Raw genomic sequence first — 58,418 nt, forward strand, 5'->3', positions numbered from 1 at the left:
TTCCAGGAAAAAGGCAAAAGGAAGGCTCCTGCTCATGTGAGCTGTGCACCTGGGAGGGGAGTCTGCAGAGCTGTACAAGATAAAGTCATTTTAAAGCTTTTACCCCGTTTGGGCACTCACAGGCAGCTGGGCTGAGCTTTGGGGTGTGCTCCCCCCAGGAGCTGCAGCAAACACACCTCCCCTGACCCCCACCCTCCCATGGGCAGTGAGGAAATCCCAGCAAACTCCTTGGAGTGTTCCTTACCCTGAGCAGAGAGGTGGGGAGGGAACAGGAGCATCCCCAGGCTCCTCTGGTTCCTGCTGCCCCCTCCAAACTCACCCCAAGCAGAACAAAATGACAGCAAACACAGGGAGCACCTTCCCCATGGAAAATCCCACAGGAACCTCAGGGGACAGGCAGGTGCTGTGCCACTGCAAGGGTGTCACAGAGTCACCACTGGCAGCAGCTCCTGTCTGGGGTGGAATCTGAGGAAGGGCAGAGCTGGATCCAGGAGAAGGCAGCTCCATCTTCACCCCCCTCAGAGCCTGGTTCTGCTGCGGGCTCGGCGTTTGCCTTCAATCAAAAAAAAAATAAAAATAAAGGAAAGGAAATAAATAAATAAAGGAAAATTTTTGTTTGGAAAGCAGCGAAGGGGAGAGACTCCACCAAGTTATTTCATGTTGCTTTTGTGTGCTCAGTGCCGCTTTGAGAGCTCCCTAAAAATAATAAAGAGAACATCTCTGCATCATTAGTCCAGCAGTCAGGGCCCATTAGACTCGATTAAAGGAAGAAAAGCCAGGGGAAGGGAATGTGGGAAGGAGGAGAAATGAGGAGTGGTGCTGTTGAAGTGGTGCCTCAGTGCAGGCTCCCCAGGTCAGAGAGGAAGGCAAAGCTCAGCTCTGGGGGTGACAGGGCAGAGCTGCCACGAGACATTCCTGTTCTCCTGCTCTGGGCATGGGCAGCAGGCACAGCTGGGGATGGGCACAGCACAGCCCTGCTCTGCTCCAGATGTGGCTCCTGTTGGCTGAACAAGCCTGAGCTGATCCCTTCAGTGCCTGGCCAAGCTCAGGCTCTGCTGGGACTCGCTGCTCCTCCTCTTGGAGGAAGGGCAGGGGAAGCACAGCATTCAATGCCAAAAGAGGAGTCCCAAAGCAAATCCCTGCTGCCTGACAGCCCTGCTGAAAGATAACCACAGAACCTCTCCCTGTGTTTACAAAGGCTCCAAAATCCACTTTTCACTCCTGTCTTGCTGACTTCCCCTGCTCTTCCCTTGCTGCTTTGTTTGCAAGGCTGCCATCAACTCCTGCCCTCGGAGCTTTGTGCAAAATGCTGAATGGAAAGTTGGAGTGAGTGCAGTGCAGAGGGCAGAGAATGAGTCTGAGGAGGTGGGGACAGGAGGCCAGACAGGCTGTTTGATCAAAGCCCAAAGCACAGACCTCTGCAGTGGGAAAAGAGGCACAAAAATAGGAGTTTCATCCTCAGCAGCAGGCTTGTTCCCTGATAGATTGAGTGAAAGACCTGAGAGAATGAATCTTTGTCATCCCTCTATTTTGAAGGAAGAAGCCTTCAATTTAAAACTCCATAAAGAATTACAGGAGTAGTGAAAGTAATTTATTTTTTAGTTACTTGAGCCTTTATTCGCTTAACTCCAGGGCGGGCTTGAAAGAGCTGGAAATGTTTTGCTTCTTCCACTCGAGGATGGAAATATTTTAATTCCCTCAAACATGGAAGGGGGCACAGGCTTCTCCCGAGGTTGATATTTACAAATGCATTGTATCTGGAATGCAAACCTCAAATCATTTCCTAACGCTGCCACTACCCACAGCTATGTTTTATTTATAAGTACAGCAGGACCACTTGGTGCTCCGTGGATCTGAGGAGGCAGAGACAGCTCAAAGCTCCTCAGCCATGCAGGCACAATTCAATTTTTTTCACTTTGGGGAAGACAGACAACTTATCCTCCTTGGCAGCAGGAAAACTCAATCCCAGCTCTGAGCAAAAGAGCAGTGCCCAAAATGTGATGGGGCAGCCAGTGAAGGGAGCAGGGCTTGGCTGGGTGTGGGTGAGGATCCTTCCTTCCTCTCTGACCCCTCTGTCCTTCCCAAACTGTGCCCTAAATGCAGGCAGAGGGAGGAGGAGCAGGGCTTTCCCACCTCTTCCAGCCTGCTGCAAAACCAGCCCTGGAAATCCTCACAAACAAGGAACAAGCCTGAAAACATTCCAGCAAGGAAAACAAAAGTCAACTCCCCAAAGGCTGCCACAAAGTAAGTAATTAAAGAAATTACTACCTCATTTGGAGCCTAATTACTGTTAGGACATTTTTGGTTTTTTTTTCCTTTTTCCTAAGTGGAATGGAGCAGTCAGACCCACTGAAGCAAAATGCTACCTCCTCATGGTCCCTGAGGGAGCAAAGCAGACATCTGAGAAGAAGAATGGAAGTGAAAATAGAAGTTAAAGCATTAGCTTCAAAGATGCCCAGAGAGTTTCCTGCCACAACAATCAGGCTGGATGGCTCATGTATTAACAGCTTGAATATTTATGAGCAGAAGTGGATGCCTGGCCCAGCCAGGGAGGCACTGAGCCCACAGAGAGACACCACCTCCTTTCTAAATCCAGTCAATTCCTGAAAGACAGGGCATGAATCTCCCCAGATGAGGAGAGCTGGGAGCAGCACTCCCTGTCCATCCCCATCCTCTCTGCTCAGCCTCTCCCAGCTCAAAGGAGGCACCCAGGAGGTGCAGGAGCAGGGTTCAGGCTGCACCTGGGAACATCTGGGGATGCTGGCAGCCAGGTCTCACCCTGGAATTCCTCACCCCCACCCTTCTCTCAGCCCTGCAGAAGAGCCAGCTGCTGCTGCTGCACCACTCTTTAAGCATTAATGATTTAGACAACACACTGGCAGGCAGGCAGGGATGGGGAGGCTGTGATTTGCACTCAATCATTGGAGTTTCTCCCCTGGCTGCCTCTCAGGGCTGGTTCCAGCAGGAATCAGAGCTTTTCCAGCCCCATGCCAGGCTGGCTCCCCACTCCCCAGCTGCTGATGGCACAGCCAGCAGGATTCACCATTCCTGGGACAGATCCTGTAGGAGATGCTGGGAGCCCCATCAGCTCTGGCACCCATCAGTGCAGAACTTGCTGCTGATCTGAGGGGAGATGACTTTGCTCTCATTTACCCCCTGCATTTCTTATCTCCATTAAAAGCTCTCCCTGGGCTAATGAAAACCACTGCAAGATACTGATTATTTCTTTGTTTCATTCTGTTTGATATCCCCCATCCTTAATAAAAACATCATAATCAACACAAGTGAGGATTTTGCTCTTTTTTAAGGCATCTCTCAGCATCAGCTGTACAGCCAGAACAAGGTGAGTCACCTGCCCTAGCTGGGAGCAAGAGGAAAAAAGGAGACTTTGTGCTTCTTCCATATGTGCAAATTTCATTTTCTTTGGGATAAAACATTCTTCAGGACAATGAGTGTGTGACCTTCCTCTTGAAAGCTATCAGGTCAGAGCAGGCACCTCCAGGAGCTGGAGCTGCAGAAGGAACAGCAGCCCCTCGGAAAATGGGGCTTTAAAAAGGCTTTGAGAGCAGGTGGTAAAAAAAAATAAAATTTACAATAATAAAACTGGCAGCCTCTCAACTCACCACTCTTCTGAAACTTTGGCTCATGGGCTGAGGTTGCCAAAATCCCAGTGCAGCTCTGACAATGAGTCATTTTCTGACAAACTCCAGGCTTCATTATCAGCCTCGGCAAAGCCCAGGCGGAGCTGGAGCAGCGCGCTGGAAACCTCCAACCTCTCCTGAAGAGCTCCCTGTCCTCCCCTGGCCAAAACCCTGCTGCTGGCTTGTCCTTCAGGCTGAAAAGAGCCCAGGACAGTGAGAGCAGCTGCTTTTGCAGGACCTCTCCCCAGTTCCCTGCTCTGGAGGTGGCCTGGGATTTCAGGATGCTCTGAGAGCGGAGTCAGAGCAGAGGTGAGAAAAGAAGTGCAAAGGAAGAGCAACACCTGAGGTGATAATATGGAGCAAAAATTGCTCCTGACAGGGTGTTCTAAAGGTGCAGAAAATCATCTTTTAACAGCCCCATCCTGCAGCTGAGGATCAGCAGTTGAAATGAGGAAGGATCTTTGCCCCTTGCTCTGCTTTTGGGGCAGGGCAGAGCTCAGGGAATGCCCAGAAGGCAGGGAGGGGCTGGGAACCCTGAAATCCAGCACCCACCACTCTTTAAACACATCAACAGCAAGAGCAGCCTCTGTCTGTTGGCAAAGAGAGGCACCCAAAGTGCTGAAGCCCTCCCTGCCGATTTCCTGCCTCCCTGCCTGGATTTGGGGGGCCACAGAGCCCCTGCACCTGGCTCTGAACAAAGCAGCCCCTTCTGCAGGAAATAAATGACCCCAGACACAACAAAGATCTTTACAGAAACTCCCAAGGCAGCCAACCTGGCTTAACCTTTTCCTTAGCAAGATCCTCTCTACATCTCAGGGCCAACTTTAACTGGGCTCAGGAGATTGCTGCAGTTTTCCTTTTTTAAATATCAGCCCGTGCTGCCTGTCACTTCAGCTCTCCCCCATTTACAGGGGGAGATCCCTCTGGAAAGATCTGACCCCTGGTGCCAAGCTTTGCATATGTAGCTTTTAGCAGGAAAAATGGTTTTTCTTTTTTCCCTTTTTTTGGCCTCTGAAATAGTGTTTGCATGTTGGCTCAAAGGGCAGGCAGAGAAGCTGCAGAACACTGAGTACAAACACATTGTGCAGCAGTGGATGGATCCATCCATCCATCCATCCATCCATCCATCCAAGGCAGCCCCCAAGGGGTCCCCTGCTGGCCACCAACACCCAAGGACAGTGAGCAGGGTTCCAACCCCTGCAGCTCCTCTCACAAGCAGCAGGAATCCACCCTCTCTAATCCTGCACAACAGGAGCTTAAATTAACCCCCCCAGCCCAGGGCAGGCTCTGATCCAGGGGGAGGAAGGACAGAGCAGAAGAATCACTTGTTTGGTTCATCTGGTGAAAAACTAAAGGAAAACTGCCAGTCCCTGGAAGCTGGGGAGGGAGGGAGGGAAGAGCAGAGGAACGATTTTGTGCTGCCTGGTTCTAGCAGGAAGAAGGGGAGGGAGGGGGACCACGACTCCCTGGAGCACTGAAGGATGAACCTGCTCTCTTCTAATCCAATTTATGCCTCAACATGGCCAGCACCAAGCAGGCTCAGGAAGAACAGGAGAGGCAGTTCAGAGGGCAGGAATGCTCAGGAGGGAGGGGGCTGGGTGATAACTGGAGGGGTTAGTGACTAAATTAGTGGGAACTGCAGAGAGAACACATTTGCATCTCTTTCAGCTGCTTCAGGTGTGATAGCAGCCTCTGCTTTCCCAGTCACTTAATTGTTCTGAGGGTTTTGAGGGGGAAAAAGTGCCTTTCTTCTGCACTGCAGAGTTCTGGGAAGAGCCATGCTTGCCTTTAAGAGCAACCCCACTCCAGGAAAAATGTCACTCGGTCTCATAAAGCTGCTGGACTTTGCTTTGCTCCAGGAGAAGCTCAATCTGTTCTGCTGGCTCTGCAGGACACAGAGGAGCTCCAGAGCCCTGCAGGGCCCCAGCCCCAGGCTCTGAGTGCTCCTGGCCGTGGGTGTAGGCAGTTCCCACCCCAGACCATTACTCATGTTGCAGAAAAGGTTTTGCATTCAGGGAAGAAGGTGTGACACTGCGACAGCATCTGCTAACACCAAAAAAAAAAAAAAAAAAAAGAAGAAAAAAAGAAGCAGGGAAATGTGATCCAGGGGGCCACAGCTTTGTGTGCCTCTGGGAAAGCTGTGCTCCTAGGGGATTCAGCCCCCAAAAGCAGGGATGTGCCCAGAGAGGGGGTGCAGCTTACCAGGGGTGCCGGCGTCGCTGTGGCGCCGGTCCGAGGCGCGGTCGCTCTCCGTGGGGCTGAGCTCGGCCCCCTGCTCACTGCCCAGGCTGCTGTGGCTGCCCCACAGCTGGGGACACTGGGGGGGCTCCAGGGCTCTGCTCCTGGCCTGGCTGGGTCCCCTGGTGGGTGCTGCAGGGACAGGACAGAGATGTGTTGGGGAGCAGGAAGGGGGTGGTGTTGTGTTTATGGGAGGGAATGATGGATCTGGCTCCCTGTGCTCAGAAGGCTGATTTATTATTTTATTGTGTTGTATTAAAGAATGCTAAACTAAACTATCCTAAAGAATACAGAAAGGATACTTACAGCAGGCTAAAAAGATAATAATGAAAACTCTTTCCAGAGTCCCAACACAGCTCGGCCCCAACTGGCCAAAGAGTGAAAACAACTCACATCAAACCCAATGGAACAATCCCCAAACACATCCCAAAGGGGCAAAACACAGGAGAAGCAAATCAGGAAATTATTGTTTTCCTTTTCCTCTGAGGCTTCTCAGCTCCCCAGGAGGAAAATCCTGGGCGAAGGGATTTTTCCAGGAAATGTGAATGGCACAGGGTGCGGACACTGAGCTGGGTCCTGCAGGAGCAGGAACATCCCAGCTCCAGGCAGGAGCCCTCAGGAGCAGGGTCAGCCCCAGGTCTTGTGCTCTGCTCCCAGGAAACACCAGTGATGCCAGGGATGTGGTGCCAGGAGCTGTCACATTCACATTCTCTGAAAAATCCCTTCAGCCAGGATCTTTCTCCTGGGGAGCTGAGAAGCTTCAGAGAAAAAGGAAAACAATTTCCTGATTTGCTTCTCCTGTGCTTTGCTCCTTTGGGATGTGTTTGGAGATTGTTCCATTGGGTTTGATGTGAGTTGTTTTCACTCTTTGGCCAAACAGTGCCAAGCTGTGCTGGGACTCTGGAAAGAGTTTTCATTATTATCTTTTTAGCCTGCTGTAAGTATCCTTTCTGTGTTCTTTAAGATAGCTTAGTGTAGTGTTCTTTAATATAATATAGCATCATAAAGTAATAAATCAGCCTTCTGAGCACATGGAGCCAGGTTCATCATTCCTCCCTTCACCTGGGGGAACACAAAGACAACAAGGAGCAGTTCCCAGCTCCTGGAATGCTGCAGGCCATGGAAGGAGGCAGGGAGAAATCAAGAGCCAAACACTGAACATTTACACCTCCCACCCTCCAGCCACAAGGACAGGCAGCTCCTCACCCATTCCTGCTGGGAGCTTCCTCCCTTGAGAGCCCTTTGATCCCACGGGGACGGGTTTGTCATCCAGGCTGGAGGAACTGAGCTCCGAGTCGCTGTCACTGTCACTGGAAACCCCTGCAGGAGAGGAGAGAGACACTGGTTCAGCCCCTCCACAACACCTCCTATATATTATATTATATTATATTATATTATATTATATTATATTATATTATATTATATTATATTATATTATATTATATTATATTATATTATATTATATTATATTATATTATATTATATTATATTATATTATATTATATTATATTATATTATATTATATTATATTATATTATATTATATTATATTATATTATATTATATTATATTATATTATATTATATTATATTATATTATATTATATTATATTGTCATAGTTCATATTATGCCATAATTTATATTATGTCATAATTTATATTATATCATATTATATCATATAATATCATTATTTATATTATCATTTATACTATCATTTCTATTCTATTCTATTATATATTTTACATTATATTATCGTTTATATTCTATTCTATTCTATTATCATTTATATTCTATTCTATTCTATTCTATTATATTATAATTATGATTATATGATATATTATATTATGCTATCCTAAAACTATACTAAAGAAAGAGAAAGGACAAATCAGAAGGCTTTAACAGGAATGAATAATAAAAACCCATGACTCTTCAGAGTCTGACACTGCTGGCTCTGATTGGTCATTAATTAAGAACAATTCACATGGAACCAACCAAACATTCACCTGTTGGTACACAACGCCCCAGCCACGTTCCAAAGCAGCAAACACAGGAGCAGCAAGCAGGTAATTATTGTTTACATTCCCCTCTGAGGCTTCTCAGCTTCCCAGGAGAAAAATCCTGGGCAAAGGGGATTTTTCAGGAAATATCATGGTGACACGGGGGTGCTCCTGTGCCACTCCCTGCTGCTCCAGGCAGAGAGTTTCAAAGCTGCTTTTTCCCCTCTGTTTTCCTTCCCCCTGCATCCTGGCTCTCCTCCTGCTGCTTTCCACTCCCCATATTTTCCAAAAGAGCTGGAGGAGCCTCATTTTGCCAGACACAGCTTCCCATGCTGGCAGGTCATTTCCACTTTTCCATGCAATTATGCAAACACCTCTCCTGCTTACGCTGGTGTAAGAGATAACTCGACTGCCAGCTGCTCTGGGTAAAATAAAAACGGTGTTTTTCCCAATTCCTGGGTTTTTGTGGTGGTTTGATCTCAGAACAGAAATGGTGGGGCTGAGGAGGGAAGTAATGGGAAAAAAAAAATCTGTTTTTTGTTTGAGGGATTGCACTTCTCCATCTGAGCAGGCAGATCCCAGCTCTCCTGGAGCCACTTCAAACAGCAGGTCACAACTCCTGGGGAAAAGTACAAAAAAGTTGGTAACACTGCAACCTGCATTCAAGGATCTGTGCTACACAAAATATTTCATTTAAAAACAGAGGAATGAATACCTAAAGTGATGCTAACATCTCTGAGGATATTAAAGTTGGCAGGCAGTGTTATTGCAAAGCATTATTGAAGCTGGCCTGGCAGGCAGCTCCTCACACACAGCCTCACAGCCTTTCCCTGCAGGGAAAAAAGGCTCTTTTAAAAAGCTGGGGGGCTGCAGTGCTGGCTAAGAGTCCTCAAAGCAAAGGTTTGTCTGAAAAAACATCTTCATGACTACCTGGGAACTTTAGGTTCAGGAAAAACATCTTCAGAACTGCCTGGGAGAGGTGGGGAGTTCTATATAAACACTGCTAAAAACAATCCATACATTCCAGAATGGTTTTTTTTCCCTATATAATCCAAATCTCAGCTGCCAGACTCATTCTGACAATCTTATTGCTCAACTCTCTCAGAAAATGAAGTCCTGTTCCCCTTGGTCATCTTTTTTTTTTTTTTTTTTGCTCTCCTGGATTCACAAAATCCATTTCCTCAGAACAGCTCCTTCCTCCATGAATCCTGTGGAAATGCTGGGAGCCAGGATTTATTTGGAGAAGGCCCCAGTGAATCAGTGGAGGTGACTTTAGCTGCCTGTCCTCCTGCCATCCAGCAGCTCAGAGAGAGCCAGCACAAGAGGAAGAAAATATTAATGACTGGAAGGCACTCTCACCACAGGACCAGCCCTGTCTGCTCTCATTTCCTCTGCTGCCAACAAGATTGCCTTTCACTCCCTGCACCAGAGCCTCCCTTTCAGGTAATCCTTCATCCAAACCTTCTGCTGGCACTTTCCAGAGCCCAGAAGTATTAAATCTGGTGTTCCAGCAGTTGCTGATATATCAATAGGAGTTGTTGGACAGCTGTTCTTTCAGAGGATGGAACAGATTTATCCCTATCTCCAGCTGACTGGGAAAAAAAAAAAAAAAAAAAAAAGCTCACAAAACAAAATCTGCTGAGATAAAACTTGCTAGAAAAGCAATATTTCCACAGGGAATGGGTCACTCAGTGAGAGCCTGGAGCCCTGCAGCTGCTGGCAGAGCCCAGCTCCCTCCACACCTGGCTCAATCCCCAAGCCAGGGGCACACAGGGGATGCTAAAGGACAATTCTGGCCGTTCCTGTCCCCAAATCAGGACGTGGGGAGGCTGTGCTGAGGCCCAGGGGAAGGAGCACTTGGCTGGGGCTGGGATCTGGTGGTCAGTGTGTGTTTTTAGAGCCATCCCAGCTCCCTGGTGCTGCCAGCTCGGGCACACACAGCCCTTGGCACCTCCTGCAGCTGTCAGGAACAGCAAAAGCAGGTGGGGATGACAGCCCCAGGCTGAGCACAGCACCCAGATTTTTGGCAAGCACAGGGAGCAGGGAGGGTGACAGCTCCTGGTCACTGCAGGTGGGGCAGTGAGAGAAAATGAGGATTTTTACTGCCCCCCTGCCAGATCCCACCCCGTGCTGCTCCAAGAAGGCAGAGGTGCCTGGAGCCAGCCCTGGTCCCTCTCAGGAGCAGCACAAGCTGCAGCTTTGCCACTGCAAAGTTGGCAGGCTGGGTGGCACATCCCTCTCTGCTCCATCCCTCTCTGCTCCATCCCTCTCTGCTCCATCCCTCTCTGCTCCATCCCTCTCTGCTCCATCCCTCTGCCCAGGGCTGCTCCCTGCCTCTGGCACATCCCATTGCTTGGCAACAGGGATGGAACAGGAAAATCCCCCAGGGAGCAGCAGGCAGCCCTCCTGCCAAACAGGATCACCCTTCTGCTTGCTCCCCAAATTTCCCTGCAGGGCTCAGAGCCTGGATCAGGAAAGCCCTGCTGCTCCTGCTCCCTCCCCCTGACCCAGCTCAGAATCCCACCCACATTCCAGCACATGGAGCAGAGCTGCTGCCCAGCAAAAGAAATATTGCTGCCATTCTCCTCCTGACAATACATTTGTGCCTTAATTAATAGCAGGGTTCCCATGGCAACTGCTTGTTTATAGCAGAAAAACCGAAGGCACCAGCAAATCCCAGCGGCAGCGAGCACGGGAGGAACGCTGGGCGTGCAGAAATAAAACTTGTGCCTTCCACCCTCCTGCAGTGGGAGCAAATTCCCAGGTCCTGACACTGATCCCTCCCTTTTGAGGGGGGAAAAGGGACATTTGAGGGGGGAAAAGGGACATTTGAGGGGGGAAAAGGGACATTTGAGGTTTGGCAGCTCCTGGCATGGAGGATGCCCAGGGGCTGTGCAGGACTGGGCTGGTCCCACCTGACTTGAATCCCTGCAGAGCTCAGAGCTCAGGCTCCTTCAGCACCTCAGGGGCTGGGCAGGGCTGGCCAAGGGGATGGAAAGCCCAGGGAGAGCAGCCTGTGAGAGGCAGGAGTGTTCAATTCCCAGGAACATCCCGCCAAAGGAGCTCCAGGGCTGTGCTCCCAGCTGCAAGGACACGTCTGGGGGAGCCTGCAGGAGGTGTGAGCTGACAAATGCCATCAGCCAGGCACAGGGAAGCAGCTCAGCCCAGCTCCAGCTGCAGGTTCACCCTGGCAATATCAGGGATATCCACATTTCCACGGGGGAAGGAGCTGCCCTGCCCACGGCAGAGCTGGGGGATGACAAACTGCAGGAATCCCAGCGCTGGCAGCTTCAAAGGAGGTAAAAGGAGGGGGGAGATGCACAAACTCCCAGCTCCAGAGATGAATTACAGCCTGCAGTGCCCACTGAAAGCTGGCCAGAGGACTCACAGAGAAGGGCAACGGGGAAAGAAAGCAGCGGAAAATAAAGCCATAAATTAATATTACCCAAGCCATAAAGCAGCAGCCAGACAAACATCAGAGAGCGGGGACAGAGGCAGCTCACCACCCACATCAAAGCTCACCAAAGGTCACTTTGCTGTCCTCCCCCTGCTCCTGCCTGTATTTATGGGGAAGCCTTCTCCAAAAAAAGAGAACTCAGCTGAAAAGCTGAACGAAGCAGCGGGCCAGGCCTGGGCTCAGCAGCTTCAGCTCTTCATGTTTTCTCTATCATGTGAGCAAAAAACAAGCTCATCAATCAGTCCCTCTGCTAAGACAACTCCTTCCAAGCATCTCCTGGAGGGCAACACAACCATCTACTGTTGATCTAATTTGTCTTTAATTACAAAAGTTACAGTAGGGCTGGGAGTGCTTTCTTAGCTGGGCCCTGGAGAGCAGGTTTGTAAACCCAAGGCTCCTGAGGTTTCTTTATTAAAAGGTTATTTCCCCCTGCACTCCTGCTAAGTGGAGGAGTGCGTGCAGCTGGCTCACTCGAGAGGTCTTCTCCAGCTGAGGGGATCTAACAGCAAAAAACAGAAGGGGAGAGGCCAGACAGCTCTGCTAATCCACACAGAGAGAAAGGAAATCAAAGCAGAGCTGGCAGCAGCTCTGATTCTGCAGCACTCACACGCTGGCAGAGCAGCTCCTAACCTGGCTCACAGTGACTTGAGGAATGTGCCCAGCAGAGCTGCAGTAGTGGGGAGCAAGGAGGGAGGGAATGAGCCTGGTTTGGGTCAGCCTTGGCTGCACAGTGCTGTCCAGCCCTGGCACAGCCCCTGGGCTCAGCAGCTCCTCAGGAGAAGGGAAAAAAACAGCGGGGTGAGGGCTGCAAGGAACGGAGGGAATGCAGGGACGGAGGGAATGCAGGGACGGAGGGAATGCAGGAAATGCAGGAATGGAGGGAATGCAGGGATGGAGGGAATGCAGGGATGGAGGGAATGCAGGGACGGAGGGAATGCAGGGATGGAGGGAATGGAGGGAATGCAGGGATGGAGGGAATGCAGGGATGGAGGGAATGCAGGGATGGAGGGAATGCAGGGCTGCACAGGCACCCCTGGAGGACCAGGACTAATCTGAGCCGCCAGCGTGCGCTCGAACATCAGCCAATCCTCCAAAACCCACCCCAGGAAACTCCAGCATCCCCCTGGGGAGCACACCACACCTCGTGGGACAGCACCCCTAACACAGAACCTCCCTGACTGCTGGGAATCAAGGGGATGAGCCAGATCCTTCTCCCACCTGCCTCCCAGGTGGGATAACCAACCTTTTCCCCTGGCCCAGGGGAAGGAGCGGCTGCTGCCGACGCTCTCGGGCTCGCCCTGCCAGGGCTGTGCCTGCAGCTCCAGGGCTCTGCTGCTGCTGCTGCTCTTCAGAGGTGCGATGTACTTGGGCAGCCCTTTGTAGAACCACGCCCCAGACCTCTTCCAGACCTGCCAGACACACAGACAGGACAGAGTGAGCTCCCCACCAAGCTCAGCCCAGCCGCTCGCGCTGATCCCGAATTCCTGCCCGGATCCATCTCTGCTCCTCCTTGCACAGCTGGAAAACCCCAGCTGGGAGGAAGCAGCAGGTATGGATGGGAGGAGGAGCAGGAGGTGATGGCAGAAGTGCTGCCCCATGCTGGACCCACAGCACAACCCCACAGAGCAATCCAGGCCGAGCCAGGTCTGCATAACGAGCTTGAGAAGCCCAGAACAAGAAGAACTCTCAAATAACCTGAACCTGCAGCAGGAAATGGACCCCGAGCACTAAACTGTAATATCTGCTGTAAGAACAGCCTCTCCTCTCCAATTTAGCTTTAATGCAGCTCTTGATGAAGGCACTCTATTAAGTATATTTAATATAAAGCCTGCTGTAAGCCAGGGGAAGGGAGAAGGGTGGCGGCTCAGACAAGGAGAAATGGCCTCTTACAAACCTAATTCTTGTGTGCCTTCCAGCAGCCTGATAATGAGCTAATGACACAGCCAGGGCAAAAATAAGTTAACACAGTAAAAATATAATTTTTTACTCCTTGCACTTCTGCTCAGAGTGGAGGAGATCAGCAGTGTTCCCACTCCAAGCTCCCAAAGCACTTTACACACAGTTTCATCACGATGGCAGTGGGTGCAAACGCAGATATCCCTGATTGCAGCAACACATTTGCAATTTGCCTTTGGAGCTCAATGAAAGCAGAGGGCAGTGACAAAAGCTGACACTCAGGAGGACACCTGTAGTGACAAAATCTGACATTCAAAAAGCAAGACAGCAGCAGCACCACCACACTGATGGTTGCCTGGCTCCCAGAGCCACCAAGAGAGCTCAAATCTCTGTGTCTGGGGTCTGGAAAGCCAAGGGCAGGTGATCTGAATGCAGAGGGGGAGCTGGGGATGTGGTTTTTTAAAGGAATCCACCCAGCAGGAGAGGAAAGCAGAGCAGGGCTGTGACCCAGGACACGTGCAAGGCTCGTGCATCACAGCAGGGTCTGCAAAGCAGCAGGTGAGAGCATCCTGCAGCTCCACCAACGTAACCAGCCAGCAGGAGGGCGAGTCTGCCGCCCAGGAAAAGAGCTGGGAAGCCAATTTCCCCGAGACTGCAAGCTGTAATTCTGCAGAGGGGGTTTGGCAGGCAGGACGCCCCAGCAGCTCCTCCTCTGCTCTGCCAACAGCCACAGTGACCCAGCCAGGCGAGGCACAGGCTGACACAGCTCCTTCTGTCCCTTCTGCTGGCACGTGGGGACTCCCAGCAGTTGGTGCAGCGTGTCAAGCAGCACATGGACCCTGCAGGAACAGGCTCTGCCTGCTGGGAGTCAGGAAATGCAACAGATTTTGAAGGGTGGGACAGATATCCCTGCACGGAGCTCAGGCACATGCAGGAGCTGCAGGCTGGGCAAGCCCAGGGGTGCCTGAGGAAGGCTGGAGGTTTTGGGAGCAGCTGCACCCACAGGGCAGGGCAGGAGAACGGGGACAGGGGTGGAATTATCCATCCCTGACACACACTGGGGATCTGGTGCACACACACACCTTCCCTGGATGGACTGCTGGGCAGGAAACAGCCCTCTGGTACAGTCACTCTCTGAACAGACCTTGCAACATCTGTAATTTAATTTGAAGCACTGGAGAGACCTATTATCTTCAGGCCAGCTCCAATTTAGACACACCATAAAACCAATCAGACACGGCAGGGGGGGCTGGAACAAAGGCTGGGCACCCCCAGGTTCCTCACTACCCCAAAGCAAGTCGTTACAGAAAGAGTTAATGACATAACACACCCAGCTCTGATGTGCTAATACTACTATAAAATTGATTCTCTGCATACATATTCCCTTTAAATTGGTGCTTCTAATAGAGTTTGGTCCTATTATGGCAGCAGGAAAATTGTTTTGAAATCAGCTCTGAAATAGCTGCAGCAAGATGCTCTCCTCTCCCCTGGACAGATCCAGTCCCTCTGCCCCTCCAGGTCTGCAGCACAGCCCATCCCAAAGGACCAGGGATCACATCCTGCCCTGCACACGGGGCAGTTTGAGCATCCTTGGATCAAAAGTCCGTGTTTTGATCCATGGTTGATGTTGGTGACTGCTATTGATGGCATTTGATTGATGGCCAGAGTGGCCTGACAGCAAAGTCCTTGCTTGATTTTAAATTAATACACCTGTAACAGAGCCTTGAGAATAAAATTCTTATTTATCAGCAGGAGTTCACTCCTGCCAAGGAAGGGAGGATGTCGCTCCCAGCAGTTCCCATTAAGGTGGAATTTGTTCCCCACAGCAGTCTGAGTTTGGGTGGGGCTGGAATGTCACCAGGGAGAGGGACAGCCGTGGCCAAGACAGATAAATGCCTTTTATAACCCTGATAATATTCCCATTAAAGCTGCATCAAGCCATCACTGCAGCCATGGAGTGACACACGCAGCAGCAGATGGGGATTTTATCGAGCATTTCCAAGAGCAGCCTGGAAATGGGACCTGACACAGAATCACTGGGCCCTGGTGAGACTCATGTTGCTGCTCTGAGTGCTAAAACAAGCTCCTGAACAGGGAAAACATCGGGGCTTGCTGATAAAGAGGTGGATCACAGCTGAGGGAATCACAACAAACACTCACAGCCTCCCCAGAGTCCTCCTCACCAAACCACAGCCCCTAAATGGAGATGCTTAGGAAAGATCTTTGCTGCAAAGACACATTTTGCTCCACCACCTCCTGTCTGTGCCAGTCCCCACCCTGCAGCCCTTTCCTTCACAGCAACCTGGGCTTGGTGACAAAGCCAAATTTTGCTCCATCACCTCCTGTTTGTTCCAGTCCCCATCCTGCAGCCCTTTCCTTCACAGCAACCTGGGCTTGGTGACAAAGCCACATTTTGCTCCACCACCTCCTGCTTGTGCCAGTCCCCACCCTGCAGCCCTTTCCTTCACAGCAGCCTGGGCTTGGTGACAAAGCCAAATTTTGCTCCATCACCTCCTGTTTGTTCCAGTCCCCATCCTGCAGCCCTTTCCTTCACAGCAACCTGGGCTTGGTGACAAAGCCAAATTTTGCTCCATCACCTCCTGCTCATGCCAGTTCCCACCCTGCAGCCCTTTCCTTCACAGCAACCTGGCCTTGCTGAGAGGAAAACCACCCCCTTTTACCCTCCCATGCTGACACCAGCCATACCAAAAGGTGGGGAAGCAGCTCCCCGTGGGCTGCAGTGAAGAAAAAGGCCCCTGCAGATGCAGGCACCCTGGGAGGACCCTGCTGGCAGGTCCTGCCTGCAGCACATCCCCACCCAGCCCCTCTGTCCCAGCCCTCCCAACTGGCAGCAGGGAGGGAGCCAGAGCTCCTCAGCCTCGTTATTTGCATTCATCTGCTTTTCCACAACACAGAGATCTCCAATTACATTATTTACAGCGAGCTGCTGTCGACTCCCACATTGGGCACTTGAGGATGAAGGAAATTAAAAGGCAGTGGAATTACCATTCCCAGCTTTGTTTCTGGAACAGCAGAATCCATCCGCCCTGACCCCGACGTTTCTCGAGCTGCAGCGCCTGCCAGCCTTCAACCATTTATCATCCCCCTTTCAATCAGGCCTCTTTTTTTTCCCCCCCTCTATTCTAGAGGACACTATTTTGAGTCTAACTACCCGCTGCCACCCCCAAAATAATATGGCAGAGGCTATTGATGAGTTCTTTCAATTGCAAGCAGGTGCACATCTGCTCCTATTCAATGCAAAGTCACCCAAAATAAACACCCCGCTCCATTCCTGGGGTGTTTTGCCAGGAAATCGTCATGCCAGGCAGGAATAACCCCGAGCTATGTTGCTTTACAGTTTTCCAAGTGGTAGGAGTGGATATTTGGAAAGGGAAGCCCCGGGGGCAAAAGGGGAGGAGATGACTCTGCTCCTCCTGCACAAAAATCTTCGTGTGATAAACTGAGAAATGCAGCCAGCCTTGAAAATGCTGTCTAGTGAAGGAGAAGGAATGAAAAGGAAAGTGAAGCAGAGAGGGCAAATTAAAACTTTGAACAGGTCCCAGGTAGCTGACACTCTTTTTCATATTCAAGGCAGTTTTTATAAAAAAAAGCTTTCCCCCCCTACCCCATTGAAACTGCTTTCATTATCCCTACAATTCTGGATGTGTCAATTCAAATGTAAATGTGCACAAATGCTTCCAAGAGGATTTTAATTACAATGATAGCACCACTAATTATGGATATAGGTATAAAAATATATGTGTAAGGGGTAATTCAGGAAGGTGCTCTGCAGAATCTGCTGCTACCAGTCAAAATAAGGCTGTGCAGAGAGTCAGAGGGCTGGGCAGGGATTTGACAAAACCCAGCAGGTCCCTGTTCCCCTTCAGGCCAGGAGGTGACAGGCAGATTTCAGGCAGTCCCAGCTAATTCAGGATGGGCAGGGAATCCTTCCAGCTGTGGATTCACCAGCAGCACTGCTGCCAGGCCAGCTCTGCCAGCTGCTGCCCCAGCCCTCAGCACTGCAGGAGCTGCTCCCTTTCTGCCCAGGGATCCCATTCCCAGGGAGTTCCACTGCAAACCCAGGGCTGCAGGCAGGGATCAGCATCCCTGAGCTCCCACAGATCCAGGGGATCACACCTGACTGCTGAAAGGAGAGGCAAGATCAAAGAAAGGCAGGAGAGCAGGGAAGGAGGAAGGGAGATTCCTGCCCTCGGAAGTGAACCCGAGCTTGGCTGAATTTGCTTCCACCTTTGCCTGCAGGAGCACTGAGCCACAATCCACAGCATCCAGAAGCACTGCAAAGGAAAACACCCACAGAATCCTGGAAAAACAAAGGAGGGTTTCCCACAGCTCCCTCTGCAAACAGCTGGGACAAATGGGGAGGGAAGCAGGTGAGGTCTGGCTTCTCCAGGATGGTGGGTGCTGGGGGATGCTCCCTTTGCAGACCTGCCCCTGCCCATCCCCTCTACTCTGTCTGGGATGCCTGGATGCAGCCAGAACCCCAGGAAGCAGCAGGCAGAGCCCATCCCTCACCCCCACTCTCCAGAAAGAAGAAGGTGCCAGAGCAGCTCTGCAGCACAGCCCTCCCAGAGGAGCTTCCCAAGGACACAGAGAGCAGCAGAGAGGCTGAGCTGGGACCCCAGAGGGATCTGTGGGCACCCAGCACTGGGCTCTGACTGGAGAGCTGATGTTCCCACAGCCCTGGAGGTGGTTTTGACCCAGGCTGGGTGATGGTTTAATCACAACCATGCCAGCACTGCAAAAAGGGGACTCTAACCTCAACCCTAAGGTGTCACTAAACTTCTGCTGGCTTCATTCCAGCCTGCAGGGCTAAATAACAGCATGGGAAATGAAGGGATGAAAAGGTGTGGATACTGCCCCAGGCTGCAGCTGTCAGGGATGGCCAACCCCAGCAGCCTCAGATCCTGCTGGGCCACGTTTATTCTGATTTGCCCCAATTTCCTCGGCCAAGATTTCTCTAATTCTCAGTTCCCAAACCCCCAGAATAAAGGCAGGGAATGCAGGAAGGCACAGGGGGTGGATGATTTGATGTCTGTGACCCTCCCAACCTTCTCCTGTTCAGGGCAGCAGCAGCAAGCAGCACAAATAAAAAAGGAGACAGACTTGAACCCACCTCAGAGGGAATTGGAAAATAAAGCAGAAGCTAAGGGTTGAGAGGCAAGTTGAGGCTGTGATTTAGTCTAAGAAGGAAAGGTCCATCCATTTTCCTCAGGGATGCACTTGGGCTGTACCTCAGGGCTCACAGAGTGAGTGCTGAAGGTCATCATACCCCACACATAACACGTGCTGGACACATCAATATTCTCTGTCCACTGACCAGGGTACTTATTATTTTTTAAGAAATAGAAAAAAAACCCACAGTGGTACAGAGAGATTGGAAAAAAACAAGAGAATAAAGGAAATAAAGCAAATTTTAGTCCCTGCGTTTCCCTGCAGAGCACAGAGAATACCTGCACCTGCCTCAGTCTCTATTTTGGGATCTCTATCTGGAATTCAAAACATCTAGATGATTCAGTGTATCAAATTGTTATCAAAATCCAGAGAGCTGGAATGCTCTCTTCCTGCCCTACCCACACTGCTGCTGATAATTTAAATTATCAGCATCCACGTATCCCTCATTTTACCTGAACATGGACTTTGTGGGTGCTCCCACACACAAAAAAAAAAACCTCTAATGTAAAACCTAAACAATGCAAAGTTTCCACAACTAATTAGAAAAAATTCAGCACCTCCAACACCTGCACAAACACTCTGACTGCGCTTCAAGAATTGATCCAGCAGAGCCCCCAGGTTCCACAGCTGGTCTGAAACGGCCAGACTGGATTGATGCTCAAGGACCACAAGCCAAAGCCCAGAATAAATTGATGGGAACAAGTGAAAATCCATCAGTAATCACAGAACAAATTCACAGACTTCACTTCAGCACAGAGCAGCGAGCCCTGATGTTGGGGGATGCTGGCTGGCAGACAAGAATTGAGGCAGACCATTACTTTTCTCTCTTTTTTCTTTTTTTTTTGCAGTGTAAAGTCAAGGATGAAGGATATAAAAATTTAGAGACCTGCATTAGAAGTCTCACACACTGGCAAGTTATGGGATTTTGCAGGCAGGGAGGAAAACAGATTTAAAGGCTGCAATTCTAGTTATTTTTAGTGGGACAAATATTGCAGTTATGCTCTACATCTCTCAAGCTGTATTAAAAAAAACAGTTAGCCAAGTTTATTTGCCACAGAGTGAGGAGGGAAAGGGTGCAAGGGAACAACTTCTTTATGGCCAGAGCTAGAAAAATCCCACAAAGTCAGGCTCCAAGTGTGGTTTTTCCCCTTCACCCCCCACAAAACAAAGTTGTCACCACTGTGTGTGTTTGAGCCTGCCTGGCCTCCAGCCAAGCCTCCCAAATCCCATTATCTGCCTTGCAAGGCGCAGGGAAGAGCCCACACAGGCTGTGCACAGCTTTGGGGTGGCAGGTGGATGCTCTGAGCCCCAGCTCCCCACAGCTGGGTTTTACCTCTCTCTGCTCACTGCAGATCTTGCACAGCCACAGGGGACGTTTCTGGGCTCCAACAGTTTCTATCCCACACTTGGTGCAAACTTTCTGAAACAAGGAGAGAGAAAAAAAAAGGAAGAAAAACAAAAATAATTAAAAAAAAGAGGTGGTGTTAGTAGCTCCCCACAGCCCTGGGGGGAGAGAAGGTTGAGAAGCAACAGCTCTGCTTGAATCTCCTTAAAAACCTCAACCATGGCACAAATTCCTTGTTTTTCCTGGAGAACCACTGCCTGCAGGAAGATGCTGCAGGGCTGCAAGGAACTGGGCTAAACCAAACCCCACCACCCACAGGGGAATTTCCAGAGCTGCTTTTCCATTCCCCTGGATCCCAACCCTCAGTCTCTGCAAGCAGGCACAAGGGTGAGACTGGGGATGTTCTCCTTCCTCCTCTAACACACAAAGGGAGGTTTTCCCCTCCATCTCAGCACTCTCTCCTCCACCTGGGGCTGTTCAGCAGGTGGCCATGGCCATGGTCACACACATTTCCTGGGTGTCTCTGGCCCTGCACAGCCCTTTCTGCTGTCTCTGCTGGCATCCCAGCCCATTTCCAACCTGAATCACCCAACCTTACATAATGAAGCTGATGCCTATCAGCCCTGGCAGCACAGCCTGAATGAGAAATGGGATGAATCCTTTGATCCTCACCGAGGGAAAACCACTCACCAAAGGAGAGCAAAAGCCTGCTGAGATACAGGTGAGGATTGGATCTGTTCCCAGATTCACACATCCCCCACACCAGGCTGCTGCTCTGCCCAGGGAGGAAGGTCTCATCCTCCCCATCCCACTTTTCCTGCCCTCATCCTCATCCTCCCAGAGAAATAATGAACAACTTGTTGAGCCCGGAGCATCACCCCTCAGCAAGGCCAAGCCCAGGGGGATTGGCAGATTCGGCCACAGACAGCGCCTAAAAGAGCCCAAACAACCCAAACCCAAACCCCAACCCCGAGGGAGCAGCTCGGTCCGCAGCACCCTCCAAAATCCCGGTCCCCGCACGGATAGCTCATTCAAACGCTCCCTCTAGTGGAAATTCCCAACCGATTTTACTCCCAGCCACCAATTCTGAAAAATCCCAGCATCAAAACGCTGTTTTCCTCCTCCTCCTCTGCTCTGGGAAATTGAGCATCACTCAGAACCCCTCGGAAGAAGACATAAAAATCAAGGGCACTAAACGCAGCCCCATTTCTCATTAAACAGGAGACAAAGCACTTTCCTCTCCCACTCCTCCCTCACCTTTCACTCATGACATCAATCCCCTCTGCATGGTAAAGCACCCCGGGCTTTGTCTCACTCCTCTATTGTTAACACATCTGGCTTGGCTTTGCATGCACCTTTGTCTTGCCACAATTATTTCCCAGATAATAAAAACCAATATTAAAAGCATTCTTTCCAAAGCAGCAAGTGGCACTTAGAAGATGCATCAGGAGGGATCTGCTGAAGGTAAATTCTTTGCTGTGTTTCAGGTGCATCATTACAATTCCTGCTTTTGAATTAAATGTGCTGCAATGACACGGTACCAGAGCAGCGCCTGCCAGAAAAATATGAACTTTAAAAAATCCATAATTCCCTGACAAATTGCTTATTGCACACAGCACTCCATGAGTGATGGATATCCCTGGACAAGAGGGAACAAGCAGTTCACTCTGTGCTCTGCTGAAGGCTTGGCTGTTCCCTGAGTTCACTGCATTAAAAAGCAGGAGGGGACAAGCCCAGGGCACCCAGGCAGAATTGCCTTGGGCTAGCAGAGAGCTGAAAAGTGCAGCCAGTCTGAAATGCACCCTGGAAAAGCAGGAGCTCACTTAAATCAACCAGGATATGAACGCTGCTGAACTGCCCAACAGACTCCAGACAAAAAGGGAATTAAAAAAAAGAAAAAGAGAAAGAATCCAGCTTTTCTCTGGGGTTTTCTGGTCACAGCCCTCCTCAGGGACAGGTTCATGCTGTCCCAACCAGCTGAGGGTCCCTCCTGGGAAGGGTCTGAAGCAGCCCCTGCCTCCTCAGCAGCTCAGGGGTCACAGGAGATGGGTTCAAGAGCCCCATGGCAACGTGACTTAGCTGGCTGCTGACAAGGTGAGGGCAGAACTGCCAGGGGAAGAAGGCAGGAACAGAGCACATCCTGTTATTCCACATGCCTGAAGTACAGGAAACAGCCCGGAATCTCCTGCCTGTCACCCACCCTTTGCTGCCCACAGCGCTCAGAGACCACGCTGCTCCCATCCAAACCCAACCTCCCCCTCCCCACTGCTGCTTCCTTCCACAGCCCTCCCCTAAAAGCTGCTTTCCCCACGGTTTAGGACCCAGAGGCTCCAAGATTTGTGCTTCTTTCCCCAGGCACTGCCTTAGAAGGAATTCTCTGCACAATCCCAGTGATTTCTGTGGCTCCCAAGCCAGCAGTGCCACAGAAGGTTGTCCCCCGTGGTCCAACCACCAGTCCATGATAGTTTTTACTTAAAAAAAAGGTGAAAGCAGCAGGTTTTACTCATCAGAAACACTCCAGCACCCAGCAGGTGCCCTCACCTCACACTGGCATGAAGGAGCTCCCAGAGGTGAGTGCCCATCGGCTTCAAGAGCAGGAAAAGCATCCTCCCAGCAGGGGCAGGATGAGGTGGATGCTTTGGAGATCATCATCTCCACAGAAATACAGCTGAACCCCTCGGCTGTGGGGCCAAGAGCAGCAGGAACCATCCCTGGGGGGCTGCAGAGCAACAACTCACCCAGCACAGGCACTCCCTGAGGCTCAGGGCTGCAAAACTTGCGCTGGTTTGGAGCTCGAGGATGGATTTGGGTCCCCCTGGAAGGTCTCAGGGCAGACCTTGCAGCGAGGGCCAGCAAAGCTCACAGACTCTGCTGCCAGCTGTCTCTGGTGGCTGCACATTCCTGCTGCACATTCCTGCCCCTTGTCCCACACTGCAAACCCCAAAATCCCAGCTGGGAATTGCAGAGAGGGCTGGCACAGCCCATCCCAGCTCGGGGGGCAGCTCAGGCACTTTGGGGTCCTGAGGAATCTCTTGTTAGCACCAGGATCCTGAGGAATCTCTTATTATCACCAGGATCCTGAGGAATCTCTTTTTATCACCAGGATCCTGAATCTCTTATCATCAGGATCCTGAGGAATCTCTTGTTAGCACCAGGATCCTGAATCTCTTATCATCAGGATCCTGAGGAATCTCTTGTTAGCACCAGGATCCTGAATCTCTTATCATCAGGATCCTGAATCTCTTATCATCAGGATCCTGAATCTCTTTATCACCAGGATCCTGAGGAATCTCTTATTATCACCAGGATTCTGAATCTCTTATTATCACCAGGATCCTGAATCTCTTGTTAGCACCAGGATCCTGAAGAATCTCTTGCTATCACCAGGATTCTGAATCTCTTATTATCACCAGGATCCTGAGGAATCTCTTGCTGTCACCAGGATCCTGAGGAATCTTCTATTATCACCAGGCTGCCACAGCAAACCTGATGGTCTGCCAGCACCAGTGAGAACAAAATCACCCTGCAGAGCCCTCCGAGGGCGTGGTGGCGTTTCCTGCAGAGTCCTGCTGCCAGGGACAGGCTGCTGTGACCAAACCCACCTTTTTGCAGTCCTGGCAGAAGACAGAGGAGCTGCCCAGCAGCCCCAGCATCTCCCCACAGAGCAGGCACTGCGAGAGGCCGTTCCCCATGGCGTTCTTCCTCATGTTCTCCAGCCTCTCCACCAGGCGCCTGCGGGCAGGAGGCACAGCACGGTCACGGCGCTGCGGGAACAGCTCGGAGGGTGACCCCAGGGCAAGGCAAAAAGCACTGGGAAAGGGCAGAGGAGCTAAACCTGCCAAGCCCTCTCCATCTCCCTGAAAGCAGCAGGGCAGGCTCTGATGAGCCATTAGGAGCAGGAAGGCCAGGCTAAAGCCATCAGACCAAAATGAGCGTGGCTGTGGCACGGGAATGGCAGCGACTGCTCCCTGCTCCCTTCCAGCCCCTTTGGAAGGCAGGAGGCACACAAGCATGCACAATGCCTGCAGCAGCAGGGCTGGGAGAGGGCAGGAAGGCAGGACAAGCAATCAGGAGGCAGGGTGTGGGGAGCAGGCAGAGCAAGGCTGCTCTGCCATGAGATCACTGCTTGGCAACCTCCAGGCCATCTGCAGAGGGGGACAGCAGCAGCCAGGCCATCCATCAGCACCAGGAGGGAGGGAGGGATCCTGCCATCCCTGAATCCCACTCTCATTAGTGCTAATGTCCCATCCAGCAGGGCCCCTTGGAGAGCAAGGCAGGGGCTCTTTGGAAGAGGGGCTGCCGGGGTGGGGAGGTCAGGCTGCACGGCCAGAGAGAGCCATCATTAGCGGATTTATGATCCTCGACTTGGACTCCGGCACAAAGGAGCTCCTGGGAGCAAACAAAAGGCATTTCAGAGAATGCCTGACCACAGGAGCTGCAAGGGGAGCACTTGCTGCAGCTCCAGCAGCAAGCACACAGGAGCAGGCAGGCCCTCGGGGTCACTGCCTGCTGCTGGGGTCTCCCATTTATCACAAAAGCATCACTGCCACTGCTGGTTAGCCCTCGCTAACGAGGGAAGCAGGGAAGCAGGGCCTGCTGGAGAGGGGCTGGGAGTGCCTGGGATTTCTGTCTCAAGAACACAAACACTGCTGGGAAATGCTGCAGGGCTGCCCAGCTGCCTGCCTCTGAAGGCAGGATGATCACAGACAGAGCTCAGGCCAGACCTGCAGCAGCAAAAGGATGCCTGTAAATTAAATAATTCAAGCTAGCAAACCCCATCCAGAGGGCTCAGCCAACTAGAACATAAACTCATTCTCTGCTCCAGGCCAAATCCCAGGGGCCTGGTGGGGACAAGGGAACACCTGATTGTGATCCTGAGCCATCCATGCCCTGGGCACAGCCCAGCCTCACTCAGCACCACCTGCATTTCCCAGGGACTGTGTCAGGGTTGCAGCCTCAGCAGCCCCCAAAGAAGACTTCAGCGAGAAGGAAAACACGGCACCCTCCCTGCAGGGATCATCCCCTCCAAACAAGCAGCATGGGAGGGGAAAATCACTGAGCTCAGGGATGCTCTGAGGGATGGAGGCTGAGCTCAGGCAGCTGGGAGAGGCACTCCTGCCTGGGCTGGGCTGACCTTTCTGGGGAGGGAAGGGGACGGGGATGGGGACGGGGACGTGGCCGTACCCGACGCGCTGCTGCTCCGCCACGTCCAGCTGCTCTGCCTTGCGGATGACTCCCAGGATGAGCTCAAGCTCCTTGGGGCTCAGAGCCTGCATCTTCCTCTGCTTCTCAGTCTGGAATGTGTGCACTGACCAGCCTGTCTGGAGCCTGTGGGAGGGGGTGGAGGGCAGGGCTCGGCTGGGGAGGGAAGCGCAAAGCCCCTGCCCTGCCCTGGAGGAGCGGCAGGGGGAGGATGGCTGGGACAGAGCAGAGAGCTCTGGGGCCAGGTCGTGGAATTTGGGGTTTATTGCAAAGGGCCAAGTGCAAGGAGCTGCTTGGAGCAGGCCCCAAAGAGGGAGAGAGAGGTAAAGAGAGTGGGAAAGAGAGAGAAGGCGAGAGCGTGGCAAAGAGGATGGGAGAGCGAGGTTCCCCTTACAATACCATAAATCTTCTTCTGTGCTGAACATTCTAATTCTCACTAACCAATATAATAGAAGATACAAATCCTATAGCATTTACATACAGCCTATAAGAATCACTACATTACCATACTGTGTTATCTTTCAAACCCTAAAAACTCCTCTTTGGACCCCTTCTGCCAAGCCTAGAAACTACTCTTTGGAAACCCTAAAAACTCTCTTTGCAGTAGTTTTAAACCCTAAAAACTCCTCTTTAGACTCCTTCTGCCAAGCTAGTGGGGTCTGCTCTGCCCCTTGGAGCTGCCTGCAAGCAGAGGGTGTTGTTCCATCCAAAGGGGATTACCTTCAGCCAACCACACCATTGTTTTCCATGTGTTCAGTAACTAAGGTATCTCAAAACTTGCTTTCATTTCAATCTCACTTATAGTTCCTATATTCTCAAAATCTTTTGCCAGGCAATCATATTTACAAGGCTTTCCTGTTTCCTCTCCCCCTGCCCCACAGCCCAGGCACGCAGACCACGGCAGCAAGGAAGGCTGTTCCATGCCTAAAGCCCAAAGCAGGAGGCTCCTCTCACTGAGCACATTTCCACACCCCCCCTCTCTCCCTGCAGGCTGGGAGGTGCCCAGCCAGGCAGCCCCCTCAAACCATGGGCTGCTCCCCTATTTTCTAACCCTGCAGCAGCCCAGGGGTTCAGGCAAGAGCAGAGGTGGCACAGTCCCAGCTGCCAGGGAATGAAAACATCCAAGAAAAATGCACTTCCAGAGCTTGACTCACCCCCGTCCTTTCAGTCCTTAGGTTGTGCAGTAATTTTAACTTTGGGGGGAAAATGAGAACTGATGACAAGTTCCTAAAACAAAAGGGTGCTGGCAGCTGGGGGATGCCATCAATTATATTCAGGGTGCTCCAATCCTTCCTTTCACCCAGGGGAGGGCTGTGGGATGGATCCCAGGGGTGCAGGATGAGGCTAAGAGCCCAGAGACACCAGGAAAGCTGCGAGGGCAGAGCTGAGGGAGGAAGGGGAGGAGGAGGAGGAGGGTGGGGAGGACTCACTTGGCTCTCAGGGCCAGCTGCCGGTCGTTGGGGCAAACCCAGGGGCCCGAACCGCTGCCAAAAATCATGTCAGCCATGGCCCCAGCCTGGGGAGGGGTGGGTGGCAGGAGTCACACCTGGAAGAAGCAAACAGAGGTGATCTGCCAGCACCACACACGGTGGGAGCAGCCAGACTGTCACCCACAGACAGTGATAAAAACATCCCATCACCCTCATAAAATATAAGCTAATAAATACTTTCAGATACCTTGAAGGCAAGGCTGGAAGTTTAGATATTATGGTATACTCTGAAAAAAAAAAAATAAAAAAGCCAGACACTCTTTGTCAGTCCTGATTTTTCATTTCAAACTAGAGAAAAGCACTGTCTGTAAAAATAATCCCTGCCTCCCCACCTCCAGAGCCCCAGCGCTGCAGTTCTGACAGAGAAAGCCACTCCAAAGGACACAAAGAAGCTACAGTTGCCTTTTTTTTAACCTCTTAATGGGGTAACAAACAAAAACCCACGCAACAATCAGCATGAATAGTGGCAAGTCATTTCCTTCATTAAAACTGCCTCCATAATAGCCTGATATTTATAACTCCAGCCTACAACAGCAGCTTGTTTGCATTCTCTGATGCTCGAGACAGCACCTCTTGCAGCAGATCTCCTGCTGTGGCTCCTGTCCCTGGCACGGGCACACCAGTGCTCAGTGAAAATTCCACTGAAGTGATCAGGAAAGGCAGCAAGAACCAACTTCCAGACGCTCATGGGAGGAACATCCCCCGAAGAGACTCTGCAGCTGAGCAGTTCTGAGCCCTACCAGCGGCTCAGATGAATGGGAAGCACCGAGGGACAGGCACAGCCAAAAGATTTCAATGGATGCTGAACTAGGCTTGATGTACTGAGCTGGATTTGCTCTCCAGCAGAGCGAGTGTCTCACAAGCCCTAATGCATCAATTCCCAGGTATTAACGCTTGTCCCCAGCACAGACACTTGCCAGCTTTGAAACCACACCTGCTGGGCTGAGATAAGGTGTTTAACTCTGGTTGGCAAGCAGCAATCAGATCCCATGGCAGGCCAGGTGTATCACCTGCCAGCTGTGCTGGAGTTCCCAAGCAAACTCTGTTTTTCCAGCCTCCCTCCCCGGCAGTGCTGCAGCCACCCCTGCTATCTGCTGCTGCCACGCTGAGCTCTGTGTGCTGTGCCAGGCACAGCCTGATGGCCTTGGCCCCCTCACACAGAGCTTGGGCACATCAAACCCTCCCTGCTGCGCTGAGCTCACACATCCCCCGGCACAGGAACACCAGCTCCCTCCTGCCTAACCCCAGCTCAGCCCCCAGAGCCAAAGCGAAGCAGTTCCCTCCTCTCTGCCATCCCAGTTTCTGGGGAGAGCCTGAAAATGCAGTGCTTGAAACAGGCAGGAGGGAAGAGGGGAAATTCCACACAGATTTCCTTCAGTGCAAGGGGAAACGTGTGTGAAGAAAGGTGGAGGCTCAGCACAGTCTGAGTGAGGCATGGGGGAGATGGGAAAGCTGCAGGAAGCAGGGCTGAGGCAGGAAGGACAGACAGAAACGTCCCACAGGATTTTTTTAAACCTTTGCCACATTAGCCAAAGTGATGGCTTTTGAAAGAGAAGAAAACCTTGAACCCTGGCACTGCTCTCCCCTCTCTGCTCAGCGCCACACACTGGGTTTTACATTCCCATCCAGCCCCAGAACACCTCCTGCTCTTTTAATCTGCCAATCTGCAGCCAGGAGGGAACACCAAGAACACCTTCCCCACTCCCACCCCGCAGTGCTCACACCCAGGGGAGCAATCAGCCATGAACAGCACAAGAACACAGAGGCTCCCACCCTCAGGCCTGAGCTGGAAGCAGAGAAAAGCTACAATTGCACACAGAATGGCAGACCTGGGATTTTCCAGAGATTTCCCAAGGCTGTGAGGTGTGGTTACAGGATTATATGCATATGTAGCCCCCCACACGAATGCATATATTAAATTACTCCTCAGCTGCGCCATGAATTCCTCCCTCCCACTCGTGAACACCTGAAGAACAGCACAGCCCACACTCTGTGTCCGTGCAGGGCTCCAGGCAAGCAGCCTGTGGTGCCTGGGGGGGTCTTTGGAATAAAATCTGGAGCGGGAGACGAGCCCCAGAGCAGAGCCAGGGCAGAGGAGTCGGCTCTGCCAGCAGCTCTCCGGGTGGAAAGCTGTGCTGGAAGCATCTGCCCCACCCCAGCAGAGCTTTATCTGCTCCACCAGAGCTGAAGGCGAGTCAGAGCAGAGCACATGAGCTGATTTTTCTCAGGAGAGGCTTAAAGGCATTCTCCAGCCTCAGAGCACAGCGAGCTTTGCTCAGCGTGACTGAACAAAAACAAGCAATGTCATGGTCCTGTGCCTCTTGTTACTCAGCATAAGCTCCCTGTCCTCCCCCTTCCCTGAGCAGCATCTGCAAAGAGAAAAGGCAAACAAAACACAGCCTAAAGAGCCACCAGATCCCAAGAGAGTCTTCAGAGAGATTATTCCCTGAAATATTTACAGGATGTGCCATCTCCTCTGATGGGAGTTGCTGGCTTTCCACTTTTGCCTCTGGAAAAAGGCTGGTGAGGACACAGCTTGGTGAAGGAAACAGGAATGGGACTACAGGGCATGGTCTGCTGGGGGAAAGCAGGGCTGGAGGGAAAGGAGGGTCTCTCATGGGTGTGGGAATGATGCCAGAGGAGTGGAAGGCGTGGAGCATCTTCTCTCTTATCTCAGTACAGGACAAGAAGTGCAGGGAAATCAGAAACACCCAGATAGCAAAACCACACCAGCCTGGGGAGTCGTTTCCACTGGCTGTGGTGAAATATCCCCCTCCTGCAGCCTTGCATTTTCTCTCAAAAATACTCCAGCCAGCACCAAGCCATCCCCTCCCTGCCCTCCTCTTCTCTGCTGGTGAGGGAGCAAGAGAACCCCACAGCTCCTGTTCCTGCACACAGGGTGACAGCAAAGCACCAGCACTTTGTGGCACAGAAAAACCTCCCACTCCAGGCTTCTGCTTCTTACCTAAATTCAGAATTAAAAGGGGAGCTCTTATCAATATTCTATGACCTGCTTTAAAACCACTCCACCTGTTCGTTCCTTTCCTGTGATGGGGGAAGTCATGTGAGACAAAACCTCATTAAATCTGGGTCCACCTGGCTGCCCTTGGCACAGCAGCCCAGGGGAGGGGCAGTGCCCTGCAGGGCTGCCCTTCCTGGGGGGCTGGGGGCAGCCTGGAGGATGCAGAGCTGAGCACATCCCTGCCTGCAGCTCTGCCTCTGCGTTATCCACAATCAGAGCTGTACTGGGAACATGGCTGCAATCTGGGGATCTTCAATCATCCTTCCAGCGAGGGAAGCAGTGGCAGGCAGACACAGCCCCTGGACATGATGCTCTTCAAAGAACTCCTGAGAAAGAATCCAGGTTTTCTCAGCAGAACATCAACGTGAGCATCATGAATTTTACCTCAATAACAGCACAGACACAGCAGGTGATACCTGCCACCTCACCAGCTGCAAGAGCAGGTGCTCAAGGAAGAACAGAACAGCACAGCACAACAATCCTTCCCCAGAACGCCCTCCCAGAGATCCCTGGATCATTCATGTTAATATTTGCAAAAAGCCAATCACATCACACACGTTTTTCACAGTGAAATCACCTCCTGCTCTGCAGCCAGACCCCATTATCCCAGGGAAACCTTGGCAACCCAGGAGTGTTTGCTGGTGTTGCCATGACACAAATGAGGGGCAGGGATTGATAAGGTTAACCCAGCCCACCAGCAGGAAGGTTATTGCTGCAGCCACCACTCTTCCCCTGTGGTTTAAAATGCCCCAGCTGTATTTCAGAGCTGGTTTGAAGTGCCAGGAGAACCCTCGGGGCCGCAGGAAATGCAAAGTTGGTTTGGGAGCCAGAGCAAGGCTGAATCAGGGTTTGGAGAAGTTTTTCTCACACCTGAAGCACTTTGAGCTGCTCACTCACACCCACATCCAGCAGCTCCACAGCCCCTACAGCAGGGCACCAATAAAATGCTGGAAAATGATTTTATAAGGGCTGAGCAGAGCCAGGAGATCCCCAGCAGCTCTCTCAGGCAGAGAGACACCTGGGCATGGCTGAGGAGCAGCGTTTTGGCATTCCTTACCAACCCCAGCAGCAGATGGAGAGCCAGGAGACACAGGGATCCAGGGATCAGAGATAACACAGGGATCCAGTGGGATCAGAGCTGACACAGGGATCCAGGGATCAGAGCTGGCACAGGGAATCCGACAGGATCAGGGCTGACTTGCAGCCTAGGCCAAACCACTGCCCAAATAAACACCACAAAGCTTTGCCAAGCTTGGGGACAACAACCAAAGGACCCAATCAGAGAAATTTTCCCCATGAAAGCTCATTCTGAGCAGCATCAGTGCCAGCAAAATGGGGACAAACTCCATCAGATCCTCATTCTGGCTGGCCCAGACCAAATCAAACACCAGCTGGAAGTGTCCTTATGGTGAAAGGCCAAGCTGGTAAAGAAGTGGGTGAGCATGAGGTTTGGGGGGGAAAAATAAGAAGTTTCCTCTCCACCAGAGCTGCTTCCCAATCCCAGCAGCAGCAGCAAGAAGCCAAACTGCTTTTAAGATGCAGCTTATAAAGAGTTTTTAAAATACAATGCCCTGGAGGTCCATGCCAGTCCTGTGAGTGGGAAGATAAAATCAGCTCGACAGGAAAGCTGACATCCAGCACCAACAATTCTTTATTAACGAGAGGCACTTGTGAGTGTGGCTACCTGAGATATGGTGAGCTGCAAAAAAAACCCCCAAAATTAAAAAAAAAAAACCAAAACCGAAACAAAACAAAAAAACCAAACAGGTTTTGCCAAAGCAAAGCAGCCTCCAGGTGCCCCAGCACCCCTTGATGCCGGGGAGGAAAGCCAGCACTGTTCCACCTGCCAAGGTGTATCTTTATTTATCAGACTTTGAACCCATTTCCTCCTGATCCCCAGCCAGGCAGGTGCCTTATGCAAAGTGAATAATTCATGAAGACAGCAGGCTCTTTCTGCCTCGCGTTCGGGGCAGGTTGATCTGGCATGGGAGAAGCAAATTAGCATCTAAATGGCCAATTAGAGAAACTCATTTCACTATTCTGATATGCTAAAAAGCTCGGGAGGCTGGAGGCTGGCAGCGTGGCACCTCCCAGCCTCCAGAGAAGCATCAGGTTTCTTAGAAAGAATGGGACAGAGGGAAGCGCTGAGCGCAGGCCAGCTTTGTCCAGGAATCCCGTGCAGAAGAGGAGCCTCATGCCAGGCTGTTCCACGGGTAACCTCCAGTGAACCAGGAAAAGAACAGCTGGTGGCCGTGGAGGAACTCTGCTGAGCAGCCAGGCCTTCCAAAAAACTCCCTGTCCTCCGAGCCGCAGCCCTGCCGGCACATCTGGGGGATGGAAAAGCTTTTCTCGGCATCCTCAAGGCATAAAACTGGGTTTAGGCACCCTTTGAACAACACCACGAGGCGGCCACTCCGAGGCTTTTGTCACCCTGGACATCGTTGCTATGAGCAGAAAGAAAGCCGTGGACTTTGACCAGGTGCTGGAGAGCACCTGAGCCAACCTGCAGCACCCCAAAAACCCCGAGGGTGGGCACGGCACGTCGCTGTTACCTGCACATCCATCCCTATCCTATTCCCATTCTGCCAATCTCAGGAATACCCCTAACACCATCACGAGCACGGTCAGAACCTCTTTCCTAATCAGCTCAATCCCCATAACAACCTACGTTTGCCCAGGAACAGAAAGCCTAACTTCCTTCTGACCTCCAGAGAATGAAAATTCATTACAAACTTCACAATTCCCATCAGCTTAAAAACAGACTTTACTCACTCGCCTCCTTCCCCACGGCGCTGTTGGTGTGATATCACCAAAACCCAGGACAATCCCCCCTCCCCACGGGTGGCTTCTCCCACCTCCCAAAAGCAGGACGTGGTGGGAACTTTTCCACACATCGCTTTCGCCTCCCACCTCTGGCTCGTTTCCCCGCACATCTTTACCATTTTACAGTTAATTCCCTTCAGGAGCCCCAATCCCGCCCAAATTCCCAGCAGGGCTGGGGGTGGGAAGGCACCTGCGGAGCTGCCCCAGCCCAGCGGCGGGGCAGGCTCACCGGGCACATCCCGGCCAGCTCCCAGCTGCTCCCGGAGCCTTCCAGGGAACTCTGGGTGCCCCTGACCCCTCCAAGCTGCTCCCCATTCCCAGACCCCACAAACCCCGGGCACGCCGCTTTTCCTCCCGGTGCCGGGCGCTGAATCCCAGCTCAAACTCCGCCCAAACCGAGCCGAGTTAAGCTGAGCCGAGCCGAGCCGGGCCGAGCCGCTCCTCCCGCACCCACCTGCGCTCCGGCCTCAGCCGCGGTCGCTCCCGGAGCCGCTGCCCCGGCGGGACGAGGCGGAAACGGAGCCGCACCTGCGCCCGCCCCCGCCCGCCCTCCGCGCGTCCCCTGCTGGTGCCCGGAGCGGCCACCGAGCGGCCCGGGCACGGCCAGATGTGCTGGGAGAGGCTGGAGGGGATGTGGGCACGGCCAGATGTGCTGGGAGAGGCTGGAGGGATGTGGGTACAGCCAGATGTGGATTGGGAGGGTCAGGAGGGATGTGGGCACAGCCAGATGTGGATAGGAAGGGTCTGGAGGGATGTGGGCACAGCCAGATGTGAGCTGAGAAAGGCTGGAGGGGATGTGGGTACAGCCAGATGTGGATAAGGAGGGTCTGGAGGGAATGTGGGCACAGCCAGATGTGCACTGAGAAAGGCTGGAGGGGATGTGGGTACAGCCAGATGTGGATAGGGAGGGCCTGGAGGGGTGTGGGCACAGCCAGATGTGAGCTGGGAGAGGCTGGAGGGGATGTGGGCACCCCTAGATGTGCCCCAGGACCTGTGTGAGGCTCCAGACACTGCCAGATGTTCACCAGGAGCAGAACAGGGCTGTGGGCACAGCCAGATGTGCCCCAGAACCTTTTCTGGGCTGTGGGCACAGCCAGATGTGCACCCCAAAACAGAGCAAGAGCCCAACTCTGGAAAAATACACCCGACTATAAACAAGGAAAGGTGCTACCAAAACAAGCCCTGAAAAAGACCAAATAAAAAGTTCCCCCAAACAATAACAACAAAAAACCCCATCCAAAACAGAAACAAACCAAACAAAACTACCCAACCAAACAAACCACCATCCCACACAAACAAAACACACCCTCCAACAACCTGAAAAAGAAGAAGAAAAAACCAAACCAACCCAAAATCCAAGCAAGAAACAAACAAACAAAACCCCAACCCTAACAAAAAAGGATCTTTAGAACAAAGGCACCTGCCAGGCCTGGGACAAGGACAGGGGGCTCAGACCTTTTAAAACTGAAGGACCAAACCTCCTGAGCAATCCCAATTACAGACATTTGCTGGTAATAGCAGCAAAATTTGGGTTTGTGAAGGGACAGCCTGGGATCCTGTGGTGAGTCAGCAGCAAATCACAGGAACACAATTATTGCTTTGCACCAGAGCACAGGAATTTGGGCTCCTTACTGTCTAAATGTCCAGTTGATGCTGTGAGTAAATTTGCCATGTGACAGGAAGGGATGGGGGGGAAATGAGAGAGGGAAAAGAGAAAGAAAGGCAAAATAAATTGTGTTGCCAGTGCCCATTCAGAGCTGGCTCTTGAGAGATCTGGAGCCTCTGCAAACCCTTTCCCCTCCACACACCCACCAGGGTCAGCTCAGGGACCCTCAGCCACCTTGCACCTGAATCAAGCTCAAGTCTAAGCAGATATTTTTCTTTTTTGGTTCAGGCAACTGTTGAAAAATACATCAGAGGGAGCATTTTGCATGAGCACAGAGCCTGCAGCTCTGTGGAAGAAAACACTTGACGATGACATTTCGCACCAGGGTAGTTCTTCCACACAGTCAATAATATAAATAAATTAAACACATGGTTCAGCCAACCTCAGGAAGAAGATAAATTACCTTATTTAACCAGCTGTGCTGGCAGGGAAATGACACACATCTCAGAGCCTGCATCCATCCTGCTGTTGAATTTGCTTGTCAGGATCCCCACAGTTGCTGCAGAGTCTGCAAGGCTGGGCCTTGGCAGCTGGGTGCCACAGAGAATAAATACGATGTTACATTAAAAAATTTTAAAGGCTAAATACAGGTTTTATCTTTGATAGCACCGAGTCAATTTTTAATAGACTCGTTTCTCAGAAGCCAGGCACTTCCAGTTCCACCCAAAGAACCCTTCAAAGTCTCTCTTTTATCAATGATGGCTTTTGCTGAATTATTCACCAGATCACAGCTGCCAGAGATTTTAAATATCCCCGTGACAAGGACAATGAGGGATAACAACCTCCTCCTGCAGGCTCACCAGTGCTGCTGACAGTGGCACCATGCCCTCAGCTGATCCCTTCCCCTCTCCTGTGTCACCTCAGGCTGGGACATTCCTCAAGGTATGGCAAAGAAAAAGCAGCTTTTTGGAGAGGTTAAACTTGGTCCTGCAGAGGAACCACAGGTGCTTAAAAACAGCTTTATTGTGCAGCACAATGGTCCCAGCTGGGAGAACGCTGGAGTGCTCCAGGATTCCCAGTTTGGACACTGGGCTGGTGAACAGCAGGAGGTCAGTCTGGTTGGATCCTTATTTCTGAAGAGCCATTTCCCAGGATAATAAGAGCAAGGAGCTGTCTGGCACTGCTTCCCCTTCTGCCTGAGTGCCCCAGCTCAGTTCAGCTGCTTCACAATTCACAGCAAGAAGTCCAGGGCTTTTCTCCAAGCTGTTGCTCTGATTGCAATCCTCTGGTTCAATTTGTGTTCGTCCCTCTAATTACCTCTCCTTAATAAAATGTCAATGATTCTGTCCCTAATCTGAACCAAAAAGGTCTTGTTTACAGAGCACACCTGCTCAAGGGTGTACAAGACAAAGCAAATGCTGGAAGAATACTGATGCTTCACAGCAAAATCTGCTTAGTTTTAAACAAAAATTCCCAATTCTGATCCACATTTTGCTTGCATGGGCAAGGCTCAGGTCTAATTCTCCTTTCCTTGCTCACATTGAGCCTGCAGCTCCCACAAGATCATTTCACAAGCCTTCCTTGGTAGCCCATGTGTAGATCCATACACAATTCCTGTGGCACAGGAAAATGATGCACATTTGGGAATAAACTGAGAAATTTAGAGAAATTTCTCAGTGTAGTTGTATTCAAAGTCAAAAAGTGCAGCAGGGATTGCCTGGGGATGAAGCCCTTTCAGGATAACCTACTCTGCTGCCCGGGGCACCCCAGCCCCTGCAGCAGCAGGAGGGGCAGGTCAGCCAGGAGAAAGCTGCTCCTACCTGTCCTGGCATTCCAGGGAAAAGCTGTCAGAAGATGATTTTCTTTACAGGCAGCTCAGGCCAGCAGCTCCCACTGGGCTCGAATTTTGGCTGGCGAGTCAGGTTTTATCATCATAAAATTAACAACAACCAGCACTTGTCATTAGCACCAAGTAATCTCCTTCCAAAAATACCACACTGCCTCCCCAGTCTGGATGAATTATTTACACTCCATCCCTGCTGCTGCCGTTTTCCTTCTCTTCTGTCCTGTGTCACTGTCCCTTTTATCCACAGGCAGCTTTGGGCATCTTCTGCCTGCTGTCCAGCATCAGCAATCACCAGCACTGGGCATGAGAGCACCGGTGGGAGCCCGAGCCTGATGCCACCACCTGTCCCAGTGCCACATCTCAACAGAGCAGGAGAAAAGAGGAAAGGAGGAGGAGGAGAAAGCACCCAAAAAGGATTCAACCATGTGTTCCTCCCAAGGAGAAGGCCTGTAAGAGGAGCATGGCTTCAGCAGCTGTTCCTGGAGTTGTGAGGAAGGATTTTCACCTCTGGAGTCTGCCAGGGTCTCACAGCTCTTCCCACCAACCCCCAGCAGCAAGGGCAGGGCTGCACCAGCCCCAAAAACCTCAGAGAGATGCTGCTGCTGCCCCAGAAAATGTGCTTTACTACTCTGGTGGGAGTAAAGGTGGAGAGGGAGGGAAAGGAAAAGGCAAACTGGGCAAGAGGAAGGGAAACAGGGAGAGGAAGGAAGGGAAAGCTGAGTTTCCCCCAGCACTTTGATTTACAGGGCTGAGGTGCGTGAAGGGTTTGGGGTTTGGTGCTTCCCTGCCAACCCTGCAGCACCTGGGGCTGGGACAAGGACAAGGACAAGGGACAAGGGACAGGCACAGCCCAGCACCTGCTCACACAGGGGACAAGGGCAGGGAGCTGCTCCAGGTGACAAAGAGGCGAGTCCAGGCTTGTCCCCTGCCCTGGAGAGCTGGCCGGGAGGGAGAGAAGGCGCTGGCATGGAGGGAGGAGAGGGGAAGGGACAAGGTGAGGAGGAGGAGGAGGGGAGGGGCTGAGGGGAGATGGGGGGAAGGCTCGGAGGGGAGGAAGGGACAGAGTGGTCGCAGACAGCAGGGAGGCCACGCTGGGGCTGCTGCATTTCCTTTCCCTGCTCCCTGCCAGGCCACTCCAGGGCTATCGGGCAGCAGAGGGACCCGGGAGCCCCTCCAGCAGCTGGCACGAAGCCACCAGGGAGAAAGAAGCCACCACGCAGGAGTGGCACCAGTGCCACCACCGCCAGCACGAGGGCAGGTCAGAAAAAACAGCTTTTCCCAGAAAACACCCACGGTGCTTTAAAACCTTGCCCTGCCCCCTGTTTGTACACAGATTTTCCTCTCTAGCTACGTCCCAGAGATGGAGCACATGTAACTACACCGAATAAGCAGTAGGAGGCAGAAGGCACCTGCCAGGCAGTTGAGAATTCCATGAACTGCCCGGGATTTGGGATGCTGTTAATATTTAGGGAATATTTAAATATTCACCCTTGCAGTGGGTTACAGCACTGATCTATCAGTGGGGGTGAGTGGTTGGTAAAACTACAGAAAAGGAAGGGTAATTTCCAAAAAAATTCAGTGCAAAGGAATAATTCCATTTATTTCCACTATCTTAGTACAAAAAGTGCCTGAAAGTTTCCAGAAATTGTACTATTAAAAAAATAAAATCATATGGTTCACTTTATTAATAGGTGGCAGCTTAAAAAAAATCCCCAACAACTCAGAATCAATTTCCTGCTAAAACTGAGTCAGGCAAATGCAGTGAACTCGATGCCAGTGCAGAAGTGCTATTAATGCATTAACAGCTTCAATAAATACATTTTACAGGTGTGACAATCCCTATGCTGGCCAATCGGAAAAATATCTATTTCCTACTTAAAAATAAGATTTTTGGCCCACTACTATTTTTCCTGTAGATCTGGGGTTTTATTAGGGCACAGAAAACCATCGCCTCATTTTATTCTTGTTTCATGAAATAATCAGGAAAGCCTCACTTACCTTTTTGCTAACAGCATTTATCATTTCAACAGCAAAACAGCACCACAAAAGCAGAAAGCAGCGGGCCCACTCCCCTCCAGTGCTTCAAATCCCAGCTCCTGGGAGGAACCCTGACTCAGCCCAGAACACTGCAGAGGGGAATCAGGAAGATGCAAAAATAAACAAGGCTGTAGCATCAGCTGGCAGCATTCTGGGTTCTGCTGGGGCAGGGGAAGGTCTCTGTGCTCAGCTGAGTGAAAGTCTCCGCTGGGATGGGATTCTGGAGGATCCCCAGGCAGAGAGGGAGAGGCTGTGTGTTTATAGGGTGAACAGGAGGAAAAGGTATGAATTGTATATCCAGGAGCACTTCCCAGCTGCCAGGAATTCCCCACCCCTGCATGGCAGCAGCAGGTAAAGGAGATTCCTGCAGTAATTATTTGGAGGAGCAAAAATTGCTGTGCCTGAGTGCTGGTTGAGGAATTGCTGTGAACTGAATGCTGAAGGAGCCTCTGAGCTGCACCAGGGGTGTCACCCAAAATCCCAACAATTTCTGTACCTTAGCTATGGTTCCTCACTGTCTGTGTCTCTGTGGAGGAAAAAACATTTATATTTTAAAAAACAAACCAACCTGTTAAAATATGGCTGGAACTCAGACTGTATCAACAACTAGAAGTGCTCCTTTCCACACTGTGTTTGTGCTAATTATTGCTGTTGGTTTATTTAGAAATAACACTCCTAAACTTTCCAGGTATTCACATTGTACACTGCAGATTTGTGAGCAGATGAAGGACCAGACACCTTGTTTAGAGGCTGAAATTATTTCTAGGAACATGAACTTACCTTCCTTGAAACTGAGCGAGCTGCAAAGTCAGGATGGGAATCCAGCCCTCACCTCCTGGCTTTTGATCCAACTGTTGAGTGTTTTATTTTGTAACAAAAATTCATTATCTCAGACCCTCAGATGTGACATTCTGGAGAAGCAGGAGTGAAAGGGAAACAGCACATCCAGAACAACAGGGCTTCCTTGGAATGGTAGTGCTAATTAGAAGCTCATTGGGCCAATATGAATTAAAAATCACATGGAACAGCCTTGTACCCCCCTACTTCAAACTTTGATAATAAAATAATGAAATAATGCTTTTCATACAGAGTGTCATGGCATATTTAAGGAGAACAGCCCAGCCTCACTGCAGGAAGATTTGAAAGTTAGGTGACATCTGAAAGTCTCCCCCAACTCCCCTGAAAGACACTGTGCTGACTTCTCAAGTTTTTTCTTAATGGCTTTTTAAATCGACCCTTTTATACAGAATTGATGTTTATAAGTGGCTTTTGTCCTGTTTAATACTTCAAAACTCCAGGATACCCAAAAGCTCTCAGAGCCTTTTGCTGGAAGCAGCAGCTTTGCAGCAGCTCCACGGCTCCCCAGACCCCAATAATGTCATTACATGCAACTCTAGAGCTTCCACAAGCACATAACCAGATGAACAATAAAAAAGTAAGCAAAAAATCCCATTAGGAATTAATTAACTGATGTTCAATTACATCCATTCCTGCTCTGCCAGAGTCACTAACAAAATCAGCACGCCTGCAAAATGTGGAAAGGTTAAAAGAACAGATTAAGCATCCAGAAAACCACCAGAGCATTTCTCTCGACACAATAGCTTATAATCGTCTCTTTTGGTTTTACAAAGTTTAATGCATAACACACTCTAATCTTATATTTATGCTATGTTTACTAATGCAGCATTAGAGCATCTACATTTTAAAAATAAATTGCTGCCTGGTTAAATACGTGTTATATTTGAAAGGGATTAGTTCTTCTTGTAGGATATGCTGAAATTCATACCAGAAACTCTCTTGAAAAATAAAACTGTACCAGATGAACAACTCAAACACATTAAGGAGAGGATTTTCAGCTGTCTTTAAAGAACTTTTTCAATGTCTTACTAAACGGACAAATCCACAACATTTGGTGTTGGTTTGGTTTTTAATATAGACAGTTTTATATAGGAAACACCCTCCTGGAATATGTAAACAAAAATAGAAGAGAAAGGAGGAGAGCTGGGATTGGCAGGAAATATTATGTATTTATTTCTAAGTAACTACCACAATAAACACTGAAAAGCTTTGAATGAGAAATAAAGAGACTTCCCTGCAGGATGGTTTTCAGATCATTTATTACCAATAAAGTAAAAGACAAATTGAAAATCAGAAGGAGGGGGTGGGAAACATCACAGACACCAGAACACTTGCACAGAGCTAATCAGAGCTTTGCAAATGTTGGGACATAAATAATTTAAAAGGTATCTCTACCAATTAAAATATTCTTAAGAGGTACACATTACGTTTGCTTGCTTTATAAAAATCAGGCGATTTATCCTAAAACCGGAGCGTGAGGGGTATTTTGTGGGTTATTTTGCTTCTAACTAGGAACAGCTAATGGCTACAACTTAAAACAACCTCCTCTTCCATGTGTTCCAAGTGGATTCCTTGGGAGAGCATTTGTGGGAGCAATCCAGGGTCCGTGTTCTCCCAGAATCCCGTGACCAGGGGCGAGCTGCGGGGAGCGAGGGATGGAGCAACCCACCGAGCAGAGTGCGAAACCCCAGGGGCCGTGGGGTGAGCTGGGCCTTCTGTTACACCACCAGGACATCCTGGGGCACACTTGGGGCAGAATTGCATCATTTGTTTCAGACACATCTCCCCACTCTTGCAGCCTGAGACCAAAGGCATTAAGGGCGACACCGCGCTGCTCTTAACTCCGGAGCGCTGCCTGCCCGGCCGTGTCCTCTCTCATCCTGGGATTGTTTTGGGAGCTGCCTCTCTGAGGCAAGTACCAAAGGGGAAGGATGTTCTCTGCTGAGCTAATAAATAAGTAAAAAAACCCCAACAACAACAATAAAAAAACCCCCAAACCATACAAACTCAAGGTTTCCTTCCTGCTGCACTCTTCATCTCCCGACTCCTTTCAGCTCCCTGGGATTCACTTCCACACCATCCATCACACTTGCACAAACACACGTTAATTACAGCTCAAGAACAGCCTCCCGAGGCTGCCACTGACAAAACTCACCCCTGGGGCTGTGCACTGCCAAGTCCTCCTCAAAAGCTGCTCCAGGACTGGTGTTGCACACCGGCACCTCGGGGGAGTTTTGGAATATGTGGAAAAGCCACGTCCAGATCAGACAGGTCTATCAGGTGTTTCTGAGAGACTGCACCACACAAAAACCAGCACAACCCACGCTCCCCAAAGCAGATGCTCTCCACACTACGCTCTGTCAACACAGGAAAAAAAAAAAATCTGGGAAAACAAGGAAACCTCTCTGTCTTATTTTCGTCAAGGCACACGATAAACGAACGCACGTAACATCCAGACAGACTTTCATAGTATCTGAAGCTATTCCCTTTGGTCCACAAATTCATCACACACTCAGGAGAGGCTTTTCAGCAGCCTGGAGACAGGCAGAGGCTGCCCCATCCCAGTGACATCCCCAATCCCCAGGACACGGATTTGTGCCATGACAAGCTCAGCGGGGAAGCAGAGCTACAGCTGTGGATTTTGTTATGCACTACAGACCTGCCTGTCCCTTGCCACTTTCACCTCCTCCCAACCCCACCACAAGTGTCTCACACCCAATCCAGCAGCTCCTCTGCTATTCTGAGTCTCTCTGTCCAGCACTTTATCTGAATCTTGCTTTGGTTTACAGCCTGTGTGGGCAAAAATAAGGCACTTGTGGTTTTCTACTTCCACATGACCAAGATCCAACAACACAGGGATAATTTCTGGCCTGGTATTCTGTGTTACAAGCCTTGCTGCAGGCACAGAAACACTTGTGTGTCACAGAGAACAAGGGGTCATCATCACCCTAAGAATCACACGGTCCCGGAGCTGCACAAGCAGTTCATCCCCCACTCTGCTCAGAACTCCTTCCCAATTTACACCTTCACACAAAATGTGAATGCCACGTAGTAACATTTTTATATGTGTTAGATGCAGAATTCTGGGGTTTCCTCTGTTAGCCTTTTCCAGCAGTTTCCAGGGGATGGTTCTTCTGGAGGAAACACGATCTAAACTGAAATGGCTGACAGCAATACGTGTAACCAAACAACCTGCTGGATCCTCTGCGAGAGAACAAACTGCCCTTACTCTCTGCACACCACCAAAGCACCAAATGGATCTCCACCTACCAACCACTACCCCACACTCCTCCTTACCTGTCACCTTTTCCTCTGGGGCAATCACTTCCCGTTGTTATTTTCACCTGATTACAGCGGGGAAGGGGAGGGAACTCGCGCCTTTCGGGAGGCGAAAAGCCAAGCCCCTCGCTAAATTATTTTCCCACAGAAAACCACGCTGGGGCCGCCGTGAGGCTTTAAAAGCAGGAGTGAAGAGCTGAGAGAGAGAGAGGGTTTGGGCCTGCTTTTAGCAAGTGCAGTCAGCACAGTACGTGAGGGGTGGATCAGAGTGAGGGGGGCGGCCGTGCAGGCCGGGGTCAGCCGCTGTCCGGGGCGGGGTGGTCAGCAACTGTCCAGGCCGTGGTGGTCAGCAACTGTCCAGGCCATGGTGGTCAGCAACTGTCCAGGCCATGATGGTTAGCAACTGTCCAGGCCATGGTGGTCAGCAACTGTCCGGGCTGGGGTCAGCAACTGTCCAGGCCATGGTGGTCAGCAGCTGTCCAGGCCACAGTGGTCAGCAGCAGCCATGCAGGCCGCGGTCAGCAGCCGTGAGGGCTGTGGTGGTCAGCAGCTGTGCAGGCTGTGGTGGTCAGCAGCCGTCCACGCCACAGTCAGCAGCTGTCCAGGCCAGGGTCAGCAGCTGTCCAAGCTGTGGTGGTCAGCAGCTGTCCAGGCCACGGTCAGCAGCTGTCCAGGCCGTGGTGGTCAGCAGCCATGCAGGCCGCGGTCAGCAGCCGTCCAGGCCGCAGTCGGTGCTGAGGCACTCCGAGGTCTCCAGCTCCACGCTGGAGAGGAACCTGCGCGCGGCCTTGCGGCAGTTGTAGTCCAGCGTGGTGGTGTAGACAGTCTTGGCGTGCTTGGGGTAGATGATGGTGGTGCTGGTGAAGCGGCGGGGCCTGTGGCGCGGCTCGAAGCGCACCTCGGCCTTGTAGCTGCGCCAGGAGCAGTCGGGCACGCAGACGATGGTCTGGCTGCACGAGGCCACGCTCAGCCCCACGGGCAGGTAGACGTCGGCGATGAAGTGCTTCTCCGAGTCGTACCTCACCGAGGAGGTGTACCTGCGACAGAAAGGCTCGGGATTATTCTGGAATAATCAGGTAGAATCACTGGGTTGGAAGAGATCTTGACGATCATGGAGTTCAACCCAGCTCCGACACCTCAGCTAAACCCAGTGCCACATCCAGTCTTGTTTTAAACACATCCAGGGATGGTGACTCCACCACCTCCCTGGGCACCTCATTCCAGTATTTTATCGCCCTTTCTGTAAAAAACTTCTTCCTAATATCCAGCTTATATTTCCCTTGGTGCAGTTTGAGACTGTTTCCTCTGGTTCTGTCAGTGCTGCCTGGAGAAAGAGACCAACCCCACCTGACTTCAACCACCTTTCAGGGAGTTGTAGAGAGTGATAAGGTCCTTTTGATCTGATCTCCTTTTCTCCAGGCTGAACACTCCCAGCTCCCTCAGTTGCTTCTCACAGAATTTGTGTTCCAAGCCCCTCACCAGCCTCCTTGCCCTCCTCTGGACATTCAAGCATCTCAACGTCCTTCCCAAACTGAGGGGCCCAAAAAGTGATTACAGGGAGGAAGAAATAACTCTAATATAATTAGAATTACTAATTAGATAATTAATATAATTAGAATTACTAATAACTACAGCAGTGCAATGGTAGCTGGTAGCTAGCTCCATTTCTGTCGGAGACAAGCTCCACTCACGGAAACACGACCTTTAAACACTGCTGACCTCATTCATAGAAATAACTCTGTGTAGCCACAGGCCAGTGATTCTTTATTTTTACAATAAAAGGACAAGGTTTCATATTTGCACAAATGGCAAATAGCATGACTGATGGTGGATGAAGCAGGGCTGAGGATGGGTTGCTGCAGGGGATTTGTGAGCTCTGCTCATGGGTTTGTGGGGAAGAGGAGCTGTTGGTAGCGGGGTGGCTCCTCATCCCACCTCACACAGAACCATCTGCTGGTGTCTTACACATTTACAGGATGAGAAAAGAGCCTTATGTCAGCAGCATCCCCAGGATTATCACTGCCTAGCCCAGCTGCCAGCACTACCAAACCTTCCTCTCAGTCCTGAGCTCTGTGAATGTACAAACTCCCTGCAAACTCCCAAACCCAGAGGCCTTGATCCACGTTTGGGCTTAGCACACAAACATCCCAACTCCTCTGAGCTGGGAAGCACACGTTATCTCCTCAGCTTTTCTCTGCCAGGAATCACCCAGGAGTGCTCTGCTATCACCCCTGGCACAGGGCACTGGCTGAAGACAAACTCCTCAAGATTCAGCTGGCAGGAAAACACTCCAGTTTGCACACCCAAATCCTCTGTGCCTGGGATGCAAAAGAAAGTTTTAATCTCCTTCACACTGTGACAACTCTGTTGGCTTTTCCACTAACTAAGGAGTTAACTGCCTCCAATTCCAGCCAGAGCACAGGCTCCTTCCCCACACCAGGACATAATTCTCCCTACCCTCCCCTGCATTAGGCTTCCATTTGATTTTATCAGCCTCCCTCTAATTGCACAGTCATCAACAGGAGCCTTCTTTTCTCATTACTGCAAATCATGGTGTTCAAAGGAATAATTCACAGGCTGTGAAGTGATGCAAAGCATTAAAAAAAAAAAAAAAAAGAATTATGCACTCCTCTGAGTGTTACCGTTTCTTTTAGTTCACACAACCAGCCACAGCTGTTAAGACAGAAAGTGCTTATTATAAAACCAGGAGGTTGAAAGAGCAAAATCTCTTTCCCTTAATGAAACAGTCCTAGAAAGATCTTTGAAGGTCTTCCCTCATGATTACCTCCTGGTTAGTCAGCTGAAGGGCAACACTTTGGAGCAGTGCAAAGAAGAAAAAGCAGGAGAGTATAATAGAAGAAAGTCTTCCTGGAAAAATAACCAACAAAACAACCATATGGGTGGGATTAAAAGAGGCTGAACACTCCTTTAGCCTGTACAAATGTCCAGGTCCAGGAATGTACCGCTGCAGTGAACAATGGCTCTGCAAATAAATTAACTTGACTCACAGGCACTGATAAGGCCTAACTGCTCCTTTGCAGGCTAACTCCTCTAACTCCTTCCAAAGGAGATGACTGGAACACAATATTTACCTTATTTCCTTGGCTGGTAAAGGGTCAAACTCAACTCCTTCACCAAAGGATAAAGGACACAATCTTGGAGGGCAGCTGGAGAGAATGGGGCTGGGGGAGAACACGGAACTCTGCAGAAGAAATGCAAAATGGTTTATGTTACCCTACTGTTGTACCTTTCATGCTACAATGCAGTGCATTCTCAGGGAAACAGATTTATTTATCCCTTGGTATGGAGCTGCTGAGGTTCACACTGACATGCAAGAGGATCTGCTGGACCAAGATGTGCTACAGGTGCATCCCTTAGGCCTGACTCCACACTGGTCTAAAGCATCCTAGAGGTAGCCAGGAGCATTTTTTGAAGACAAGGTCCTAACTTCAGCAGCTTAATTCAAAGGAGCCACTCTGGGAAATGAGAGAGGAATGCAACCCCTCTGTGCAGTGAAGTCTGTTCCCTGCATGAACCCACTCTCAAGTTATAACCAACATTTTTTGGTGTCTGAGAGCTCTCTCCTTGCTGAATTCACCCCATACCCCCGCGGACAGACCACAGAGGAAATTACCACAGGGCACCTCGCCCTGAGCCACCTCTTTGCTCCACAGCTACACCCCGGCTGCTGTTTGAAGGCATTAAATCCAACCTAATTCCACACCAAGGGTCGGGAAGGATTAACTCATTCCCGCCGAGCCGTGGGTGATTCATTGCCTGTCCCTGTGCTCCTCTCCTGACACCCAGCACCACGAGCTGACACCGAATCCCACAGCCCGAGGAAACCAAAGCAGCCCTGAAGGGATGGAACCCAACCGAACCCGTGTGTGTTTTTGAAGCCACCTCTGCACGTGTGTTTACTATCGAGGGGCTGGGGGGCTGTGAGCACCTTTCCCTCCTATGGCCTTTTCCAATTTCACAGCAGCAACCCTGTAGAAAAAGGATTTTCCCTCTAAATCTGCAGTTTCCAAAGTATTTGTACCAGCAGCTCAACAGCCAAAAACTATTTGGTGAAAAACCAAATTAACTGAAACCGCAGTTTATGCACGATAAAGTTACTGCTCCGGGTCACTCCGGAATAACGGGAGTTCACTTTCCACAGGGATTTCCAAAGACGTGCTGCGATGCCAGGAGGAAGAGGAGCTTCCCTTGCAGCCAGAGCTTTGTGAAAAGCCCCGGCCACCCCGGTTCCCGGCGGGACCCTTCCCTCCGCTGCAGACACGACAGCGGCCGGAGGGCTCGGTCACAACGGAGAGAAACGGCGGGCGGTTCTTCCAACCCATTCCAGGCCAGCCAGACCCGGGGTTCCACCCTCCTTTCCCGCGGGATGCGCGGAGCAGCGCGGCGGGCTCCGAAGGGCAGCGGCTCCGCCGGGGCCCCGCACCTGCCGCGGCGGCACCGGGAGGGGCAGCGGGGGCAGCGGGGCCGCGGGGCTGCCGGTCCCGCGGTCCCGGAGGCTGCGGAGGGTGCCGGCAGCGCGGGGAGGGGCCGATACTCACCGCGGCGGAGGGCGCGGGCGGCTCGGGCTCCGGGAGCCCGTTGGCGGCGGCGCGGTCGGGGCTGCCCGAGGAGAGCAGCCAGGGCGGCGGGGCCGGGCCGGGGCTGGGGGGCAGCCCGGAGTCGGGGCTGTCGAGGCCGGAGTCGCCCCGCTTCCTCATGTCCGGGAGGTCGGGCACCTCCCGCAGGCTGAGCCGCCCCACCATGGCCGAGCCGCCGCCGCCTGCCCCGGCCCGGCCCCTGCCCGCGCTGCGCTCCCTGCGCCGGCTGCGCCCGGGCGGCGGCGGCGGGCGGGGCGGCCGCGGGGCCGGGGAGGGGCCACACATGGGCGGGGCGTGTCCCTATATCCCACCGGTGTCCCCGTGTCCCACCCGCGTCCCTGTCTCACTGCTGTCCCTGTCCCGGTCCTCCCGGTGCTCGCCGTTTCCCCGCAGTCCCTACCCTCCTGGTGACCCCATTCCCGCACCCCCGTCCTGCCCCCTCGCTCGGCATTTGCCACTGGAAGGTGGCGGAGTCACCGTCCCCGGGTAAAGACAGACCGGACAATGCTCTGGTGTGGTTGACAAGGTGGGAATGGGCCCCGGGTTGGACTCGATGATCTCAGAGCTCTTTTCCAACCTAAATGGTTCTGGGATTCTGTGGAACCATGCCCGATGAGCTGCCCTCCACACATCCCGGTCCAGCCCACAGTGAACCATCCCAATGTGCAGCCAGCACGGATTTTGGGGAGCACTGAAAGAGCTGCCAGGTCCTGCTGGGCTGCCCCCACCTCCAGCGGTGCTTTCCCAACAGCAGGGACTTTGGCAGCCGGGTTAAGCCCCCCGAGTTTTCCCTCCGGGCTGCTCTTTCTCCCTCCCCACTCCCGAGCATTCGGGCTCAGGCAGCAGCACTGCTGCCCCTGATTACATTTCTCAGGCAAAGCTGCCGAAGCTGAAACAAGAGAACAGAAGGAAACAGTCTTTCTAGCACTACAGGAGAGCGAGGGAACCTTTTTTGGAAAATCCTAATGAAATAATTGCGCCATGTCATCAGATTTGGTGGGGGAATACTCTTGTGGAGGGAAAGCAACTCTGCAGCCGGCCAAAGTCAACACTCCCCTGCACAGAAAGCAGCAGTCTGGGCTGATGGGCCCAGCACAAGTGAACCCAAACCTCTGAAAAAAATTCCTTCCCTGCCCCAAAATTAAAAGCAGAGCAGAACTTTCAGCCGTAGGCGTCTGTGGTTTGCAGCTATGCGGTGCTGGGAACTCCGGAGACTTCCTCAAGGAATTTACATTCCTTTGAAGAAATACTATGAGGCTGTTTGTCTTTGCTGAAAAATGCAGATGGAAAGAAAAGGAACATTAAGAATTTTGACTGAAATCTTTGGGGTCTGAGCAAATGTACTGGACAGGTGTTTTATTCCTTTTAATTTAAGTGTATCCCCCCCCAAAAAAAGATATGCCGGTCTCTGCAAGCAATAGGAAAACTGATCAGTCCTCACTCCAAAATCTCCCATAAAAGCCCTTTATGAAATCAGATGCCTTGGAAGGCACTGGAGCAGTTTCCAGATAAACACAATCATCATTTCAGAGCTGCTGTGCAGCTCCTGGGTGAAAACCTATGCTGCCAACAACCCTCCAAGTGCAATTTAGAGGGGGGAACTTGTGGCACATCCCAGCAGCCACCTCTGGGAGCTGTGGGTGCTCCCACAGCCACTCCCACGGGGATCAGGGTCCAAAAGAGAGGAATCTCAGTACCTTGGGTAAGCAGAGCTACTGGAAATCTTTCTGCTCCTTATTTACCAGCAAAAAATCCTCCCACTCTGGCATGGCTTGACACAAAAGGTAATTTTTTTGTGCCCTTCCTGGACTTTGCAGCCCAGCCGAGGGTCTCCTGCAGCACCAACATCCAGACCTGCCAATCTGCCTGCTAGGATAAAAAGGAAGTGTTTAAGCAGAATTTTAACTGCTCAATAACTAAATACTGTTGAGTCACTGTGTACAGGGGTTCTGCTTTTTCAGGACGTGTACTCTGCCCCTCGGAAAGTCTGACTGGTTTTAAGTCTCAAACCGTACCAACCCATGCCATTCCTGATGGCATTGGAAATCTTTTCCCCAGCCTGTTTGTCCACATTATTCACTCTTTAACTGCCCACACACAGGCAGGATGGGGCAGATAAAAGTCTCTTATCAAGATCCTCCTTCCATAAAGGACTTTCCACCAGGCCGGGCGTGCTCAGCTTAATCAGCAACCGAACCACAGGCGATGCCACGCAACAGCCCCAAAGCTGGGAGAGGCAAACCAAAAGGATCCTGTGATACCTGAAAATTATAAAACTTTGGAAATAATAACAACAACTTTAGAAAGTTATTTCCAGAGGATGGGAAATGCCAGGCTGGATCACAGAGGAACTGTGCTCACCCAGAACTGGGACTGAGGGCAGGGACGAGCGCTGACAGCACGTGGCTGAAGCTGCTGAGGTTTCATCAGCTTTTACAGCCCTGCTGCCACCGCCCTCGTGGAGCCAAGCAGAGGCTCGTGGAGGCTTGGACATCGTCACTTGGATGCTCAGCCCTGGCTGTAAATCTGGGGGAAGAAAGGAACACCCAGCGCCCGGCTCAGGCTGCTCCTGCCCAAGGGCGGAGGGGGCAGGACCGCCAGGAGAAAAGCAAATGAGTCATTAATTCTCTGAGTGAAAGGAGCTGCTCCAGCATCATGCAGAGCGTGGAAAAAGGCACTACCCTTTAATTAATTCCAAAGGAAAAATTAGGATCTCTCAGAAATGGCTCCCGCAGTGGCAGACAGCAGAACTGATGTGATTATTTAGGGGCACAAGGTCGGGAGCGTTGAGCCACCCACGCAGTGCAGGGAGCTGGGCTGGATGTGGATGCTGCCAGAGAAGGTGGAAAAGGCAGAGAGGAGCTGCAGGAGCAGATGCACAGCAGGGAGTGCTGGGTCCAGCACATTTTGGGTGAGGTCCATCCCAGCCACTGGGATTTGCAGCCATACAGAAACACCCAGCAATGAGCATCAGTTACCATTTAATTCACGTTAGTGTCACACCCCACGTACAGCCAGAATTACACCCCAGCCTGAAACCATAAAAAGTGGCATTTTGTACAGAAAACACATAATCATCCTCTATTCCCCAAAGCTGTAAACTCCAAAGAGCTAATGCACAATAGAGACCTGCCAAATCTAATAAACACCCAAGAGCCAGGGGCACAAAACTCTTACACCAGAAGTAGGAAACTGTGGATTTGCTCTCTGAAAATGGAACTCCAAACACTCAGCCCTGTAGCGTTCTTCAAAGGCTGAAACTAAAAATTCATTTCTCCTTTTATTTCCGCTTATCTACAAAATGAAATGCAGAGAATGAAATGGGGGAAGCCTTTGGGTAAGACACACGATGATAACTTCAACATCGTCTTCAGCTATTCATAATTTACTGAGAGACTTAGCCTTAGACAAAGCAAAGAAAAATTCATCTAAAATAAATTATTCATCCCCTCATGGGAATAATGAATCTCTGCAAACCCATGTTCCCTCCTCTCCAGCTCTGCAGTGTGGTACCTCGTGAGCCATCCTGCACATGCACCTTGAGATAATCTGCCCTTGGGGAATGGCTGCTCAGAATCCCAATGTGCTTTCAACATTCCTTCTTCTGTCACCTAACAGGCAATCAGGAGAGGAAGCAAATGAGGCAACGGCAGATTTGTAAAACTGGAGTGATGAGAAACTGCTGTCCCTCCCCACAGGTGTTGTTATTGCTGCTCTTCACTCCCCATCTCAGCAAAGCTCTGCGTAGATGGAACTCATGTTCCTGGAGCCTGATCTCCCCTCCCTGATGTGCAGCAGTGATTTTTACAATCCCTGTGAGTACAGCCCCTAAATAAATACAGTCCTAAGGCCCAAACTTGCCCTGATGGGGAGCACAACTCTCCCAGGAAGGCATCTGACAGCGTGGTTGCTCCTCACCTGCCACACTGGTACAGGACTTCCCCTTCCTGCACATGCAAGTGAAGCTTGAGTTAAATAACACAGGCACCTCTGGTTGATCTGCCCCACACCCACTCATGGTTGGCATATGCCTTCAAAGTCTCCCAGAAAGGGTACAGAGGAGTTTGGGAAGAAATCCAGCAGTGCTAATGACAAGGTGAGGCCTCTGTGCATGGAGACTTCTTGGAGAAGCATCCACTGATCCCAGCCCTGCTCCATGCTGGCTCTGTGCCTGGGAGCCAGGAACTGGGCCATGGGAAGAGGGGCCTGGCTTATCCCAAATATTTCACTGCTGGTTCTCCTCCCCTCTGCACTGCTGCAAGCTGAGGCTCAGAGGAGCAGGAGGAGGAGGGCCTTGAAGTCTGAGGCTGCTGAAAACCTCCCGTGCCACCAAGTGGCCCTGGCTCCCTGAAAGAGCCAACATTTCCAGCACCTCTCCCTGCAGGGCAGCAGGACATCCCCTGCTCAGGACACTCCAGCTGGAGTGAGAATGAGGGGCTGGAGCAGTCTGACACTTGCTCTTTGTGGAGAGAGGGAGAGATGCTGGCCAGGAAGGATGGGAACTCCCACTGGGGACAGCAGGTGAACCCAGCACACGCTGGGGAAGTACCAAGCAGCTGGAGAGGGCTCCACACAGGTCCTGCTCGGCCTTTAAGCTCCAACAGCAACAGAGGCTGCCAGCTGGTTGGCAGGAGCTTTGCCAGGGTGCAGAAGGCCCTTTCCTCCTGTTCTGAAAAGGATTTGCCCTGCTGTTTCATGGTGCTTTGTGCATGCCTGTCCTGGGAGAAATCTGCCTTGGGGTTCCCTCCTGGGAATCTCATTGATCCAGTGGAGCTGCAGGTGCCTGGATCCCAGCTGTTAAAGGATTGGGGTTTTGGTGGTGGTGATGGGGTTGGTTCCCCCCACCCCACAATAAATAATGAATCAGAACAACAGCTCTGCAGCAGGGAGTGAGCACTAACACAGAACTGAGGTAAAACCCTCAGCGCTGCAGCAGGAGCTCAGCCAGGGTAAAAGCTGTGACACCAAGTGCACCGCAGCCAGACAGTCTCTGAATCCACCTGAATGGTTTCTGTAGCTGCTGGCTTCCAGGTGCCTCTGTTTTCTCCATCACGTGGACCTGGCAATGCCCTGGGTTTCACTCCTGCTAAGCTGAGGGCAAACACCTTGGTCAGATTCTTCCTCGGTCTGACGCTGCGATGGCTGAGAGATCACAGGGACTGGGAGGGACGGCACACGGGTGTTCCAGCAGCACGCTGCAAATCACAACCTGACCAGCCCTGCTCCCCCTCCCTGCCACCAGCCCCGCGGCAGGGAGCTCCCCGTGCTCCCTCAGAGTCTCTTCTTGATGAGTTTCTCCAGTTTGCGGATGCGGGAGGATTCCTGCTCGGGCGTGGGAGCGCTCAGCGAGAGCGAGCCGGAGCCGTCGCCGCCGGGGGGAGGAGCGGGGAGGCGCAGGCGGAAAAGGTCCAGCATGCTGCTCTGCTCACTCCTCTTCAGGCCCTGAGGGAGCAAAGGACAGCACTCACTGACCCGGGAGCAGCGGCAGCAGAGCCCATTTCAAACCTCCACCTCCTGCTCACCCACCACAAAGACCTCTGGATGACCCCGAGCAGAGCAGGTATCAAAATGTGAAATGAACTGGAAACTTTTTCTTCAGCAGCAATTCTACTCTCAAAGTAAAGATACACTTGTCTTACAGCGCTTCTCTCAACCCCCAGTCCCTCAGAATTCACACTGAAATAAAGTCCCCAGCAATCCCAAAGCAGCACTAGAGGAGGAGCAGAAGCCCTGCACAGGTTCTCACCTTCATGTCGAGGATCTTCTGGAATGTGTCAGTGCTGCAGTCAGCGAGGAGCTTGATGTAATTGTCCACAAACACGACTGGGGGCTCGTGTGGAGCCATCACCACCTGCCAAGACAAGGAAAAAGAGATCAGACAAATCACAGGAATTAAAGGCACTGCTCAGTCAATTCTGGCACAGGAGTGACAGCAGAGCTGGCTCCTAAAATAAAATGTTTAAGGAACAAGAAAGAGGCTGGTTATGAGAGGGGTAAAGGTGAGTGAAGAGAAGCAGGGAAAGGAGCAGGGAGGAAGTTGGGTCTCTTTTAGCACAGCAGTGCTGCTCATGGGCTCTGCATCACATTTCAAAGAGCAGCAGGACTTTGTCTGTGGCCTGTGGGCTGGCAGGCACTGGGGTATTGTTAAAGCTCAAGATTTTATCATGTTGCAGAGGGAAGACAAGCTGGGGAGCTGCTCAGGGGACAGTGCTGGCAGTGGTGGTGACACTCACAAAGTCCCAGGAGATCAGGCAGCCTGGACAGAGTCCAGACCCTCAGCTTGGCTGTGTGTCCCTCTTGCTCCCTCCTGCCTGGAGGCAGGACACACAGTGTGTCACAGGGGAATGTCACAACACTCTGGTCACTCCTTGGTCCCCAGGACAGCGAGGGCCAGAGCTCTCTGCTCTGCAGTTCTCCTGACATGGCACCAGTGGGTGAGCAGTGCCACACACAGCCACTCTGTCCTTGGGGTGCAGCTCCTCTTGGACACTCTGGAGGGACTGGGATGAAGGATGGGAACCCCCCACCAACATCTGCCCAGGAGCAATCGTAAAAAACAGGGAAAAAATCAAAATAGCCTCAAATCTAGAAAGGTGATCCCTCACTGGTGTGCTTTTCTTACATAAGCAGCAAGCTCCAGAGAGCACACATCTTCTTTCTGGGGAAGAGTGTGTGTGTGTTGGTCTCAGTGTGTGTAAATGGGCAGAAACAGCACCAGACCAGACCCTTCCCCGTCTCCAAAAACATTTCCATATGTTTGCACTGACCCAGCTCACCCCACACTGTATCCTGTCACCAAGACATTTCTTTCTTTCCCTGCACTTCAGACCACTGAAACATCATAGCCATGTATACACTTATAAATCCTTAATTTACAGCCCTTGTAAAAATCCTCTGCCAAGATGAAAAGCTGGAGCTTCAGAGAGCGTGGCCAGAGGAGAAGGGGAAGAGCTCAGCAGGATGTGCATGGCCCAGTGCCCTCCTCCCCACTCCCATCTGTGCCTTGTGGGGCTCAGCTCAATGGCCTTGTTTGTGCTGTGTTGGGCCCAAAGTTTGTCCTCCTGAATTACCAGCCCCAGAACAAGCCTGGGAACACACACTGGAGCTCCCCGTGCTGTCAGCCTGTGCTGTTTGATTTGCAGTTGTGCACACAGAGCCCTCACAGGGCCAGCACAGGCTGTGTGACACAGCAGTGACACTGCTGCTGCACAGCCTGGGCACCCCCAGCCCTCCATGTGCTGCTTTCCTCTCCAATGTGATGCTAAGGGTAGACAAATTAACTCCATTACTCTTGTGATTCACACACAAGCTCCAAGGAAAGACCTGCTCTGTACAGAACAGGCACTAATCTTCCCTGCTCCCGTTAGCACAAACCAGGAACATTTTTATTCAGGTTATTTCTAGGAAAATTTAGACTATAATTCACTAACATTTCAGTCACCTCACTCCAAAAGCACGGAGCTGGAGAGCTGATGTGCGAATCCAGAGCACAAACTCAGCTGTGACATTCCCCTGGGCATGGGAGCAGAGCCACACTGAGCAGCAGGTGAGGAGGGACAGCTCAGGCTCCTCACCCCCCTGGCCTTGGCTGTGCTTTACAGGAGGCTCTGGCTGGCAGCTGCCTGTCCTGCCTGACCCCAGGTCCCACTAATTCCCTCCCAGGAATGCCTTCCCAGCACTGCTGGCCAGCAGGGGACAATCCCATCACCCAGGAGGGCACAACTGTACAGCTCCCACAGCTCCTCCTGGGATCAAACCTGGCTTCTCCCTCCAGCACCAGCTGGGAAGGACAGATTGTTTTGCTTGCTGCTTTTCATGAAGACAACACTCTGCTTTTGGGTCATTTTCCAGGCACCAGGTCTGGAAAATGAAAAAGGGCTCTGGTGAGTACAGTAACCCAGACATGTTTGCACTGGCTGTTACACTAGACAGTAAACAGGTGACTCAAGCACAGCTTGGCTCCCCTGAGTGAGGAGTCTGCACAAAGGCCTGGAGTAACCTGAACCCTGGGCTTTGCCCCCAAGCAGACCCTCAGGGATGCAAACTCTGATTTCCACAAGCTCCTGAGGGAACCTGGTGCCCCAGCTCTCCAAACTCGAGCCTTTGGTTGCCTTGAGAAGTGAAAACTCCAAAGTGGTACTAGGAGAGAGTGGGGGCAAACCCAAGGGGAGAGAGCCAGGTCTGTAGAGCAGCTGGCAGAGCCCCCAGGCAGGCTTACAAACCTCATGTGCAATTGCAGATTGCTGCATTCAGAGGAAGGGCCCCCTGGAATTCACTGCTGTGATTCCCAGGCCAGCAGTCTGGCTGGCAGGGTATCAACAGGCTTGAGTTACCTTCAGGATCATTTCAGCCCGAGTCATGCCTTTCACCACTATCTTTGTGTAGCTGGCAGGAGCCTTCCTCACCACTTGGGACCCAATGGAGGGCAGATCCAGGAGAACCATCTTCAGAGAGTGAGTGTCCAGCAGCAGCTGCAAGAGTTAACCACACTCTGTTACTCAGGCTCCTTCTATACCAACACCCATCAGCTGCTGTAACCCAACATCCTTAAAAGTTTAACATCCTTGAAAGTTTAACATCCTTGAAAGTTTAACACTTCCCCCACTGGAAGAAGTCCTGGTAATTGGACTGCAGAACAGGAGGGACTGAGCCATGTAATGACACTTCCAGGATACAGGATCACCCACGGCTACAGATCAGCATCGTGGTTGATTCTAACAGAGCACTGCTCTGCTGACTGGAAATGACTGATGGCAGCCCAACATCTGGCACATCAGGCACAGATTTCCAGTCTTTCCCCCCAGCAGTATGAAGTGAAACAATCTTGGTTACCTGGAGCTGCACCATGGTTTAGATACTGAGGTCAAATGAGCTAACACCACGCTTTGTCCTGCACCCAGCCACACACAGAGTCAGGTTTTCTGCATTTATTCAACCCCTTGACTGGGGTTTCTTTCCTTAAAAACTGTCACACAATACAGCTACACTGAGAACTGCTCACAGCCTGGATGTTGTTTGTTACTACCCCAGCAAATAAATAAGCAGCAGCCATGAAATTGAGTCCAGACAGACAGCACTGTCTCGTGACAAAATGCTGTGGGCTAGGGCTCCTTGGAGCAAAATTATCCTGAATACCACACTCCTCTGATTGCACAAAGTATGTCTGAAGAGACAAGACCAGTGAAGAACAGAAATCTGAAATCAAACCAGAGGAAAGAGCAGCCCAATTTATTTAGACAGCAGTGAGTGTGAAAGCCTGAGCTGTCAGCACACCCAGAGCATTTCCTCAAAAAGGGAGCTGGTTCTGGAGGCACACAAAACATTCTGGGCACTGCAGAACCCCCAGCAGTGACCACAACAATGTGAACATTGGCCTCAGCACTTGTGGGAATTCAAAAGAACTCAAAGGAGTGGCTGTGGAGGAGGAGGAGAGGCTGGCTGGAGTCTGCACCCCGTTATCTGCAGTGTCCTTGCTGGGGCTGCATGAGAAGAACTGATGCCATCAATCTCCTCCTGAGAGCCAGGAAACCACAGCAAAGAGGAGCAGCTCAGTGCTGCCCAGCTCAGGCTGTCCCAGCTGGGCTCCTCTGTGCCCACCAGGGATCCCAGAGAGGGACAGATTCCAGGGCTGGGGAATTCACATCTTCCCCACATCAGCTCTCTCATGGCTAACAGGAGTTCTGCACACTCTGCAGCCTTTCCCACAGGCACAGCTCCTGCAGAGTCCCCTCACCCCATTTTCCATTCCAGGTCCCTGGCATTGCTAACTCACTGCCAAAGCTTGCTGGGATGCAGAGTTGTTAAGTCAGAGAGGAAAACACAGAGAGCAAAACCCCACAGGTCTTGTTCCCTGCACTGAGCACTGAATACCTCCACAAATATCACCCCAGCATTCCTATTCCAACTGTAATTATCAGCAAACAGCAGGAGAGGCTGTGGGTAGAACCAGAAAGGCCAGGAAAATGTATTCCCCAGCAACATTTGCACCAGGGAGGAGAAGGTGGCATGGAAACATGCTGGTGGGTGACCAGGGGGGTTCAAAAGATTTTAAGGGAACTGGGGTTCTACTTGGTGCAGAGAGAGAGATCAGCTCCTGAGACCTGTGTACCCCCAGCCCCAGGGAGGTACAGTGTCCCACTTCTAATGAGATGGCTTCACTGGGAACCAGGCTAATAAAACCCCTCCCAGCCTGCTTTAAAGAAGCAAATTGGGCCTGTTATTCCCATACAGGAATATTGAAAGCTTTTAACATTAGACACAAGCCCACTGCTGGTTGATCACTTGAGAAGCTTATTTTAAAAAGACTCCCTTTAATCACTCTCAGGTTATTGCTCATCACACAAGACAAACAGGCACTGAGCTTCACTCATTTGCTTTCCATTAAGGATGAGGAAGGTTTTGATGTAAAGCTCCTGTTTCCTTTTGCAGACACTGCTCAGAACCATCTTTGATGCCTAAAACCCAAGCAGCTTTGAAGGCACCCATTTGAAGTTCATAGCAGTCCCATTAGGAATGATTCTGTCTTTTTTTTTTTTTCCTTGCTTTTTCTTTCTTTTTTTTTTATGAGCCCACAGGAGTAATAAGCTCTATGTGGAGGAGACAGATGAAATCCTGCCTCTTCCAAATCCCATCCTCACAGAGCAGCAGGGTCAGCCCATGGCAGGGTGGAAGATGCCTCAATTTCTTGAATCCAAAACCCATCAAATATGACAGCCAATGCACCTATTTCTCCTTACCTGTTCTGCACCCACCATGCTGATAGGTTTGCACTTGAAGAGATGGTTAATGAACTTGGGAATGAAGGAGCTGCAGGAGAGGTACAAAATGATACAATTACATAAGAATATTTGCAGTCAGACAGTCTTCTGTGGTGACAAAGCATGCAGAACCAAACCAGGATGGCTTCCACAAAGACACTCCCAGTGCCAGCTTCCCAAACTGATTCCAGACATGTTAAATATACTAAATTAAAAAATCCCAACCCCTAGGCACAGTTCTTTTTGCTTTAATCTCTCCTGATCTCAAAGTTTATTGAGAAGCTGCCCACACACACACTCTAAAGGTAAATATAAACTAAATATGAAGTATTGCAGTGAAAGGTCAGCAAACAAACTATTTTATTTCTCATTATTAGTCTCACTGCTCATGAGTGGATGTGTCTTGACTGTATCCAGAACCTACATTTTCCTGCACACAAGTAATTCCATAACATGCATATTACACACTGAACTTGAGGTCCAGCCAAGGCTGGAGGTCTGCTGGGCCCTGGACACTCACACAGAGGCACCTTTCCAGAAAGCTCCTGGCCAACACAATCAAGACAAGAAAAAGTTTTGTGAAAAGGAAAACACCATTACCATATTTTACTGTCATGGGCTTCAGACTCAGAAAAATGACTGCCCAACCAGAGAGAGCTCGGTGAAGATGGAAGCCAAATATTCACCACTTCAGAGCATCAGCTTTGTGTTCAGCTGATTTTTGCCTCTTGATTTGAGGCTTTGAAGCAGTTTCATAGCAAAAGCACTGGTTGGGCACCTGCAGGACAAGCTCCTGCCCCTGCAGCACCAGGAAAGCTCAGGAGTAGCAAACTTTGTCAGGACCACACCACTTGAACAAGTCTTCCTCTTGCTGCCTTGTTTTTAATCTACCCTGCTTGTTCCACATGTCCTCCTTTGGCTGAGTGCCTGCAGGGCTCACATTTCCAGGACTTGCCCATGACCTGGTGGCAGCTCTTGGGTTTTAATGGCTCTGTCCTGAGAGAGGATCAGGCAGTCAGGTTCTGTGCTCTGGACTGAGGCTGTCCAGGATGATGATCTAAATTCAGCATGGTTTCCTCCTTGCATCTGTTAAGCTTTTTGTTTCCTCCCCACAAAGCAAGGAGCACAACAGCA

The 58,418-nt window shown here is 51.2% G+C and overlaps 3 protein-coding genes across 7 annotated transcripts in view; all 3 read right to left on the reverse strand.

Moving 5' to 3' along the window:
* Window positions 1–211: 211 nt before the first annotated feature.
* Window positions 212–32,806, reverse strand: RPH3AL (rabphilin 3A like (without C2 domains)). Of its 4 annotated transcripts, XM_084219344.1 has the most exons (9): window positions 32,758–32,806; window positions 26,399–26,514; window positions 24,951–25,094; window positions 23,369–23,498; window positions 19,755–19,841; window positions 12,576–12,741; window positions 7,086–7,199; window positions 5,844–6,011; window positions 212–553 (listed from the first exon to the last, which is right to left on the reverse strand). In XM_084219344.1, the coding sequence occupies exons 2-9, from the start codon at window positions 26,473–26,475 to the stop codon at window positions 519–521; spliced, it is 921 nt and encodes a 306-aa protein (XP_084075470.1). In that variant the 5' UTR covers window positions 26,476–26,514; window positions 32,758–32,806; the 3' UTR covers window positions 212–518. The 4 variants fall into 4 exon arrangements, with proteins under 4 accessions (XP_084075470.1, XP_084075468.1, XP_084075469.1 ...); XM_084219342.1 differs by lacking the exon at window positions 212–553 and having other exon boundaries at window positions 5,549–6,011; XM_084219343.1 differs by lacking the exons at window positions 212–553; window positions 32,758–32,806 and adding an exon at window positions 26,646–26,830 and having other exon boundaries at window positions 5,549–6,011.
* Window positions 32,807–42,526: 9,720 nt separating this feature from the next.
* RFLNB (refilin B) lies at window positions 42,527–46,763 on the reverse strand. Its single transcript, XM_084218885.1, has 3 exons — window positions 46,489–46,763; window positions 45,022–45,131; window positions 42,527–42,966 (listed from the first exon to the last, which is right to left on the reverse strand). Exons 1-3 carry the CDS (start codon window positions 46,690–46,692, stop codon window positions 42,636–42,638), a joined length of 645 nt encoding a protein of 214 aa, XP_084075011.1. The 5' UTR covers window positions 46,693–46,763; the 3' UTR covers window positions 42,527–42,635.
* A 2,408-nt stretch (window positions 46,764–49,171) lies between these two features.
* VPS53 (VPS53 subunit of GARP complex) overlaps window positions 49,172–58,418 on the reverse strand; it is a 59,829-nt gene continuing 50,582 nt past the window's right edge. For both annotated transcript variants that reach the window (XM_084219329.1, XM_084219328.1), the window contains exons 19-22: window positions 57,264–57,333; window positions 54,861–54,998; window positions 52,274–52,378; window positions 49,172–51,969 (exon numbers count right to left, since the gene is read on the reverse strand). In XM_084219329.1, the coding sequence (XP_084075455.1) occupies window positions 51,799–51,969; window positions 52,274–52,378; window positions 54,861–54,998; window positions 57,264–57,333 (484 nt within the window). In that variant the 3' untranslated portion in view covers window positions 49,172–51,798. The remainder of the gene's footprint in view (window positions 51,970–52,273; window positions 52,379–54,860; window positions 54,999–57,263; window positions 57,334–58,418) is intronic.

This window comes from Fringilla coelebs, assembly GCF_963513975.1.
Source record: "Fringilla coelebs genome assembly, chromosome: 20".
Taxonomy (NCBI): domain Eukaryota; kingdom Metazoa; phylum Chordata; class Aves; order Passeriformes; family Fringillidae; genus Fringilla; species Fringilla coelebs.

Coding starts and splice junctions, on each gene's coding strand:
- RPH3AL (XM_084219342.1), bottom strand. CDS start 26,475: ATGGCTGACATGATTTTTGGCAGCGGTTCGGGCCCCTGGGTTTGCCCC. Junction 25,095..26,398: donor CAGCTGGCCCTGAGAGCCAA/GTGAGTCCTCCC, acceptor CCCCTCCCACAG/GCTCCAGACAGGCTGGTCAG. Junction 6,012..7,085: donor GAAGCTCCCAGCAGGAATGG/GTGAGGAGCTGC, acceptor CTGTCCCTGCAG/CACCCACCAGGGGACCCAGC.
- RFLNB (XM_084218885.1), bottom strand. CDS start 46,692: ATGGTGGGGCGGCTCAGCCTGCGGGAGGTGCCCGACCTCCCGGACATG. Junction 45,132..46,488: donor CGCCCGCGCCCTCCGCCGCG/GTGAGTATCGGC, acceptor TTTCTTCTGCAG/AGTTCCGTGTTCTCCCCCAG. Junction 42,967..45,021: donor TTACCAGCCAAGGAAATAAG/GTAAATATTGTG, acceptor TTTCTGTCGCAG/GTACACCTCCTCGGTGAGGT.